This window comes from Amphibalanus amphitrite, unplaced genomic scaffold (genome assembly GCF_019059575.1).
Source record: "Amphibalanus amphitrite isolate SeventyFive unplaced genomic scaffold, NRLGWU_Aamphi_draft 000774F_arrow, whole genome shotgun sequence".
NCBI classification, from domain to species: Eukaryota; Metazoa; Arthropoda; class Thecostraca; order Balanomorpha; family Balanidae; genus Amphibalanus; species Amphibalanus amphitrite.
Window position 1 is genome coordinate 287847 of NW_024882268.1, and position 60906 is coordinate 348752.

At 50.4% G+C, this 60906-nt stretch overlaps 3 protein-coding genes across 4 annotated transcripts; 2 read left to right on the forward strand and 1 right to left on the reverse strand.

Annotated features, from left to right (window-relative positions):
• Positions 1-1136: 1136 nt before the first annotated feature.
• On the reverse strand, positions 1137-37847 carry LOC122365948 (protein transport protein SEC31-like). 2 transcript variants are annotated; one of them, XM_043337626.1, is made up of 5 exons: positions 37791-37847; positions 6143-6257; positions 3279-4670; positions 2748-2912; positions 1137-2549 (listed from the first exon to the last, which is right to left on the reverse strand). In XM_043337626.1, exons 2-5 carry the CDS (start codon positions 6248-6250, stop codon positions 2319-2321), a joined length of 1896 nt encoding a protein of 631 aa, XP_043193561.1. In that variant the 5' UTR covers positions 6251-6257; positions 37791-37847; the 3' UTR covers positions 1137-2318. The 2 variants fall into 2 exon arrangements, with proteins under 2 accessions (XP_043193561.1, XP_043193562.1); XM_043337627.1 differs by lacking the exon at positions 37791-37847 and adding an exon at positions 8486-8640.
• On the forward strand, positions 10063-19969 carry LOC122365945 (uncharacterized protein K02A2.6-like). Its single transcript, XM_043337624.1, has 2 exons — positions 10063-10484; positions 15615-19969. The coding sequence occupies exons 1-2, from the start codon at positions 10268-10270 to the stop codon at positions 19574-19576; spliced, it is 4179 nt and encodes a 1392-aa protein (XP_043193559.1). The 5' UTR covers positions 10063-10267; the 3' UTR covers positions 19577-19969.
• On the forward strand, positions 34331-55715 carry LOC122365947. Its single transcript, XM_043337625.1, has 12 exons — positions 34331-35043; positions 38228-38374; positions 44467-44620; positions 44892-45103; positions 49123-49293; positions 49546-49747; positions 50114-50301; positions 50765-50951; positions 51190-51295; positions 51736-51934; positions 53186-53301; positions 53796-55715. The coding sequence occupies exons 1-12, from the start codon at positions 34417-34419 to the stop codon at positions 55114-55116; spliced, it is 3630 nt and encodes a 1209-aa protein (XP_043193560.1). The 5' UTR covers positions 34331-34416; the 3' UTR covers positions 55117-55715.
• Positions 55716-60906: the final 5191 nt, after the last annotated feature.

Consider the following 60906-nt stretch of genomic DNA (forward strand, 5'->3'; position numbering starts at 1 on the left):
GTATTTGTAGTCAACTGATGCAAATAAATTGGATCTAGCTTTAAAACTAAGCTCTTGAGAGCGTTTGCCATAATTACGGAGCGAGCGAAGCGAGCGTAGTCTTTCCTTAGATTAACGGAAATTTCTGAGTATGAGCGGCCGGCCGGCTGGGGCCGGCCGTGGTCACGGTTTTGCGAGGCTTATATCTCAGCAACCACTTGACCGATTTACATGCGGTAAATTTTGTAGGGTAGCTTCATTCCTTCTACCAAGTATTGGACTATTCCCGATGCATGTGGGTGACCCCTTATGCACGTGCCACGTGCAAAACGAAGAGGTGTCAGTTTTGTAATTGTTGCAATATCTCGGTAACTACTTGGCTGATTGCGCTGAAAGTTGGCATGTAGGTAGGCACCCACTAGGCACTGCATATCCATGTGCCAGAGTTGGGGTGCTGCTGCACGTGCGCACGTGCAGGGGTCGTTTCCAGATCTCGAGAACGGCTTGACCGATTGCGCTCAAATTTGGTACACAGTTAGGGACCGGTTAGTAGGGTGCCGTGCACAAGTCAGTTGGGACCCATTTTGCACGTGCGCACGTGCAGGGTGCCGCTTCCAGATCTCGAGAACGGCTGGGCCGATTGTGCCCAAATTTGGCACATCGCTAGAGACCGGTTAGTAGCGTGCCGTGCACAAGTCAGTTGGAGGTACCCCCTCGCAATTTCGCACGTGCAAGGCCCGCCCTCTCGCTCGCTCGCTCCGTTAGTCGCCCCCAAAAGGCGTTATACTGGTTCAATATTTTGCATCAAACTCGGCCGACATGACGTCACTCTGACGTCATTTCCGGCCAAACTATGGTAGCTAGAAAGTTTAACACAAGATGTCAAATTTATGCCGCTGAGAGTACCGCAAGTTTCGTGTTGATCCGTCAAACGGTTTGGGAGATATTGCCGAAAAACTGGAACGGGGCTCCGTAGAGCCCCCCCCCCCCCCCCCCCAGTCATGCGCGGGTTAACCTCTGAATCAAACGGCTAGGAGTACCACCGAACGGCTTCGGACATTCATTATCTACCCGCAGGGCGATTCGGATGTGACTCCTAAACGATTCCGGTGTAAGTCGGTCTTCTTACTAATGCTGCCGGGAATATATCACTTGGCTGATATTCGGATACAGGTATATTACGCATACTTCTTAGCTCTTACATGATATATGACGCAGGCAGGCGAAGACCACATAGAGGTCGTTATAACGGCCGTCTCCAGTAGGCGGGGCAACCACCGCTCCCTGGGTCGGTAGGCGGGGCACCCACCGCTCCTTGGGTCGGTAGGCGGGGCTCCCACCGCTCCCTGGGTCGGTAGGCGGGGGCACCCACCGCTCCCTGGGTCGGTAAGCGGGGCACCCACCGCTCCCTGGGTCGGTAGGCGGGGGCACCCACCGCTCCCTGGGTCGGTAGGCGGGGCACCCAACCCTCCCTGAACGGCCCGTCGGGGCGCGGAACACCGCCCGCCGCCAGCAGACGCACAAGAACTGAACGAGCGCGCACAGATCCAAATGGTTACAGCTACAGCCGCCCACGGTACACATAAACTAAAACAGCGGCCGGTACATAAAATAGCACCATTTTCTTAGCAGTATTTTACGCTATTTGACGTCTGGTCGTCCATCACCCACCGCCACTTATCACAAATGAGTGGATATTTTTGCTAAACATGGTTCAAAGCAAAAATGAGCAGCGTTTCTGAACCAAACTTGCCTGGAATGTGGGTGGAATTGACCGAGCAGCGGGGGTGGACAGGCGGTGTGCCGCTCGTCCCCCGCTAGCCTAGAGCAGGACAGAGCGGGCCAGACGTGGCACGCCGACGAGTGACGACGCTACAGATCTGACGATTACGGACATCACAGCCACCACTCGCGACCGACTCACGACTCACGATAAGATGACGGTGTCACGACTCACAGTGCACATGGTTCACGCACCAAGAATACTTCCCGTACGCCCGGAGACAGCTGAAGCTCTTCGTACACCGCAGCTAGCTGAGGCCCACGGCCGTAGGCGGACGCTCTAAACGGCTCAGCTTACCTAGCTCCGCTGGAAAGCCCTCTGTCGGCGATCACTGAGAGCTCAGCGCCCAGCCGAGCCACCTGCAGGTTTCTCACGCCGTGCTGCAGATGGCGGTGGCTACACAGCCACATTATCAGCCAGCGGTCGGTGCTTGATCCCTGGACCAGCCGACGGAGCCCGGTCGCAGGCACCGTGTCCTCTGCGCTCCCTGTCCGGCGGCTGCCGCTGTCACACGGCGGCCGGCGGAGCATACCGGGGCAGCGACACCACCGCGCCGTCAGCGCTGCACGAGCATGTCCAGCGCCCGGTCCCGATTCATGTCGCAGCGGCGCAGCGCGTCAGCGGCCCGCTGCTCGGGGAAGCCCAGACCGGTGAGCTGAGTGAGCGAGCTGAGGAAGTCGGCCGCCCGGCCCAGGTCGCCGTCACACTCGAGCAGGCCGCGCTCGGCCGCCAGCGGCGCGTGGCCCGCCTCCTCCAGACGCTGAGCCGACAGACAGAACTCGATCATCTGCCACAGATATCACCACGCGGTCAGACACTATGTCGCAGCCCCACATCGTGACGACACCGTCTAACCATGCATGACACTCATAACCGTGTTATTTGGATTCATGTGTTCTGTGCTATAAAAATGGCAGCTTGGGCTAAGGTTGCGTTAAACAGCATAATAATCGAGCTAATGAACGCTGTTGACGACTGGTCTCACCTGTTTTTCGTCTCCGTCAAACTGGGTGTGCAGCCTCCGGAGTCGGTCGAGCGGGAATCCCATCTGCGCCAGCTCCTGGAGCCGAGCGCGCACCGCCGGCTCCAGGCCGTGCAGCGGGTCAGGGGCCGGCTCGGCGGGCCGCTCCGGCCGCTGCCAGGGCCACTCCTGCAGTACAGCACACCCGTCAGTCAGCAACAGGAACAGGAGCGGACTGCAGGCTGCAGTAGCGACATCTATCAAACCGGAGCTGCCTCGGCACTGCAGCGCATACGACGCAAAACACCAGCAGTTACTATCCATCTACCAGGCACAAACGCCTACAGACTTTGTCATTATCGGGCATAATGCTAGGCTAGGAATCAGACCGGCCGGGCTTCTGCTGATCAGAATTCGGTGAGCGAGATTTCAGCTAGGCTCAGCAAAGAATGGACAAAGTCAAAATCTTCCAAGTATCTTTGCCATCTTTTTTAATAATTAAAAAGTAAAATGCATCAGAAGTCACAGTAGTCCGATAAAATCCCATCCTCTCACCTGCGTCGGTGGCGCGCCGCCGGAGCTCGGGGCCGGCGGCGGTGTGTGCGACTTGGTGCGCCGCGCCGCTCCGCCGTCCGAGTCCGGACCGGCGTCGGCCGCCGCTGCCGTCGGTTCGCTCAGGTCCGGTTCGCTCCTACTGCTGCGGAGTCGAGCTCCGGCGCCGGCCGGCGGCCCGTAGTAGCGCGCGTAAAACTCTTGCAGCTGGCGCGCATCGGGCTGTGGCGGTGCGGGCACCGGCGCCTCGGCCGCCAGTGAGTTGGGCCGCGCCGCTGGCGCCGGGGGTACGTACCCGCCGCCCGGGTACCGGTACGGGGGCGTCTCGACCACCGCCGGCTTGGCCGGAGCGCCGCTGTACGCCGGTCGACTGTAGGCCGCGCTCGGGTACGGCGAGTAGGCGCCGGAGAAGCTGTAACCGCCGGCGCTGGCGGCTGCCGCGGCCGGCGCGTGGTACTGATGGCTGTGGGTGCCGGCCGCCGGCCGCGTCTGCTGAGACTGCTGACCCGGGTACTCGAGCCGGGGCTGGGAGGTCGCCGCGGCTGCCGGCGGCCGGAACACACTGGCTAGCTCTTCCATGTCGTTGATGGTCTTCAGTTCAGCGCTGTCGAACGGGTCGCTCGCCTGGCTCTCGAAGTCGCGGTAGTTGAACGATACCGGACGCTGGGCTGACGCGCCGGCGGCCTGCTGGTGTCGCCAGGTCTGCGGCTGCAGCATGGCCGCCGCCGCACCCGCGAACGGGTTGAACGGGTTGGAGGAGATAACGGTGGGCGAGGGACGTGCGTCGGTCTGAGGCGTAGCGGCCGGACGGCCGACGGGAGCGGCGGCCGAGCTGCTCGCGTCCAGGCCTGGCGCTCGGCTGTGGTGGGAGTGGCTCGGATCGACGGCGGCGTTCGCAAGAGCTGGAGCGGGATCGACGGCGGTCTCGGGGTCCGTCGAAGCTACGTGGTTTGTGACAGTGGCGGGAGCATCAGCCGCGACTGGGGGAGGCGAAGGGGCCGCCGCAGGTGCGGTGGCAGTGGCGTTGGCATTGGTGGTGGTGCTGGCATTGGCAGTTGAGTTGGCTGTTATAGCATCAGCGGGCGCGGCGGCAGCGGCCGAAGCTGTGTCGCTCCCGGACGCTGTCGCCTCCGTGGACTCGGCTGTGTTGGCCTGCTGCTTTTTGCGGCGAAACTCCTCCAGCCGCTCCTGCTCCTCGCGGCGCAGCTGCTCCTCCTCCTGGCGCCGCCGCTGTTCCTGCTCCTCGGCCAGTCGCCGGGCCTGCTCCTCCCGCCGACGCTTCTGGGCCTGCTCCTTCAGGTGCAGCCGCTCCGTCCGACCGGCACGCTCCGACAACAGGTTGCGCCTGCGCTCCTGCACCCAATGCAGAGCTTTGGTCTCCAGCTCGAATGTTATCTGGAACAAAATAAATGGAGAACCAAGGGTATGGCTGAGTACTACAAAAAATCTAAGGATTTGGAATTGGAAATCATGACGAATGTTTCTACAATCCATACAGAGGTGAAGGACCGATTAACAGCTAATCACATGAGAGCTGAATTGACCATGTAATTACATAACATCGATAATCGCTGTAAAACGCTGTATACAAATAGCAAGGTGCAATATAAAGCCAATATGTGGATTTATTCGAAACAAAAAAAGCATTAGTAATGTTATATGGCTGCAACTACCAGTCAATATCTCAACAACTGACAGTTGTATATGTAACTCTCGCAATTGGCCGGGGCCTTATCATAACGCAAGCTACCAAGAAAGGTGGGTGGCACGATTTTAATTGCAATATGTCGTTTGTGATTAAATTCGCGCTCGTGCTGGACGCTGTCAGGATTGAGCAACGAATCGAAGTCATTGAATCCGTCAGTGTTTGTGACCCGCAGTCAACGATCAGTTTAAACGTCATGAAAAAATCGTTCCCAAGGATCAGATCAGAATTTTCTCGGGGTTCTGGCTTTACAACACCACTCCATTATTTTGGGTCGTCTTCTGTTTCATCGGTCCTTTTTAGTTTTTGTTTGGATTAGCACTCATTGTTCATTTCTACACTTCAATATTGAAATAAGCATTCTTCTCCTCCATTGTCTGGAAATTGTCATTATCGAATAGGAAATTGTCGGCGACTTTATCGGTGTCTTCAATGTACGGTTGCTGCAGCACTATGTTAGCTTCTTATCATATATAGCTTATATCATTTACAATTCAACATAGGACAGGACGGAAGAGCAAGAAGTGCTTCATGTCTCCTGTGTCTGTTCCGTAATCTGACAGGATACGATAGGGTCTGCCACATCAGCTACAACGAACGTTCAAGGGAAAGTTCGACACTTGAGGGCATTTCGACATTGATAAAAATTTCTCCCTAAATTGAAAGAGGCTGTCCTGTGGCGGTAGAGACATGTACGGTCTACTAAAGATAGCTAGGTACGAGTTACTACCAAGTCGCGTGATAAAAGTGAAATGCCGACGTCGGTGCCAAAAAGAAAAGACAGATCCTATCCTGGGAACGATTTTCTCGCGACATTCACACTGATCGTAGGCTGTGGGTCACAAACATTAACAGATTCAGTAACTTCAATTCGTTGCTCAATCCTGTGCCCAGCACGAGCGCGAATTAATCATAAACGACCTGTGATTAAATTCGTTACGAACATTGACTAAAACATTCTAAACTATGACTAAAACATTCGAACATTTAGTCATAGCTGCGCCGTCCCAGGCACTCATCCACGAAAACTCCCTGCCTCAGACCTGTCACATCAGCAACAATTCAATGCAATCCATCCAATCCATCCAACAATCCAGCAACAATCCAATTCAATGCGTCACGTCAGCAATCCAACCAATTGCGAGTTAATAAGAAGGCTTACTGGTTGGGCAGGCAGCTCTGATGGTGGCAGAGCACGGAGAGGAGCTGGTAGATGAACCTTTGTCGGAGGACGACACATTTCACTTATTTTCACTGGTACACCATCCATTATGAGTCTGCAACAAGAGAAGTAGCAATAAGTTTGTAGCTTTGTCTTCATGAGTAAATAGGCACATATAAGTAAAAAATATCTCGCCGGAACGCGCCGCCGCCGGCCGGTTCTACTTCTCGGTGACAGCACCGGATGGTTCCGTCCTAGCATTACCTACGCTACTTATGTAACACTGCTAACGATCGATCCATGTCAGGATCCCTGTGAATACTTAGAAATGTACATACAGGTAACACAAAAAATGTACATACATATTGGTAATTTTATTGTGAGAGAAGTATGAAAATCAGCTGGTATCATTTTGAGTTATGACTTGCGAGTGTGTTTATACAAAATTGACTGAAATGCTTCCCGCGTTGGCTGTCCCCCGCCTCAACCTGAAGACAATCTTACTCTAATCAGTTTTAATTGCCATTATTTATTATGGCTTGCGCATGTTAAGTTAGGATGCAGATTGCAGCATCTTGTTAGGTATTGGTTAGGAAGATGCTGGATCTATGAACTAATGGAATTCCTTTCACAGAACAGGGCATAATCAAAAAGTTTGAAATGAAGAACTAAAAAGATAAACCAAACCATGTAACTGCTTTTTCAAAAGTAGGTACCAATGCTTAAAGGGACCCTCCCACCTTAACATTAGTTTTGAGTTGAGATAGCCAAGTTTGCGGCCAGGCTCAGAAACCACCATTTATCCTGGTCGCAACCGCCGCAGCTTTATGGTGTTCAAGAAATTTCTTCCCTTTACTTGCAGGGTGGGACCAGCGTGGTCCCTATCTCTTAACCATTACGGGAATCTGATGACGTCATCAGGCTTTCGAACGTCCGGGAAATGTTTGACTAAAACGTTTTGTAGCACGCGGTGGTATATGCTGCTTTGCGCGCAACAAATGCCGCACTTTCAAATAAAGTCGCTAGGAACAGCGGAGATCCCAAAAAGTAAACAAAAGTAAAAGTCTAATATCTTGAAAACCAGTGAATATTTTTCGATGAAATTTGGTAGATATTTGTTTTTGCTCTTTCTAAACCGAGTGACATCACTTTCATGCCAATTCATTAACTTTTTTGAAGGTGGGAGGGTCCCTTTAATCTGAAGTTTGGCCAAATGCAGACTGCAGGGTGGAGCAAGTGAAGTTAGCTTTTGTTAGGTTTGTGTCTTATCATCTTGTGCCAGAATTTCTTAAATCATCAGTTTACCCCAAAATTCCTGCATCTATCAGTACACCCAAATTTCAGTGCACAGAATTGTGCTAGATGCTGCATCAAAACTTTGGGGCTGCTTAAAGCACAAAATTAAGAAATCAGAATCCCCTTTAAAAAAAATCCCCTTTCAATCCCCTTTAAAAAAAAGCAAAATCCCCAGTGACCAAGCCTTTTTCTCCTATTGGTTTCTATGTATGAATGTTACGAATGTGAGCGAGTGAATGAGGAGGGGCTTTCAGTAAAGGGCAGTCACCACTGTTTGCAGTGTTGACTACTTTGCTTCTTATTCATCCATACTAACCCTGGACTCCCTCTTTTTCTGCCTTTTATGTTGCATTTCATTTCCTAGCTGGGAGTGCCGCGACTTGAAATTTTAAGTTATTCTGGTGTTAATGTGAGGTTCTGTGTGTCGCTGGGATAGAGGGAGGGGGCACTCCTGGTCACCTGATAATGGGTGGCGGCTTAGAAAAAAAAATTAGTGCAGCGTCAAAATTATGACACAGTTTTCCTATTATGCCAGACATGCTTATGGTAACATTGATTTTTTCCACTCTGGTACAGAAATAAATATTGAAGCCAAAGCTTTATTGGAATTTCTATTTCAGCATAAATATTCCAAGGTAAGCGGCAAAAATGTGCAGTGGCATATCCACGATTTCTCTCGGGAGGGGGGTCTGCAGTCAAAAGGGCCCTTGGATGACTGGGTTGAAAGGGTCCCTGTCAAAAGGGCCCTTGTAGCCTAAGTTAAAAGGACGTTAGCGCGTGCCCTGTTGGGGGGGGGCCGACCAGCTCTATTCATGATACGGTACATAGTTTTAGGCGCACCCTTCGGGCCTTTCCTTCAAAAATACTTGACACATGGCGAAATAACCAGTTAAGAGGTGACACTTTTAGGGGGCGTTTTGGACGGTTCTCCCTATCTATTAGCAGTTAGCACCTACTTTGATTTATTCTCTACTTAACAGATAGGTAGGTACCTAATGGCGAGAGTGACAACTGACAACCAAGCAATCATAATGATAAGTCACTTGCCTTGAGTCCAAGGCTATATATACGACGGTCTTTGGCTGGCTATTAAACCCTTGAGTCACACCACACAATTTCAATTTGAATTAGGAAAAAATAAAGTTATTTTTCTCTCTCTCCCCAAGTGCTCCCCAATCTTGGAATCTAAAACGGACAGTTATGGCGCATCAAGGACAATTCCTGTACGAAACAACCGAACAGCTAGCAGCATCAACAAAAAATAATAATCGGCCAATCAGAGATGCAGAGGAAGAAGCCCACCAAGGCCCTCAAAAGGGAGTGTCTAAAAAGCAGACAAGACTGGCAGACGAGCCCATACTCAGTAACTACTAGACCGATTTGGATAATTCTTTCACCATAAAGAACTTATTAGTAAAGAACTTATATAGGTGCCGTTTTTCGTTTTTTGGCGATTCGTTCACTCTGACTGGACCAATCGGACCAGAATGGTCCAAAACCATAGGCCCCAGGGGTGTAGGATCGCAAAATAGGTTGGGGGGGGGCTGAACCCCGGACGCCGCGCCGGTGGGGCGGCGACGAAAGTTGCTGAGCGGGGGGGGGGCAGGAAAAACCAGCAGTGGAAAAGGTGTTGACCGGGGGCGGGAGGGAGCGTGGACCATGGTGGTGAAAAGCGGGTCTATGACTTGAGTGATATGACTTATTCTCTCCCCCTGGATCCAAGTTCAAGCTTATAAAATAAGGCGTAGGTATTTATATTCCGGCTCAACGTTTTGCAACCACATTTGTTATATATTAGTAGCCCCAACTTAGTAGCGAAATAGAATTTAGATTAAATTAGTAGAAACCAAGGTAATTATTGTGTATCAGATAACAGCCCAAAAGTATGGTGGTAAAATATGATTAATTATTGTAACGTTTGGTACAACTCTGTTTAATTATTAGTCATTCGGCCCTAAGTATGTAATCACCCCTAGGATTGCAGTTTTTCCGTTCTTCACAAGGCCCTATATACCAGGTAGGGTCGTCCGGCGATTCTACCTGATCGTGACATCAGCTTGTGACGTCATCTGGGGGCAAGTCTTGAAGCCCCGTTTGAGTCCCATGTAAATGGGCGATTTTTGAAGCGCTATAGAACAAACTCTGTTGGAGCTAGCACAAAACTAAGTGCCTCATCGGAAAGACGAGACATTTTTCTTTGAATTATCTAAGAGCGGTTTTTCACTACACCCATTAGTTTTTCCGAAAATGCGTAAAAAAGCCCTCATGCCTCCGCAGCCTCCCTTCCGCCGGCCGCTGCGCCGCCGCGGTAGTGTAGTGGTTAGGATGCTTGCACCGTGATCCAAAGGTCGTGCGCTCGAATCTAGGCGCGGGTCGGACTCAAACCGAAATTGCAAGCAGAATATGTGTTTTTTCTTTAAAAATCACTTACATTACAGCTAACCGTTCATAAAACTATCGATAACAATTGACTGAAGGCCAAAATATAGATTACATTCTTATAAAACAAATTCAAATATGGCGGCCGTTGCGCTAGGCTCCGCCCCTGACTCCACCCCTTCGTGTGACGTCATCTGTGCACTTGGACACACAGGGAGATAGGGGACGACATGGGCCTGGTTCTTCAATGCGATAGCCCCGTGCCGTACACTTATCTATAACGTGTCTGATTATCTTCCGATTGTAAATAGACAAATCAAGACAAGCGACTGTTTAAATACGAAGCGTACAGTCACGAGAGGGCTAAACAATTGGCGACAAGGATTGAGTGACGAAGAAATCACAAAAAAACGCCGTGAGTACCTCTGTGGTGACAACTGTGGCGCAGGAATGGCGACTGTGCCAAACGTTCAGCCGTACAAAAAGGGCGAGGATTTTGATCGGTGGCTCCGAGGTTTGGACTACTACTTTGTAGCTAGTGGCATCATTAGCCCAGAGCAGAAAAAGGCCACGCTAATGCACATCCTGGGGTTGGATATTCAAGATCTGTTCGAGACTCTGGCCGTGGTAGAAACTGATGAGACTCTAGATTGCTACAAAGAGGCATGTGTAGTATCGGATACGGCAGTGATTTAGTGACTGCGTTATCCGCGGCCTTGGAAGAGACGATTCAGTTTTGTTGTGCGCCACAGTTGTGTTGTCTTCTATAGTGGTGACTGCGTGACGGGTTTTGCGGACGTGGACAGAGGGCATAAAAGGGACTGCTTGAGAAGGTGAATACAGTCTTTGGTGAAGGGACACGAGGCTCTGACTGGGCAGGCGGTGCGGCACGAGAAGGAGATAGCGACGTCGGTCACTACATTATGGCGACGAGGATGAGATGGTATTAATTTTAAGGCCAGTATCTTGATTTTGCCGTGCTCATGCCTAACTACGACGTGAGACCCACTTCAACCCACTTGCTTCCGTAATCGGTCAACGTCACAGCGAACCGCGCGTGTGCTGGCGCTCCGGGCAGCGGTCCGACGACGTCCAGTCCCAGCTGGGACCACGGCTTGTCCGGGTAGGGTACTGGTTGCAGCGGCGTCTTCCTCACCGCCTGGCTGAGGACCTTGTCGCTGGCCTGGCAGCGGTCGCAGGCGCCCACCAGGGCCGCCACGTCCCTATCCATCCCTGCCGCTGCCGCTGCCGGGCAAGCCTGCGAAGCCTTGGGAAAAATGGCGTGATTACTTTACGGACATTTTCTTGGTGGCTGCGGCGGGTGAGGGTGCACCTATCTCGCCGAGGGTTGCGCGAGCCCTTCTGATTTCTGCGTTGGGTGAAGAGGGCCAGCGAATTTTTGACACCTTGCCTGAGGGCGTCAAGGTAGAAGGTGAGACCGAGTTTGCTGCTGCTATTCGCCAACTCGACTCTTTCTTTGTGTCGAAAGCGAACGTAATTGTGGAGCGTTTTGCTTTCAGACAGCGTTCACAGCTGCCCACAGAAAGTACTGCTGAGTATGTGTCTGTGTTGCGGGGGCTTGCGAAAACTTGCAAGTTTGGGGCCATGGAAGATGAGTTAATTCGGGACGTGGTGGTGGAGAAAACGTTGCACTCTCGCCTCCGGGAGAAGTTCCTGCAGGATAGTGAGCTAACTCTTGCGAAAGTCTTGACTACTGCAGAAGCCTTTGAGCGTTCAATTCATGAGTCGCACATGATGATGAACCATCCCGATGTGTCTCAGTCTGTTGCCAAAGTGTCCCCAAGCAAGCCACCCAAGGGTCCGAACCAGAAAAAGTGTGGAAGCTGTGGCCGTACTGACCATAATGCTGCATCTCTCCAGTGCCCAGCTCGGCGTGCCGAGTGCCGAGTTTGTGGGAAGAGGGGACACTTCGCGGTCATGTGTCCGGACCGCGCAGCAGGTGCCACAGCAGCCCAGTCCAGCCGCAGACCTTCACAACGTCCGAAGAGCAGAGGTATGGTCAAAGAAGCCTTTGTGTTAGCATGCCAAGCACAGAACCTCAGTAAAGTAAAGTGCCCAGTGACTCTATCTGTAGGAGAGAAGTGCCACGAAGTTGAGTTGCAAGTGGATACTGGGGCAACATGTTCAATCCTGAGCCTTGATGTTGCGCGTGCCATGTTCAAGGGCTGCAGGTACAACCCCAGTGATGCAAAGCTGTTCGGGTTTGGCAAGACCCCGCTCAAGGTTGTTGGCACTCTGCCAGTGAGAGTTCAGCATGGTGATGCAGTTGCGGAAGTGTCCTTCTACCTGGTGGAGACGAAATCGTCAGAGAGGTTGATGGGACTTGACCTCATGCAAGCCCTGGGTCTGTCCATCCAGAGCCACAGTGGCCTGACCCTGCACCCCGCCTCTTGTTCTGTGGACAGTGTGACTGCAGAAGCGGAGCTGCCAGCCATCACCGGGTACGAGCACCGCATCGTCCTTCGCCCAGATGCTGTGCCGACTGCGTACCGGCTGCGCAGGCTGCCACTCGCCGTCAGGGAAGAGGTCTCCCAAGAGTTGCAGCGTCTTCTCAGGGCTGGGGTGATCGAGAGGATCGATGCATCCCAGTGGGTGAGCCCTCTGGTGGTGTCTCGCAAGCCAGATGGGAAGATTCGCCTCTGCGTGGACCTACGTGGTCCCAACTCCCAGATTGTTCCCGAGGTACACCCTCTGCCGACCATCGAGGAGCTGCAAAGCCGTCTTCAGGGTGTCATCTACTCGAAGCTAGATCTGCGCTCTGCGTACCACCAGCTGAACCTCCAGGAGAGCAGCAGGGACATCACCGCCTTTATCACTCATGATGGGCTGATGCGGTTCCGAAGGGTTCCGTTCGGACTGGTGTCAGCTGGTTCAGCCTGCCAGAAGCTGCTGGATGACCTGTTGGATGGCATCCCTGGATGTGGCCATTACATGGACGACATCCTCGTCTCTGGGAAGACCCGAAGACAGCATGACGAGCGTCTACGGAAGGTGCTGGACCGACTGAGAGCTGCAAACGTCACCATCAACATGGAGAAATCGGTGTTCTCCTCTGCAGAAGTGGACTTCTGTGGTCACCGGATGACAGCAAGTGGCATCACTCCGTCAGACTCCACGGTGCAGGCGGTGAGGGACGCGCCGAGGCCCACGGGCGTGCAGGAGCTGCGGAGCTTCATGGGCCTCGCCGGTTGGTTTGCCAAGTTCATCCCAGCCTACGCTGACGTCGTTCGGCCTCTCGCCTGTATGCTGCGGAAGAACGTGAAGTTCACCTGGTCTGAAGAAGTTGAAGAGAGTTTCCAGACGGTGAAGAGGCTGATCACCAGTCGTCCGATCCTGCAGCCGTTCCAGTCTGCACTGCCGATCATCGTGACGTCGGACGCCTCTGACCGGGGCGCCGGGGCGGTGCTGGCTCAGGTGCATCCGGACGGCACGGAGCACCCAGTTTCGTACTGGTCGAGGAGCTTCACAGACACCGAGCAGCGCTACTCAGTGTCTGAGCGTGAGGCCCTCAGCGCCGTCCAGGCCATCGAGAGGTGGAAGCTCTACCTGTGGGGGAGATTCTTCACCCTGCGGACCGACCATTCCGCACTGACCACCCTGCTCTCGCCGAAGTTTTCCGGCAGAGCCGGAGCGAGGATCGCCAGGTGGCAGGCGCGTCTGCAGCCGTTCGCCTACGAGGTTGTCTACACCGCTGGGAGCACGGGGAGCGTCCCCGTGGCAGACGCCCTGTCTCGATTGCCGCTCAGCTGCCCCGGACCGTCGGAGGACGACTCGGGCGAGGACGTCGTGGCGCTCGTCTATGCAGAGGCAGCCGCAGGAGAAGCCGTCCTCACCGAAGAGAAGGTGCGAATGGAGTCGAAGACGGATCCTGTCCTGCAGCAGTTGAGGGACGTCATCGCCAGAGGCTGGCCGGACTCGGCGAAGCGCTGCACGCCGGAGGTGAAGCCGTACTTCGCTGTTCGTCACGAACTGCAAGTTCGCACTGATGACGTCATCCTCCGAGGACCGGATCGGGTGATAGTGCCCAGCGCACTGCGAGCGGAGTACTTGTCAGCAGCCCATCGGGCCCATGATGGGGTCGTACGCACCAAGCAGTTGCTGCGCAGCCTCTCGTGGTGGCCAGGGATGGATAGGGACGTGGCGGCCCTGGTGGGCGCCTGCGACCGCTGCCAGGCCAGCGACAAGGTCCTCAGCCAGGCGGTGAGGAAGACGCCGCTGCAACCAGTACCCTACCCGGACAAGCCGTGGTCCCAGCTGGGACTGGACGTCGTCGGACCGCTGCCCGGAGCGCCAGCACACGCGCGGTTCGCTGTGACGTTGACCGATTACGGAAGCAAGTGGGTTGAAGTGGGTCTCACGTCGACGGTAACGACATCGGACATCATCCGCATCTTGTCGTCTGTCTGGTCCCGGGAGGGATATCCGGACGTTATCGTGACAGATAACGGCACCCAATTCACCAGCAACCAGTTCCGTACCTACCTCAAGGAGCGGAACATCGAGCATCGACGGTCTTCCGTCTACTGGCCCCGAGGAAATGGCGCAGTGGAACGGTTCAACCGGACGCTGAAGACCTGGTTCGTGGCTGCTGTTAACCAGAGCGAAGTGTCGCTGCAGCAGTACCTCCAGCTGCAGCTGGCGAGGTACCGGGCCACCCCACACTGCACGACCGGCAGGGCGCCGTCTGAGTTGCTACACGGCCGGGTGATGCGGCTCGACCTACCAGTCATCGGCCAACCTGCTTCACCCGACCGAGAAGTTCACCGGAGGGTTGAACGGCAACAGCGGCGGAACCGCCGCAACTACAACAGCCGGCAGGCCGTCCGCCCAACCCGGATCCAGGTTGGAGACGTGGTGCGTGTGAAGATACCGGGACACATCAGGAAGGACGACCGCAAGTTCTCAGAGCCGCTCAAGGTGACGCGGCAAGTGGCCGCTGGCACGTTCGAGCTGGAGAACGGCACAAGGTGGAACTCCGCACACCTGGCGCGCGTTCCAGACACCGGACAACGAGCTCCAGATGGGGAATCTCCGACCGGCGCGCCGGGCGCGCCCCCTGCGGTGCGGTCGGAGGCCGGACAAGTCGGCTCTGACGCGCCGTCGCCGCTGAGCGCGCCCCTGGCGGCGCGGCCGGGCACTGGCTCGGAGCCGCCGCCGGTCTCGCCTCCACGGTGCTCGCCGCCCCGTGCGGACCGGGCGGCGCCGCCCGGGGCCGGTCCCGGGCCGGCGACGCCGGAGCCGACGGACGTCACGTCGACGCCGACTACGGGACGGACCCGGCGAAGTGCGGCTCGATCGCCGACTGGCCGCCGGTCGTCGCCGTCGGTGGAGGGCCGGCCCGACTGCTCGGGGGCGAGCGACGTCGCTTCGGGGTCACCCCGGAGGTCGGCGCGGCGGACGGATCGCGAGCTGCAGCCCTCGGCCCGCGGTCGGCGTCGTTACGCGCCGGACCGTTATAGTCCGGGGTAAAGTACACCTGTGTGTCATGTAACCGTGGGGATTCCTTAAGGGAGGGGATATGTAGTATCGGATACGGCAGTGATTTAGTGACTGCGTTATCCGCGGCCTTGGAAGAGACGATTCAGTTTTGTTGTGCGCCACAGTTGTGTTGTCTTCTATAGTGGTGACTGCGTGACGGGTTTTGCGGACGTGGACAGAGGGCATAAAAGGGACTGCTTGAGAAGGTGAATACAGTCTTTGGTGAAGGGACACGAGGCTCTGACTGGGCAGGCGGTGCGGCACGAGAAGGAGATAGCGACGTCGGTCACTACAGCATGTCAAAGGCTAAAAAGGTATTTTAAGCCAAAAACAAACAGAGTATATGAAAGATATCTCTTCCATGAGATGAACCAAGGGCAAGAGACTATGGAAGAGTTCATATCCCGGCTGAGAGTGCAGGCAAGTCGTTGTGGCTTTGCACCTGCTGAGCTTGATGGTCACATCTGTGATCGGGTGATATCAGGTTGTCGCGATATGGAACTGAAGCAAAGGCTGCTCCAGAAAAGTGAGATGGACCTGACTGTTGACAATTTGGTAACATGGTGTTCAAGTTTCGAAAGGTGCCGTGTGCAAGCAAAGGCCATGACTGGGCAGCCAGCTGCACTGGAGGCAGACGTCAACTTGGTCCGGCACCGACAAGGAGCAGGAGGTGCACGGGCACAGGAGGGCACCGAACACAACAGACGAGGACCAGGTGCATCTCGTCAGCCCCAAAGGGCAGACAGGGGTAAGCTAAAAGGCGAATGCTACCGCTGTGGAAAGCAAGGGCATTATGCGAGAGACTGCTACCTGAAAGACAAGGTGACCTGCGGCAAATGTGGTAAGGTCGGACATGTGTCTAAAATGTGCCGTACAAAGCTCGTGAACAATGTATCTGACCAGATAAGTGAGTCTGTAAACTCTGTAGGGCAGCAGGGACCTTATGGCATGTATCATGTGCATGAAGTAGGCAGCAGTGATCACAAAACTAAACCTGTTGTTGTGAGTGTGTCTGTGAATGGGGTGCAAGTGTCCATGCAGGTGGACACAGGGGCGTCATGCTCTGTCATGGCCCGTGATGTGTTTGTCTCCCTCTATGGTGAATCAGAGCTCCCAAAACTGGGTGAGAAACCTGATCTGTGTGCTTATGGGGGGACTCCACTCACAGTCATTGGACAGGTGTACGTGAAGGTGGCCTACCACGGGCAAACAGAGGTGCTGCCACTGGTGGTAGTGGAGGGCAGTCACGGATGTCCCACTCTCATGGGTAGGGATTGGCTGTGCCAAATCCGATTGAACTGGCATGAGCTCTTCATGGTCAGTCAGGGGCCGTCTCTCGAATCGGTGCTGGAAAAGCATGGAGAGGTATTCAAACCCCAGCCTCAGGGCTGCAAAGCTGAGGTGTCACTGGTGGTGAAACCTGATGTACCACCAAAGTTTTTTCCAGCCCGGCCAGTCCCACTAGCTCTCAGAGCTCTGGTTGATGAGGAGCTGGACAAACAGGTGGAAGCCGGAGTGCTGGTGCCAGTGCACACGGCACAGTGGGCAGCTCCAACAGTCACAATCCTAAAATCAGACCAAAAGTCTGTGAGAATCTGTGGCAGCTATGACCTGACGGTGAACAAAGCGATCTGCCTCGACCAGTACCCACTGCCGAGGGTGGATGAGCTGCTGACAAAACTCTCAGGGGGGCAATCTTTTTCAATCCTGGACCTCAAGGCTGCCTATCTGCAGGTGCCCATTGACGAGCAGAGTCAGCAGTACACCACAATCAACACCCACAGGGGTCTGTACGCAGCTAAAAGACTGGTGTATGGGATCTCCTCAGCTCCAGCACTCTTTCAGCGTCTCATGGAGACAACACTGGCTGGGATCCCTCATGTGGCTGTCTTTTTAGATGACATCTGCATAACAGGCGCCACAGAGGAAGAGCACCTGAGAAATTTGGAGGAGGTGCTGAGACGACTGGAGGAAATGGGTCTCCAGGTCAACAGAGACAAGTGTACCTGGATGTCGCCCACAGTGACATACCTGGGGTACAAGGTCAGTCAAAATGGCATCGAACCCACAGCTGAGAAAACAAAAGCAGTGCTGGATGCACCTGAGCCCACAAATGTGACTGAGCTAAAAAGCTATCTGGGACTGCTGCTGTACTATAACAGATTCTTGGATAGTGTGGCCACAACAGCAGCACCTTTGTATGCGCTGCTGAAAAAGGGTGTGCCATGGGAGTGGGGTGAGGCTCAGGCTGCTGCATTCCAAAGAACCAAAGAGCTGCTCTGTAAAGCGCCATGCTTGGCCCATTATGATGTCGACAAACCGTGCGTGGTCAGCGCAGATGCTAGTCCGTATGGTGTGGGCGCTGTGCTGTCTCAGGTGGATAAGGACGGAGTAGAGAGGCCTGTGTACTTCACTTCTCGCACACTCAGCCCAGCAGAAAAGAACTATAGCCAGATAGACCGCGAGGGTCTGGCAATAGTCTTTGCTATGACCAAGTTCCACAACTTTGTCTACGGTAGACCGGTGGTCATCAAGACGGACCACAAACCGCTCCTGGGCCTGCTGAGCCCGTCAAAGCCCCTGCCAACCGTGGTCTCACCGCGAGTGGCGCGGTGGAGGGTAACACTGCTCGCCTACCAGTACAGGCTGGAGTATTCACCGGCGACCAAACAAGCAAACAGTGACGCCCTGAGTCGTCTGCCTCTGGGCGGGCCGGTGGAAGCCGTAGCTCAGCCAGGGGATGTCATCCACATGATAGAGACAGTAGAGCACATGGGTGCTAAAGCGGCCCAGATTAGGGAGTGGTCGGCCAAAGATCCAGTCATTTCTTCCGTGATTCGGTATGTCCAGTTTGGTTGGCCAGACAAGGTACCTGAGACGATGGCACCTTACTTCTCGAGGCGAGAGGAGCTCAGTCTGCAGAATGGCTGTCTCCTGTGGGGTAGCAGAGTGGTGGTGCCGCCGAAAGGGCGGACCATGCTCCTGAACGTGCTGCACGCAGGACACCCCGGAGTGTGCAGCATGAAAAGGCTGGCTCGAGGCTACCTCTGGTGGCCAGGACTCGACGCGCAGATCGAGCAACTGGTGGCAGGCTGTGAAAGCTGCCAGCAGCACAGGCCGCGCCAAAAAGAGGTGCCAATGTCACCCTGGAGTTTCCCAAGCCGGCCGTGGGAGCGAATCCACATAGATTACGCTGGCCCAGTGGAGGGACGCATGCTGCTGATAGTGGTGGACGCATACTCAAAGTGGATTGACGTCCACGTCACCACAACCACATCAGCAGCGGTAACGATCGAAAAGCTGCGGCAGTCGTTTGCCACTCATGGGCTGCCAGCAGTGCTGGTCTCTGATAACGCCTCGGCGTTCACCGGTGAGCAATTCACCGAATTCCTGTCCCGGAATGGAATCCGGCACATGCTGTCGCCTCCACGCCACCCCGCTTCAAACGGCCAGGCTGAAGCTGCCGTTAAAGTGGTGAAGGCGGCGCTAGCCAAAGACGGAGGTGGGCCGCTGAGCACGCGGCTTGCGAGATTTCTGTTGGCCTACAGGGTAAGGCCGCACTCCACCACCGGTAGAGCGCCGTGTGAGCTCTTGATGAACAGGATGCTCTCCTCACACTTGGACCTCCTCCGACCTGACCTGCGTCGAGACATACAGGAGAAGCAGGAAGGGTGGAGAGGCAACAGAGAGCCGAGGACCCGAGCGGCACCTGAACTGACTGTGGGGGAGAGGGTATATGTATCAGAGATAGAGGGCACAACGGGGCGATGGTGCAAAGGCACAATCATAGGACTCGAGGCGATGAGCGGAGATGTGCGTGTCGACGATGGACGAGTGTTTCGGCGGCATTTCAACCATATCCGCCGTGATGGTGCAAGGGAGACTGATCGGTCGTGTGCTGAAGTGCCGAGCGATCTCACTCACAGAGTGCCACGAGAGCCCAAGGGGCCAGTGATCGTGCCGCGACCAGTCAGCAGCGCGGCGGCCGAGTCTCCTGCCAGGGCGCAGCCGGCTGCTACGCCGGCCCAGGAGGTCGCCACGGACACCGCCCCGACCGACACCGAGACAGCAGAGGCGGACGCAGCTACCGAGGAGCAGACGCGAGACGCCGAGGAGCAGACGCGAGACGCCGAGGAGCAGCCTGCCCAGGCCACTGCAGGCGCGCGGCGAGACTCGGTGGAGCTGCCACCGCAGGCTCCACTCCGCCGTTCATCACGACCGCGCGCACCAGTGCAGCGGATGAACTTGTACATAAACTGAACGCGAGGGTCCTGTGTAGAATAGTGAGTGTTTAACTACGTTAAACATGGGGGAAGAATTGTTATATATTAGTAGCCCCAACTTAGTAGCGAAATAGAATTTAGATTAAATTAGTAGAAACCAAGGTAATTATTGTGTATCAGATAACAGCCCAAAAGTATGGTGGTAAAATATGATTAATTATTGTAACGTTTGGTACAACTCTGTTTAATTATTAGTCATTCGGCCCTAAGTATGTAATCACCCCTAGGATTGCAGTTTTTCCGTTCTTCAATGCGATAGCCCCGTGCCGTACACTTATCTATAACGTGTCTGATTATCTTCCGATTGTAAATAGACAAATCAAGACAAGCGACTGTTTAAATACGAAGCGTACAGTCACGAGAGGGCTAAACAACATTTATGCAGTGTATGTTCCCGCTCTTTTCAAATGCAAAGTGATGCCTCTAAAACGGTAGGGTGAATAGGTCAAAAACGCCCCCCTTAACCCTCGCCCGCACATGGGGGGGGGGGGGGGTTGCCACCCCCCCCCCCCAGGCAGTCTTTCTGCTCTGCACTCAACATTTTTAGAGCTAGAAGGCTGATTTTTCGTATAGCTGCTCGTCTATCCTTTCTTGATGTCCACTGAAAATTTCAAGTTTCTGTGATTTTTGGTTTCGGAGATATGACCTTGTTTTTCAGGTCATGTCATGACCCAAATGGCCAATTCTCAACATCTTGCGTTTGCCATGGGCCTTGTGAGCTTTTGACACCCTGATTTCGGCCTTTTTTGCCAGTCTTGCCTCCCACCTATCATGGAACATGTTGTTCGACGATGTACAGGGGTCAAGGTCAGGGTCAAGGTCAACCTAGGTCATCTAAGATAATTGCGTTTTAGGCCAGCTGAATTTACTTTTTGTGAAGTTTTTTTGACTGCATTTTTGGTAAAAGCTTCTCAGATCATGATTTCATGTGATATGGACACAAAAACAATCGGTGCACACATCAGTATACACACAGACACACACAGACATACAAACACATATAATTGACCTTGACCTAGCTTGACCTGAAATGACCTCAGCAGCAAAATTCTGGTCGGATAGTGTGACAAAGAGGTTCTAGCTGGCTTGGCACCAGAAAACAGCATCGTCATCGGTATTTGATAAGCAGCGCACTTGATATCCAACGGTGACCCAAAACAGCAACATTTTTTAGTTTGACCTGACCTGGAAGGTCAATGACTGACCTGAGAAGGTAAAACTGGGTATCATTGGATTTGTCTCTTCCCAAATAATCTTTTTGGTCTTTACTGCTAAGCTCTATCTCCAACAGGAACGAAATGGCGCGGGGGGGGGGGTGGCAACCACCCCCCCCCATGTGCGTTCTAGGATGGGAAAATGGCATGTGCGGGCGAGGGTTAAGCGCGAAACCTTCTGACACTCAACCCAACACAGATTACTTAAACCTTTGGGCACCATCATGTAGCTCATTCTTTTTACTACGTTTTGAGACCAAGAAAAGACACCTGCGTGAGGTATTTAACCCCCCAAAAAGGTTTTCGCATACCCTTGCAAAAGGGCGTTTTGCCCCATACCCTGGGTAATACGCCCACACCCATGTGCAAAGCGCCCCCACCCCATCTATCAACAGAAAATGATGAACATGGCAGAACTTGACGTCATTCTGACGTCATTTGTGGCCAACCTATCATAGCCTTTGGAATAAAATTTTGTTGCAATGTGTAAAATGGATGCCCGGAGGAGTCCTGAAAGTTTGGTGACGATATCTGCAGTCGTTTAGGATATATCAGCAAAAAAGGACAGGGAGAGGCCTTTTCGGCCCCGACCTACAGGGCGCTACCCTGCACTCTCACCACCGTGCAAAACGCCCCCCTTTCAGAAAACTGGGGGCGTCTTGCCCCATGCATCGAGTAGGCGTCTTGCCCCATCCACTCCATTTCCGGTCAACAAAATATTTACAAAAAACGCGCCACTAACGCCGCAGCATAATATATTCAACAGAATGACAATAAAACGCAGTTTTGAGTGATGTGCACAATAGCAAGTTTTGTGATATAAAGAGGGCATCAAAATATTAGGAATCTTCTGTAAAAACAACAAAAACAACACCCAAAACCAACATCAGCACCTACCCACGCTGCTCCTCAAGACTCAGAACCGGAAATAGAGACCTACGTAAACAAGCAGCTGACTGTTCTGAAAGACAGGATAAAACACCTATCCGTCGATAAGAAATACGATTTTTTAGGGGAGGGGTGCGTTTTCCCCATAGTTACCCTATATGTATGCTCTTCTTATACTTAAGGCTGATGAGAGATTCCATTTCTTGATTGATTCAGTATTTAGATTCCTATCCCCTAGTTTGGCAAACTGTTTTAGGGATTCCTTGGAGGTACCCCTGCAATTTCCTAAAATCTAGGTAGGGTAGCCTGGGGCAAGACGCCCCAGATAATTTATTTTGCTACATAAATTTTGTCCCACATCACCTGGAAGGCCAAATTTGTGCTAAATGCGTTCTTTGGACATTTTACTTTAAATTGCACCCCTCAAATTCATTCACTTATGATCGGACTCCAAGCTAGGAAGTGATTTGTGAAACAACTGCAAATGGGGCATTTTGCCCCAACCCCAGGGCAAAACGCCCCACGGCCTGGGGCAAGTAGCCCCATACTTAAGATTACAGATTTAACATGGTAGTTGGCTTAATCTTATGTGAGAGGTCCGTTAGACCTCTGGAGGCACGGCTCTGAAGTTAACACATTCCATCCTGTCAGGTGTTCAGCTATGACACTATTGTATGAGCAGGTTTTTCACCTGCCTCATAAGACCAAATAATAAATTATTGGAATGCAAATGTTTACAGAATACTTCCTTTGCCATCCAGTTGCTGAGAAAAATACACATAAAGGCATAGAAACTTACTGTTCGCCAGCTACCGAACATTAGAAAGTGGGTAGCCCGAACAACACATGAGGTAAAACGCCTCATGGGGCTTTTTGCCCCGCGACCTACTGGGGCGTTTTACCCCATCACGTAGTTCGGTCAGAGAACAACGCTTTGCACTCCAGCAAGACATAATTTAACACGAACCAACCCGGCATGATAAGCGTTAGACAATAGTTGTTCAAAATACATAAAAGTCGTTAACCTGAGGTGGACCATAAAAGAACGCCATGATGCATAATCTGACAACAAAACATAAAAATCACTCAAAAAATACATTTTTGGCTATATCTCCCGAAAGAGTCATCACAATTTCTTTCCAGTCTGCTCATATAATGATCATATAGTGCACGTTTTATAGAAGAGAGGATGTTTCCCCATAACTCTGCCAGTTCCGAGAAACATCGGTGAGGCGTTTTACCTCGGCGGGGCGACTTGCCCCGGTCTACCCTACTCACTTTTCACCAATCACCCACTTCATTTCGGAAGGGTCAAGTTTTTGTGTAAAGATTGTAGACTGTTTAATGGCTCCCTTTTGGCTGTTTCAGGGACCTCCTCGACTACTTCTAGGGCCACGATAGCGGTATCGACAAAGTAGGCGGATCGTGATCGGTAAAACAGGACAGTCACAGAACAATTTCTGTTGTAGTATTTCGCAAAACCCCCGCCTTCTGCATATCATTGGAAGCATAATTTTGTTTTTAAAGTTGCAGGTCGTGTAGCCACACGAATACTCCCAAAATGCACAAAACATTTGCAGACACGTACCTAGGATTTGGCCAAGGGGGGGCGGAGGATCCGGGGGGGCTTCCTCTCCTCTCTACAGGGCGCCTCCTCTCTACAGAGGGCAAGGGAGGATCTAGGCGAACGTTTTTGTGGGGGGGGGGGGAGGGGTTACAGGTCGGCCGACATGACGGGTCTGATGGATGAATTCTGACGACCGGGGGAGGGGAGCGAGTATGTCGAGATCAAAAGGCATTTCGTCTTCGTCGTTTCTATAAGATGAAGCTTTATCGTTATAAGTCACTCGGCTCAGTAGTTTTAGTTAAATCCACCTATGCAAGTGCGTCGCCACGGATTTCTTACTGGGGGGGGGGGGGGACGTATCGACCGACTTAAAACATAGAAGTTGATATTGTTACCGCACTTTTAGCCTAATGCATTAGTAGCATACAGTAGCGATCTCTCTTATTGACCTGTTAACGAACCGGCGGCGCGAAGCGCTGCGAAAATTTGCAAAAAAAAACGTTTTTTTTTTAAGAATGTTGTTCCACTTTTCACAGGCAAATATTTGCCTGGAGTGGTAGGCTGTGCCGCATCACACGGGCTGAATTCACAAATTATAACTTTGTCCTAATGCTCACAATCGACACTCGACAGGCGCTTAATTGCGTGATAAACGGCACAACTAGCGCTCCAGTCAACTGATGCTTCTGAGGAGTGGAACATCATTCTGTAGTCGACTATACACTTAGGGAATTTTGATTCAATTTGACACGGTTGGTGTTATTACAGTCACGACCTTTCTTATTGATTGGCGTATGAATCGGAAGCGCGGAGCGCCGAGAAAATTTGCAAAAGCATTTGTCAAAACACTGCTCCAAATCACAAATTTTATAACTCTTTTAGTATGGTAGTACAAGCCGGAGTTCCTTCACACTCCATAGTACACATATGAATTCCGATTCAATTTGACACGGTTGGTTGGTGTAATTAGGTACAGTCACGATCTCGTATTGACCTGTACGTACACAAATTTGCAAAAAAAAAAAAATCAAAACACAGAGGGGCCTCCTCTCTAGAGAGGACCACCTCTCTACTGTGGGCCTCCTCTTTTCACAGGGCCTATCAACTACAGAAGGCCTCCTCTCTACAGAGGACTTCCTTTCTACTGAGGGTCTATCTCTTTCAGAGGGCACCCTTTCTTCAGAGGACCTCCTCTCTACAGAGGACCTCATCTCTGCAAAGGGCCTCCGGCCTCCTCTCTACTGAGGGAGTCCTCTCTACAGACGGCATCCTCTCTTCAGAGGGCCTCCTCTCTACAGCGGGCCTCCTCTCTTCAGAGGGCCTTCTGATTTCAGGCGGTCTCCTTTCTACAGAGGGCCTCCTCTCTACACAGGGCCTTCTTTCTACAGATGGTCTCTTCTCTACAGAGGGCCTCCTTTCTACAGAGGGCCTCCTCTCTAAAGGGGCCTCCTCTCTACAGAGGGGCCTCCTCTCCTCTTACAGAGGGTCTCCTTTCTACTGAGGAGTCAGAGGGGCCCTAGCGGTCAGACACAGACACTAGCAGTTATTCACAGGAGGCCCCAGGAAGTAAGAAGGACCCTAGCTGTCAGGCTGGTCAGAGGCCCTGAATATCCTGACGTGATTTTTGGGATTCCCTTGAATTTATTTCGCCTCCGACGTGATTTTGGCCCCGTGGCCTACGGCCCACGGGGGCCTCCTGAAAACCCCGAGGGGGGGGGGGCACCCCGTCCATCTTGGGTACGTCCCTGAACAATTGTCCTCATCGTTCGTCCTACCGTCCGAGTTCCACCCACATGGCCTTGCACCCACCCCTAAACAAACGAAACGAATGTCGCGCCTTTGTTTTGTTGTGTTTTCTGATTTCTGCGCCGCTTTAGCGTGCGTTCGGTATCCGGAAAATATCGTTTGGATATTCTCGGCCGGAAAATTATTGGTGGGTGCCTATCTTCAACATGTCTCATTATCGCGATACCGAACGTAATCCCCGATAATTATCGCTGATGCCGGATAATTTTCCCTGATTATCCGGATGCCGAAGGCACGCATAGTAACATCCAAAGGTTTTGTGCTGTATCGTCAGCTGATTATGCTTGCGATGGCGTCAAATTCCGTAAAAAGGATTTGGCCTTCTTCTGAAGGCGAGACATAAGAGATATCTTAGAAAAAAAAAGATGAAAAAACATTTAAAAGTTAGTGAATGTGCAAATTTCTTTCCATGGGTGTAGTTTTCCAAAAATCATTGGGGGTGCTCAATAGTCTTCAGAAAGGCATGCCATAGTTTTTGTAGTTTTTTTAGCTGTTCTTTTTTACTGTAGCCATCAGGCATCATGCAAGAAATGATGTTAAATCGGTTCGAGAGCTTGTTTTAATAGCGACACTGTAAAACAATTTTGGCTCACCCAATGCATTAACCCGCGCGGGGCTGGGGTCTCCAGCCGAACGCGCGGGGCTGGGGGGGGGGGGGGGGGAATTTTACCCCCCCCCCCCCCCCCTGTTATCTCCCGAACTAATGGTCCGATTTGGAAAAATCAAACGCCAATCGAAAGATCTCATCACGAATAACTAAAAACATGTACTTAATTTAAAGTTTGAGGTCAAGGCCAAGGTCAGGTCAAGGGTACAAATTGCAAGTTTCTACAGTATCGGCCTTGCACCGTAGTTGCCGAAGAATGGAGTCATGGACTGAGACTGATTGCCCAAAACGTGTTTGGGCTTGACCTTGGCCATAAGTTTGGCGGGCCAGATTTTGTACTGGACCATTTTGAGCCAACTTTGAGAAATACATAACGTACAACGGTGGTAAAATCGTTGCTATATAGGTATAACACAGTTTACCCGCTCCGGGTGTGAGGGAGGGGTGTGGGGCAATGAGTGCACTGACGTGGCGCCCTCGGAGGGCCGGTATGGGATTAAAGCTCAGCTACACTAAAGGCTTGTGTGGCACCCTCAGAATCACCGGCGCAGGGCCCTCAGAGCCGCCGGTAAGGGAGGCACCGGTGTGGGGCCGCCATGCAGGTGTGGGCGATCAGAGGTGCTAGTGTGATTCTCTCAGAGGCTCCGATGAGGGTCCTTACAGGCGTTGCTCCGGGCCCTCATAGACGCTGGTGTAGAGCCGTTACAGACGGGTGTGGGGCCTTTAGAGCTGCTGACGCGAACTCTCTACAAGCCGGTAGGGGGTCTCAGTGACCGGCAAGGGGTCCTTAGGGCTTAGGCCGGCAGAAGAAGTCCTGCGGGGTCCTTAGAGACCATGGTACTGTCAGACGCCGGTGGGGCCTTCAGGGTCACCGTTGTGGGGCCCTCAAAAGTCACCAGTGGGTGGCCTTTAGATGCGCAGGTGTTGGGTGGGTCCTCAGAGCCGCCGATATAGGGCTTTAACCTTCGCCCCAGTGGGGGGGGGGGGGGGGCATATGTTACCACCCTGTCGCGTTTTTCGCGTGTGAATAAAAAACCGCGGCGCGTAGCGCCGCGCCGCTTGGGGTAGCTTTTGGTACATCAATTTTGGACAATGTGTGAAATTTTTGACCCCAGGTCATGTCAGGTCAGGTCACCAGGTCAAGTTAACTGACCAAGCCTTAAAAAAAGTTTGCAATCATGTCCAGCCTGCAGTGTTTGTCAGAAACGTTTTAGTCATGGTGGATTGCATGCTGTTATGGGAGCCTACAATTTGTATATCTCGGATATTTTATATCCGTGACCTAAGGTCAGGTCAGTGGCATGACCTTTCCATTACAAGTCAATGGAGAAAAATGAAAATGCCTCTAGATCCGTGTGTACGCATAGGAACAGTCCAAATATTTCAGAATCACAATGATTTAGTCCACTCGTGATGACCAAGGTGTCATTTTTGCTGATAGCCTCTAGAAAGGTCATCCGAGGTCATTTGAGGCTACAAACAGTTTTTTGCCAATAATTCGCGATTGGAAAGAGATAGAACGCTGGGGATGGTCTCATTGTGTTTGTTTTGTTGAGACGCATCGACTGATATGCAACATGACCTTTTCCGATCAGGTCATGACCTTGACCTGAGGTCAAATTTTTAAGTTGACCTTTCAAGGTCAAATTATAGTTCATTCGACGCGTCTCGGTGAGGGGAACACGATTCTGGCAATAGAAATGTCGTGGCTTTTTGTAGTCGAAAGTTATTGTCGAAAAACACTTTTCGTAAAAACAGCTATTTTTGGAGTTTTTGCCCTCTGGAGGCTAAACCGTTGACCTGAGGACAATATTGATAATGACCTTTTCAAAAGAAGAGTTCAAAAGCTATCGATTGCTTTTCCATGCGTTTTTCTAGCTACCATAGTTCCTGAGATAGCGGCATGTTTTCTGAAAAATATAATGACAATTGGCAAATTTTGACCTTTGATGACCTCTGGTGACCCCAATATTGCTCTAAGGTGAAAAATGACCGAAATACTTTCAAACGTACGTATTGAGAGCTATCGACTGCTTTTTACCGCGTCTTTCTAGCCCTCTTAGTTTTTGAGTTAGAGGTGGGTGGTAACATATGCCCCCCCTCACTGGGGCGAAGTTGGCCGAGACCGCCACTGGGGCGCGGGTTAATAGGCACTGGTGTAGGCACTCGGAGTTGGGAGTGCGAAACCCTCAGAGACACCGGTGTGGGCCCTCATAGGCACCGATGAGGGCCCCCACAGTTGCCGTTATGGGGCCCTCAGAAAAATGAGTGTGGGACCATCACAGGTGGGAAATGCTCCTAGAACTGTCCCCTCATAGGCCGGTAAGACCTGTCAGAGGCAAAGGCTGCAGAAGACTCTTTCCGCGTTCCGGAAATCGCATGCGAGAGCCTATTCAAATAGTTACATTGTAATTCCTCTCGCATCAATCGCTCGCGGGAGGTGCGTGCGATTGATGCGAGCGTGCTTCCATGTATTTGAATAGGCTCTCGCATGCGATTTCCTGACTGCGGAAAGAGTCTGTTTCAGGCTTAACGGGCCTTTGGAGACCACCGAGGTGTCCTTAAAAGCCGCAAGAGGCCCTCAGAAGTCGGCTCGGCATGGGGCCCTTATGGAGACCTTAGTGTGGCTAGCCCATGAGGTGTTCTAACGAGCCCCACGGGGCCCTTCTGAGTAGAAATATGGCCATCGTTAACCCTCAGTGGTCAAATGGCGCCGCAGGGCCTCTCGGACCCGAGGGTCCCTTTGAACCCGATGGGGGGGGAGGGGGTACGTGTCCCCTTAGACCCCTAGCTATGCCACTGTTTCATATGCATCATGTCAGGTATTTTAGGCTCGCTCCCCCCCCCCCCCCCCAACTTGAAAATCGTTCCCGGGCCCCTGATAATATCAGATGTAATGTTAACACAAATATCATTCATCTGTGGATTTGTGGTGATTTGTGGTGATCTGTGGATTTGTGGATTGTGGTGATTTGTGGTGATATCATGCATTTGTGGTGATTTATTCAATGTATATTCTCTTAGTCACTGAATTGAGTAAGCATAGTATTTGCATGATTCACTGGGCTCATTACAGTACTAGGAGATGGACATTCTGATCATTGAGGGCATAGACCTCTGTACACCTCTGTACCTCTGTACACGGTGTACAGAGGTCTATGTTGAGGGCCTTGAGTCAGCTGGGAATGTTTTGAGAAGGCTGGGGGTGCTTTAAGAAGGCAGGGGGTGCTGAGCTCAGGATTGGGGGTGCTTGAGCACCCACAAAGAGATATAAAGTTACGCTATGCCCGGCGAAAAAAGTGGGGGCGTTTAACGCCCCCCTCAGCAACTGGCGGGTTAAACCGTTCTTTCGATGGAAATTTAAGTGAGAATTAAGAAACGACAACTGTATTCAGTAGTTAACAGTACGCTGCACTGCAACACAACACTGCACTCGCTGCAACACAACAGCGCGGCGCCAACAGAGCAGCAAACTAACACAACCGTAAACACAGCAAGCAAACTAACACAGCCGTAAACACAGCAACCCGAAACGTTGAGCGTTAACGACAGAAGTCGCAAGCAAAACCGCGTGGAGTCATTCCGGACACGTGTCCGGTATTACCCCGAGGTCAGCTTTATTTTAAGAAAGCAGGCAGCAGTCAAAGGCATTGCGCCGCAAACACCTCACATCCAGCAGTCGCCTAAGAAAGGCTTAATTGAAGGTCATTGCAAAGCAGCACTTCTGAAAATGCGTTTACACATTTCAAAGTCAGCAAATAGATGCAACAAAATTAAAAATCAGATACGAAAAACACATTTAACTATAAAAATGAAAATAATGGAGCTACCGTGACAAACTTGCACCACGTGCTAGAATGGCGCTCAACGGAAAGGTAGACAACACCAGCTGATTAGTGATGGACAAAGTACTCACTAGAGATGGGTGGCCGGCATTACCCACCGTCCGCCATTGCCCCGCTCTCCACTATATGCTGCTTTGCGCGCAACAAATGCCACAATTTCAAATAAAGTCGCTAGGAACGGCGGAGATCCCAAAAAGTAAACAGAAGTTGAAGCCTAATATCTTGAAAACCGGTGAATATTTTTCGATGAAATTTGGTAGATATTCGTTTTCGCTCTTTCTGCACCGAGCGGCGAGCGACATCGCTTTCATGCCAATTCATTGACTTTTTGAAGGTGGGAGGGTCCCTTTAAAGGGACCCTCTGGTTCCCTTTAAAGGGAATGAAAGCGATGTCGCTCGGTTCCCTTTAAAGTGAACCGAGCGAGGAACCGAGCGACATCGCTTTCATGCCAATTCATTGACTTTTTTAAGGTGGAAGGGTCCCTTTAAAGGGACCCTCCCACCTTCAAAAAAGTTGATAAATTGCCACTGAAAACGCCTTAGATGTGTTCGGCTCGACGTTGCGGATCAACTGATATGCAACATGACCTTTTCCGGTCAGGTCATGACCTTGACCTGAGGTCAAATTTTCAAGTTGACCTTTCAAGGTCAGATTATAGTTCGTTCGACGCGTCTCTACGAGAGGAACACGATGGTGGCAAAAGTAATGTCATGGCTCTTTTGAGTCAAAAGTTATTGCCGAAAAAAACGCTTTTAGTAAAAACGGCTATTTTTGGAGTTTTTGCCCTCTGGAGGCTAAACCATTGACCTGAGGTCAAATCTGAGAACATTACTCAGAAAGGTCTGTAAAAGGGCAATCGAATGCGCTTTTCCGCGGCGCTGTAGCTCTATCGGTTCCCGAGATAGTCGTTGGCAGTTTCCAAAATGTTGAAATAGTCAGCATTTTACCTTTGGTGACCTCTGGTGACCTGACCTTTGACCTGATCCAAAAAATGACTAAAGTGTTTTCGTCCTTATTTTGGACGTTCTTTCGATTGCCGCTTACCGCGTGTCGCTACGTGGCCCAGGAGCCGAGTTAGAGGGGGGGGGGGTGTTCAAACCCCCCGGCCCGGCGCGGAATCTAAGAGCACCGGCCCGGCGCGCCTCGCCCCGCCGGCGGGAGGCAATTTGCCCCCCTTGTGGTTTTTCCTAAATGGAAAGAAAACGGCGGCACTGCGCGCCGCCAAATTTTCAGTACCTTACCGGGCATCAATTTGACACCCTCACACAATATTTCAAGTCTTAAGTCACTTTAGGTCAGGAGTTATTGAGGTCAAACTGAGGTCATGTTCGAGCAAAAATGAGCAAAAAGCATGAAATATTTAAGCGCTCACAATAGCTACAGTTACTAAGCAATTTCAAGGTTCTTTATACGGTCATGTAAAAAAAACGGCGCTACAAAACTGCTATCTCGAATTTTCAAATTTTGGATTTTGACCCCCAAAAATTAAGTAGTTGATTTGTTTAAAGAAAAGAACGCAAAAAATCCCAAAAGTTTTTCGCATTTCGAAAAAAACGGAATATATGTGATTGTCCCTGCGCTCTTCTATTTACATACCAATAGGGTAGAGTGGGGCAAAGCGCCCACCCTAACTTTCCAGCCCCAGTACCTATCTCTTTATCTTACAAATTTGAAAGACAACTAGTTAGCTGATCTGGTAGCTCATTACCTTGGCTTTCTTCGAATAACACATCAGAAACAAGTGGCATGCATGGTTTTTTAGATATGCCATCCGAATTGAGAGGACTACAAATCGGGCGTTTTGCCCCACCCATGGGGCATAACGCCCATATGAGTGGGGCATAACGCCCAGTCCTGAACGTTTCATTACACGCTCGGTACTCTGACAAAAGAATGCAGTATTTATCCATTCTCATTTCGTTTGACTTTAAATCAATAGATTACACCACCAAACACATCTTGAACACTGTTGTTACCACCCCACTCCTCATTCAGTCAACGGGCTGTTACCGCCTTAAAGAGCGGAGATTAGTTCGTGCGAATAAATTTGTTCCAGGCGATACTAACCAGTATATTGCATATTTCATAAGAATCCTGAGCAGTAGAAACGTATCCCGACACTCACTTTCAGCCAAAAATGTTCGCAAATACCCGTACTGTATAACTTCCATTAGGGGTAAAACGCCCATGATGGGCGTTTTGCCCCACACCAAAGTGGGCGTATTACCCCAACAGCACATTCAAAACGAAGTCCACCAAAATTAAGCGTGTGACGATTTTGTTGCAAACCAGTAAATGCTCAAAACGTAGCTTAAATCCGCAGGTTCTGCGTAGCTAAATTTCATTGCCTACTTTAATCTCTGTCAGACAAAGTTTTAGTAGTATGAAAACATGTAAATATCTAAAAATTGTCTGAAATAAACTAATCTTTATCTTACGTCCAGAACAACCCACTTGTAGATCCGAAAAAGGGGGCAAAAGTAGATTCCTGCTCGTTCTTGAAAATGGCTATCGAGAATTCTTCGAAAAGTCGAGCACTTCATAAAAAAGAGGGGTGGGCGTTTGACCCGCCCTGGGCCCTTTGCCCCACTCTACCCTATCCCTCGCCCCGTTGGGGGGGGGGGGGCATTTTGGCCCCGCTGTGGTAATTTTCCGTACCTTCCCGGGAATCAATTTGACACCTTCACACTAAATGTCAAGTCTTAGGTCAACTTAGGTCAGGAGTTATTGAGGTCAAACTGAGGTCATGTTCGAGCAAAAATGAGCAAAAAACATGCAATCTTGAAACGCTCACCAAATCTACAAGCAATTTTAAAGTTCTTTATATAGTCTAGTAGACAAAAAGCGGCGCTACAAAACTGCTATCTCGGATGTTCAAAATTTTGGGTTTTTGACCCAAAAAATCAAAAAATTGATTTTTTTAGAAAAACTAAAAAAAATCAAAATTTTTCCGAATTTCGAAAAAAAACGGAATAAATGTGATAGTCCCTGCGCTCTTCTATATACATACCAAATTTCAGATCGATATCTCGTTTTTTGGCCAAGTTATAGCGAAAAAAACTGTTCAAAAATGATGACGTCAAATTTTTGAACTCAATCTTTAGCGATTCTAGACCTGGTACGGCAAAACAAAGACCACCATTGAACTCCCCGTGACGAGCTGCATCGATTCGATACCCATTTTATGCAAAAATATCAACTTTGAAATTTGACCTAATTTGACCTGACCTTGACCTGACCCTGACCAAAACGTGACCTAAGCTGGCCCCAAAGGCTGCCTGACCCACATAATCGCATTTGTCATGTAAAATGGACCATACAACATGTATCACACGACACTTTCATATTGTGACCCCCCAGTGACCTGACCTCTGTGACCTGACCTGGTATCAGTGACCTCAAATAGCAAAATATGTGTTTGAAGAACATTTCTCCATCGATGATTTTCAATGAAATGCATTTTCCTCGATTTTACAACGCATTTCTTGAAATGCCTGTAAACGGTGAAAATTGGACCTTTGACCTGACCTGTGACGTCATCGGTTTGACCTAGGTCAATAAAATTGGGTCACAAGGCAGTTCTCTGATAGGGCTATCCAACACCGTTTGCCGCTTGTCGCTAGGTTGCGTGGTTCTCGAGATCTTAGGGGGGGGGGCAAAATGCCCCCCCCCCAACAGGGCGCGTTGCTCGGCAGAGCCCAACGGGGCGCGGGATATTTAGATCGGTACCTCTTTTTGGCCAATTTATAGCGAAAAAACTGTTCAAAAACTGTTCAAATATCAATTTTGAAATTTGACCTAACTTTGACCTGACCTTGATCTGACCTTCACCAGAACAGAATCTAAACTGGTCCTAAAGGCTGCCTGACCCACATAGTCGCAGTTGGCATATAAAATGAACCATAAAACATGCATCACACGATATTTTCATATTATTGTGACCCTCAGTGACAGTGGCGTATCCAGGGGGAGGCCAAGAGGCCATGGCCTCCCCCTTTGGGATCAGACATGCAAGTTGGCCCTTTGGGTCACTTGAGTGCAGTGACGTACCCAAGGGGGGCCACGGGGGCCCCTGAGGTCGAAGGATAACTCAGGAGTCAGTGACCTGATCTCTGTGACCTGATCTGGTACCTATCAGTGACCTCAAATAGCAAAATATGTGTTTGACGAACAATACCCCATCGATGATTTTCAATGAAATGCATTTTACTCGATTTTACAATGCATTTCTTGAAATGTCTGTAAATGGTGAAAATTCGACATTTGACCTGACCTGTGACGTCATCGGTTTGACCTAAGTCAATGAAGTTGGGTCACAAGGTACTAGGTAGTTCCCTGTTGGGGCTATCCAACATTGTTTGCTACTTGTCGCTATCTTGCGTGGTTCTGGTTCTCGAGATCTTAGGGGTGGGGGCAAATTGCCCCCATCCCCAACTGCTCGGCAGACCCCAACGGGGCGCGGATTAAAGCAAACTCTTTTCAATAAAAGTCGCTGAGTTGTGTTTTTGCTTTAAAAAAACGACAGATTCTCATCGATTTCGGGCGATGCGAAGTGGCATTTGCCCAAAATAGGTACTCATTGCTCCCCCAGGGGGGAGCAATGAGGGCTGTATACATACAGGGCAGGGCTGTATCAACCAGACGGCGGTCTATATGTCTACCGTTCCCAGCCGGCGCTCAGTCCTCCATCAGGAGCGCGGGGCCGGCGGGGCCAACGGTCGCGGCGTCCGACCGAAGGTCGCTGCAGGTGGGCAGTTCCCGCGCTGCTGGCGCCGCCCCGCGGACAGGTAGCAAACTAGCTGCGGAAGCGGGCGCCGCGCGGTGCACAGTGCTGCGTCAGACAGACGTCGCGTGCTGACCGGGCGGGGCTGCGCCGATCCGGCGCCAAGATGGCGTCGCGTCGCTGGGGGGCCGCGTGCCTACACGGTGTTGTGCTGGTGTTGTGCGTGTGCGCGGGCTGTGCGGCTGGCCAGCAACGGTACGAGACGGCACCGCGGCCAGACCCGCCCGGGGTCGACACTCCCTGGGATACGGGACAGTCGGCCACGCAAAATCGATTACAACAGTCGACGAATCGCTTCGGCGAGGCGCGCGACGGCGCCAACACAGACGGCCAGGTGGGACCCCAGTATGACCCCGAGCACAAGCGGTTCGGCGGCTCTGACCGCAACCCGTACCGCGGCGGCAGCACCTACCGCAACCGCTTCAGCGGCGGTGTGGTGGGGTACGACGGCGTCGACCGTGAAGTGGAGGGCGTGGGCATCCTGGGCGGGTGGCGGGACGACCTGCAGGGCCAGCGCCGGCCCGAGGCCGCCTTCCTGAACCCGTACAAGGAGGTGCGCACGCTGCTGGGTCCCGTGACCGGGTTCGTGGTGCAGCTGTACGACAAGCCGCGGCTGCCCGAGGAGCTGTGGCCGGCCAACCTGCAGCTGGAGCTGCAAAAGTACAAGATGAACGTGACCACCTTCCTCGGCATCCCGTACGCCCAGCCGCCCGTGGACGAGGGCCGATTCAAGGTGAGAAGACCGACCGGCTGGCCGCTGTAGTGTGCTGTTGAGCGCTAGTATTTACCGTGTGTCAAACCCCGTGACCGTGCGCAGAAGCGGGGAACCCTGAATTGACATTCAAATGAGATGGCGAGGCCGAGGACGGCCATGGGGTCGACTGGATGCACCGATTCAGCTAGTATTTTAATCATGAAATATCGCTTTGTTTCGAATAAAACGGCGTCGAACAAGGGCATCCGGCATGCCGTTGTCATGGGTGACGTCATCAGCGCACCTATCTGAATAGCATAGAACGTTCTTTGTCAGAGGTGACGTCACCCGTGAATCATGAGCGCAATATGACTGGGCGTTGGGAGAGAAGACTGATAGGTATCTATCTGATAGTGAGCGGGTTGGTCACAAAACGTTAACGGCCAACCCTTTTGACCCAAAGGGCTTTTGTTGAATGATATATTATTTTTATGCTTAATGAAAACGTTAATTTGCATAAACATGACTCGCGATCCATCAGCCGCTTAACCTAACCTTGCGACCCACGCGTGTCTCAGAGGTCGGCTGCCTCGTATTCATCTCGCCTGCAACCATGCGCCGGCATTCAGTCATCGGTATTACTATTATGTAATATTAGGTCATTAAAGGGACCCTCCCACCTTCAAAAAAGTTTATGAATTGGCATGAAAGTGATGTCGCTCGGTTCAGAAAGAGCGAAAACGAATATCTACCAAATTTCACTGAAAAATATTCACCGGTTTTCAAGATATTAGACTTTTACTTTTGTTTACTTTTTTGGGATCTCCGCTGTTTCTAGCGACTTTATTTTAGAAGTGCGGCGTTTGCGGCAGATGTTGCGCGCAAATAGCATATACCACCGCGTGCTACAAAACGTTTTAGTCAAACATTTAAAAATCGTTAGATATCTGCGCTGACGTCACACATTCAGAGGGGTATTCCTAAGCATTAGCCCCTCTGAATCAAAATGCTGCAATTTTGAAATTCAATATTTCTGATTTAAGGCATTTCTCGATGTTGTGAGTGCCGAAACCGGTAATTGTGAGCCAGGGACCCCATTTTGGCTATCTCAACTCAAATCTAATGTTAAGGTGGGAGGGTCCCTTTAACTGGTGATCTCTGGAGGGTCCCTGACTCTGACCTTCCGGCTTCCAGTGAGCCCCGGCACCCTGTGGCCGTTGCTGCGGCGCCTCAGGTGGTCCATGTTAACCCGCTTGCACTGAAGTGTCTGCACGTCGCGGACTTCTCCATGGCCCCCTGTATGTGATGTCGGCCTCACGCTGTCTCATGGCGAGCCGTAAGCGTCCCTTTGTTTCCCCAGACCAATCATTTTAATATGAACCGCATCGGACCAGAGGCATGCTACGCATATTTTATTTGAATAATGCCGTCTTGTTCTTTTCCCTACCCGTTTTGAAACGGTTTGATGAGTGTTCGGCATGCATCCATTTATGGTGAAAAGGCTTCGGTATTATGGCTCTCCCTTCAACCGGGGTGAACGCACGATCAATTCATTTTTAGGCATGCGTGGATGATTTTCGGGGGCTTTGTTGTTTTTTAGTTCTGCTGTTTAACCTTTCCTTGAAAATGCGTTTTCACTTTGGCAGTTTAATCAAGTGTGTTGTCTGTCTAATGCTACCTACAGATGTCCCACATACATGTAACTATGCATATACACTCGCGGTTTATCGTTATCGCAGTCCCGGCTATCTGCCCCAAGGCCGTATATCTGCCCTGCACGGACGATAGTGCGCAGCCGATATTGATAGGGGTCGGTCGGACACCTGCCATGTCCTCCCTCCCTCCCTCTTTCTATCCCCTCCAGTTTCAGTGTCAGTGCGTAAAACTGTTTAGGTACTGTTTAATGTTTATACTTTTCATACGACTCCTTTATCTGAACAGCCCAACCTGATCAGTGATCATGCTGCAGATTGGCACTACGGCATGTTGAAAGACGGCAGACGCTACGACAGCACCGCATTTCTTGCTCTAAATATGATCGGGTCGTGTTAGGCAGAAAAGTGGATACCGCCGCGCGCTGGTGAGCCGTTGTAGGATCCTCGCACTGGTGACCGATATCGTAACGGCCGCGCTATCGCCCCGCTTCGGGCTGACCTTTAAGGAAGATAAGGCCTACTCGTAGGTGTAGAGCGTAGTAGAACCAGGCTTTTACCGCTGATCGGCTCAATGGCTAAGGGATATCCCAGCTGAGATACTTAGGCAAGTAAATATCTGTGTTTTTTTTAGTCGGCGAATATCTCAGAACGAATTTCTGACTTTTTTACGTTCATTATGACCAATATACCAAATGGACGGGAATCCAATAGGTAAGACCGCTGAGTGAGCCAGCATATCAAAGAATCCATATGTAGGATACCCACGACTGTGTAATGCATAACAGCACATATAGTGCACTGTTATGCATCTATGACCGTGCCTTTGACCTATGACCTATGACCGTGGCTTTGAAGGGATAGCGGGGCTTTACTTTATGTCACTTATGGTAAGTTGGAATGGGAGATATTCCTCGCCTCGTGGCAAGTTAGGACATCAAGAAGCTGGCTGAACTAATCCAAAACTGTGTGGAGGGACTGTCAATTACCTAATTCAACGTAAGTTCCCTTGAACGACCAAAGAAGGCGGAGCTCTCCGGTGATTTTTAGCAAGAAATGAAAGGCATTATCATTTCCAAGTTATGAAGTTTGAAGCAAAAAGCGGCTCGGCTAGCCCCGCTCTCCCCTACTTACATGATTTGTTCACGTCCAACTGGCCTCGGGAAACCAGAAACTGAGGCGCGGCCACTGTCATCTGCCGGCAGAGGGGGAGGGGAGGTCGAATATTAGGCTGCTGGATGGCTGTGTCTACATTATGTCTACTTTATGTTGTCTCTGTAGTCTGTAGACTGGATCAGTGAGCAGTTGATGCCTGTGACCCGCAGATAATTTTGATTTTCAATGTTTACTTTTACGTACACTGAGTGAAAACGCTCGCAGTGCAGGGCGGACCACCCCGCACTGGGCACCTACTTTCAGGCTCACGCGCGTCGTGTCCCCATGTTGACTGTTTTGTCTGGACTCTGACTCACTTCCGCTTTGACTCCGACTCCCGCTCCCGTGCCGCTGCGGCTGCGCGTGCCGTGCCGTGCGGCGCCCGCTGACCGTCCGCCCCTCTCGGTCTCCGCCAGCCGCCGCGCGCCCACCCCGGCTGGCAGACGCTGCCGGCGCTCGACTTCGGACCGGCGTGCCCCCAGCCGGCCCGCTACGTGGGCGTGCAGCACGGCATTCGCCAGGTGGCCGAGGACTGCCTGTACCTGAACGTCTACACGCCGAGTGTGAGTGCAGCGAACGTCGCCGGCCGGCCGCCGTAAACGCATACCCGTTACTTAGAGACACAGATAACAGTAGTACAGGTAACAGTAGTACTACTGTTATCTGTGTTAGAGATACCTATTAATTAGACACTCGGCTCTTAGCTGAGGGCCAATGCAAGGGATGTTGCCAACTAGCTCTTTAAAGGGTCCGTTGCCTGTTCCCACAGAAAACAACACATTGTAATCAGTAGGTACTGGTTAAAGGTAGTGTGCCAGCTTTCCTGGACCGTATGGAGTTAATGGCCCAGATAAGGAGAACCGGATTTTTAGAACTTAGGTATCCATACCTTCAAAACTCATGGAAACGTCTTAAATTCTTCAAATTTTGAGTACCCCAGTACGAAATTCGCCCCGACGGGTTGTCGGTCGTACCCCAACCACATTTCACACCACTATGAACAATAAATGCACACACTGAAATCGCTATTACCGATATGCTCATCCAATCAAGTTTCGATAAACCCGTTCATCATCATCTCCTGCGGTTTCGAACACGCCTGTTAGGTGGTGCGGTAGACCGCGCCCAAAGCCAGGGCCCCGGTAACGTGAGGTAGCGGAGTCGGGGCAGCGTGCGCTGACCCAAGCCGGGGCCGCGCGTCCTCCCGGTGTCATGTGATAGCCCGGGGCTGCCCGCGGGGATGCGGTAGACCGCGCCCAAAGCTGCGGCCCCGGCTTGGGTCAGCGCACGCTGCCCCGACTCCGGGCTACCTCACGTTACCGGGGCCCTGGCTTTGGGCACGGCTTCTGCTCATACTTTGTGGTGCGGTGGTGGTGCGTCGGGCCGCGCGCTCTGACTTCGGCCAAGAAAAATGCGTCAGCTGATCATTGTCATTTCTGCCACTTGCGTGTGGTGAAATGGGGTCATAACTTAAGAGACGGCTTTTTCATATCAATTATTTTACATAAAATCATATTTCAAACCATAAATAATGTTCGACTGCCAAATAAAAGAAACAATACCAATACAGGCTTATAGTTTAAGGCTCGACATTGTGTTGTCTACGATTAGACAGCTGATAACTCATTCCCGTACGTCGTAACTCTATAATGACTTTTGCTTATTGTCACATGTGCGCCGCATTCGCGATTGTTGCCGACGCCAAGCCGACGCCTGTTTGCAGGTCAGCCCACTACAGTTGTTATGCATATCGAAAAACCGATAAACTTTTAGGCGAAAAAGGCACTATTCCAGGCCCATTTTTGACTTTTTTTGCGATATTAGGTAAAAACAGAAGCTTCTTATCCTAGGAAAAATAAAATGGGAAATCTTTCAAAGGTGGCACACTACCTTTAAAGCATAAATAGTCAACATAATAATTATATTTTATTATTTCGTTTCTGTCCTTGTATATCAGCAGCCTAGGGGCGGTCGTCTACTATGAACGTCAAACCCCTTGAGGCCCCACTTTTTTGCGATAATTTTTAAATGCGTCAACTTTCGTTGACAATATTCTGGCAATGTATGTTTCAGAACCTGCCGAAACTTTTATTACTAAGGTGTTTTGACGCCAAACGATTATGGAAGGTACTTCTCATTCACTCGTAATGCTAAGGTCAATTCAGGCCCGGGCAGAGGCGTGCGCTCGGCCACACTCGAGCACCGCCACAAGCGCCATCTGCTCTAAATGCCATCTACCAGCGCCCGCTACCGCTACCAGCTACCGCCCACCATCAAGCCTGAATGGAGCGAGAGACGCGAGTGACCGGTCGCCGGGCGAGGAGCGCCGGAGGGGTAGGGCGGAGCTTAGCGCTGACGTCATTACGTGGCTCCGCCCCGTGAGCGCGTAGCCTCTACCCAAACAGCAGATTCGTTCCGTGAAATTTAACATTACGAGTGAATGAGAAGTACCTTTCATAATCGTTTGGCGTCAAAATACCTTAGTAATAAAAGTTTCGGCAGGTTCTGAAACAAACATTGCCAGAATATTGTCAACGAGAGTTGACGCATTTAAAAATTATCGCAAAAAAGTGGGGTCTCAAGGGGTTTGACGTCCATAGTAGTTTAGTCGCACTCGTCTCGACCAAGTCAAGTCAAAATGTGTTACGCCGCCGCTGTGGTTTTTATACTCTGGCCTTAGATATATATTTCCCAAATTGAAATCTCCCATGATCAAAATAATCGAAGGATGGTGTTTTTGAGCTTCGAGGGCACTATCTGAAAGTTTATCTAGAAATAATCTGAAATCAGTGCTTGCTTGATTTGGGGGAAAATATACACAGCATATAATCACTGTTCTTTTTTAGTTCTAATTTTCACCCACACGCTCTCAAGATCATCCCACTCTAGTTCCGGTAGCCTAGTGCACGATATGTTAGTTCTAGCAAAAATCGCCACGCCTCCTCCTCAGCGAGTCCTGTGCCTGGTAAATGGTGGACTAAATGCTTTCATGGTATATAATGACGAGCTTACCGTTGAGTCTAACTTTGTTTCGTTTGCACATAAGACGTGAATATAATTGATGTTTACAAATTGTTCCAATTCATCTAGCTTGTTGGGGGCGGTGATGCTGTTAATATTAACATCAGAGACATTTAGACCGCACTTGACAGAAAGGGCTTGAAGCACCTTGAACGCGACGTTGAAGCGTATCATGCACATCGATTTGTGGCAAGTCTGGTTTGACTGGGCTGCTTAACAGTAACGATAACTGGCGCCTATCAGAAGTGGCAATTGCCCTATCGCTTAGTTCGTATACATATGTTTCGCAAAGAGTGCTAGTTACATCGTTGCGACGTTGATCTCGATCGTTTTTCAAGCTAAAAAGCCAACTAAATATACCCAACTAAATATACCCAACATCGGTAGTCTTCATGAGTCGGGAATATGTCGTTTCTGATAAAGTTGTTTGATTTTTGTTGACAGTTATGGGTTATGGCATTGAACACTAAACAGGAATCACCCAAAGTCTTAATTTGGAGAGTGAGAGTAAACCAGCAGAAGTTAGGTATGAGGCATTTCATCCGTGCTCATTTCATGTCACACTCGTATGATTTCAGTCATTAGTACTCCTCTTTTAAGGACACTACACATAGGCGGCGGAACGGGGGGGGGGGCACCGGGGCACCGTGCCCCCCCTTGAATTCTGCAAGGGGGGCACCAATAGCAAGGTGCCCCCCTTAAATTTGATGTATTAGTACCAGGAGCGGATTCGGGAAAACTCCAAGGGAAGGGTCATGAATCGAAGTGGTGCCCCTACCTATACCCAAAATGAAAACCTCAACGGATTTCGGCCACTTAATTTTGGTGGTGCCCTATTTTCAGTTTTCTATTTTCTTTATTTTTGGTTAGTCGTGTGATGACTGGTGCCCCTGCTAGGCCGCTGGTGCCCCTGGAAAGATTGTGGTACCTACCTACCCTGCCCCCTGACAAGCCCACGGTGGGCCCTGCACATGACTTAGGTGCCCATGGGCCCTGACAGGCCCGTGGTGCCCCTGACAGGCCTGTGGTGTCCTTGCTAGGCCTGTGGTGTCCCTGGGCCTTGGCAGGTCTGTGGTGCCCCTGGCGAGCCTGTGATGCCCCTGTTAGAACGCAGGTGCCCTTGACAGGTTTGTGGTGCCCCTGACAATCCTGAAGTGCCAACGACAGGCTTGTGGTGCCCTTGACAGGCTCATGGTGCCCTTGCGAGGCTGGTGGTTCCCCTGCGAAGCCGATAGTACCCCTGGCAGGCCTCTGGTGCCCCTGGCAGGTCTGTGGTGCCCCTGGAAGACCTGTAGTGCTTTTGCTAGGCCGATGGTGCTCCTGACAGGCCTGTGGTGCCACTGACAGGCCCGTGGTGCCCCTGCTAGGCCTGTGGTACCCCTGGCGGTCCTGTGGTGCCCCTGTCGGCTGTCAGGCCTGTGGTGCTCCTGGCAGGCATGTGGTGACCCCAGGCCCAAAGTCATGACCCATGTGACCTCCCCCCTGGGATTCGCCACTGATTAGTACTGCAATGGCTTCTTGGTAATTTGATACATGTAGGATTAACCCTCGCCAGGCGAGGGCCTTTTCCATAACACGGACGGCGAGGGGGGAGGGTTGGTACGACCCCCCTCGCGATTGGCTCTTATGGCACTTAGAAACGACAAATTTACAGGGTAGGTGGGTCCATGGGAGATCTCGCCCCCTGGGAAAGTTTGGTGACTCTAAGTCAATATTTAGGGGGTTTTGTGGGTATGAATGCAAAAATTTTGCTTAAACATGTTAAAAGTTTTTCGCTTATAACTTTTTACCTAGCAAAGATAGAGCAAAAATAAAAGCACCAGTGAACTCAGGACGTCAGAGCGCATCGAATGGTATACTTTGTTACCAATTTTAGTGATTTTTGGAATTCAGTTGCCGCTAAGCTAGTCCAATTTTCCCCTGACCTTGTACCGGTTTTTGTGACCTGGTGACCTGACCTGAAAAGACTGGGACTTTAAATTTTCAGGAAAGGTGCGAAAATGTTCCTCCGTTTTTACGTTATTTGCGAAAAACTTTAGGGGGGTTGCATCAACGGTTAATGGAATTTATCAAAGGAGAATAAGGAAGAGACAAACACATAGGTACTTGAGGATCAGCTTAACCCGCGCCCTGCTGGGGGTCCTGGATTTCCACGCCCTGCTGGGGGGGGGGGGGGTGTTTGAACACCCCCCCTTGTAACTCGGCTCCTGGGCCACGTAGCGATACGCGGAAGGCGGCGTTCGAAAGAGCGTAAAAAATAATGACGAAATCACTTCGGTCAATTTTTTGGTCAGGTCAAAGGTCAGGTCACCAGAGGTCATTGAAGGCAAAATTTCGCCGATTTCCAGGTCGAATGTCGAAATTTTCCAAGAAGCCAACGCATAACTCGGGAACCAATAGAGCTACAGCGCTGCGGAAAAGCGCATTCGATAGCCCTATTAACGCCCTTTCTGAGCAATTCTCTCAGATTTGACCTAACGTCAACGGTTTTGCCTGCAGGGGGCAAAAACTGCAAAAATAGCCGATTTTTTCGAAAACAGTTTTTCTGCAATAACTTTTGACCCAAGCCTTGTACGAGCTTACTTTTACCGGCATCGTGTTCCTCTCGTCAAGACGCATCGAATGAACTATGACTTGACCTTGAAAGGTCAACTTGAAAATTTGACCTCAGGTCAAGGTCATGACCTGACCGGAAAGGGTCATGTTGCATATCAGTCGATCCGTATCGTCGAGCTGAACACATCTAAGGCGTTTTCATCGCTCTAGCATGCCTCTATCAAAAGTTATTTGCGAAAAACTGTTAGATACCATTCGTGACCTAAGATGACCTCAGGGCATAAACAAGGGTCACGGACACCATTTTCAAGTTCAGTGTGTCTAAACCACTTGTAATTCGGTGTTTGGAAGTGTTTATAATGTCTTTCATCCAAAAGAGACGCATTTCAATTTTCTCCCATTGACTTATAATGGGGAGGTCGCAAAATTGACCTGACCTTAGGTCATCGATATCAAAATTCTGAGATATACATTTTGTACATGCTATTGCTCTTAGCAATCGCTGAAAGTTTCAAAGCGATCGGTCACTCGGTGTAGCTATGACAGACATTGAAAGTTTTTATGAGGTGAGGTCACTTCAAGTGACCTGGTGACCTGACCTTGAATGACCTTGGTCTGAAATTTTCATAACATGTGTAGAATTGATGTATGATAAGGTGTACCAAAAACGGCGGCGCTCCGCGCCGCCGTTTTTGAGATATTCGCGAAAAACCACAAGGGGGGGTGTTCAAACACCCCCCCAGCAGGGCGCGGGTTAAAGTTAACCACACATACGGGGGTGTTCTGCCATTTTCGTTTAGTAAAAAAAAATAGAAAAAATAAAAAATCATCGTGTCAGGGCTGTGACGAAAAATAAGTGGCCTAAATCCGATGAGAAAACAGGATTTGGGGGTACCCTAGGTTTGGCTCCTTGAGCTGGTGCCCCCCCTTGTCTCAAATCGTTCCGCCGCCTATGACACTACATAGACACTGTCTCTGATGCGCCACGCGTCTGTAACTTTCCCAAATCATAGCAATTAGATAGCTCTGAGACAAGCATGCGTGTGTGTTTCCTAACTGAACTGTTTGCCGGTTGCAGATATCCAGTAACGTGCGTGACAAGTACGCGGTGCTGTTCTACATTCACGGCGGGGAGTTCACACACGGCGCGTCCAGCCTGTTCCCGGCCCACATGCTCTCCGCCTGGGGAGAGGTGGTCGTCGTCACATTCAACTACCGACTCGGCGCACTCGGTGAGTGCTTAGAATAGATACGTTTGTGCTCTTGTTTAGGCATCATCTATTCGTATTTACGTAATGAAGACCTCGAATGACGTGACGGTCGTTTATTATTCCATTCAATCCCAGGTTGCTACCATAACCTTTCACTTTGGAATTTCATTCCCGTCCCATCAAGATCGGCTCAGTTATGTGGTGCTCATGTTCGACTAAATCCCAATGTCTCCCGCTCATGTCTTGTCGCTCAACTGAATGTATTTACCTATGAAGGCACGATGTGTTTCAGGTTTTCTGAGCACCGGAGACGAGTATTCACCGGGCAACTACGGCCTGCTGGACCAGGTGATGGCACTCCGGTGGGTGCACGAAAACATCATCTTCTTCAACGGTGACCCAGAGAAGATCACGGTGATGGGTCCGGGGGCGGGCGCTGCCAGCGCCGGCCTGCTGGCCGTGTCGCCGCGTAGCGCCCACATGGTGCACCAGGTCATCGGAGAGGTGAGACACTCCAATACTGCACACGGTGTCTTGTTTATCGAATCGCGTGTGCAAGTCTGATTCGGGGCTGATCTAATCACTAAATACTAATACATGTACCTACCTGAATATTTTTTTTCTGGAAGTTAAATCCATGCACTTACGCATGTGCATGCAATGAGGTACCCGAGTGGATTCGGACCGTTAAAAGCAACTGATTCATATAAGCACTCCAATTGAACTACCGATGTGATGCCCTGTGCATCTGATTCTGATCAATTTTCACTCCACAAGCATCAATCCCGCTGTCTGCACGCTGCCGAATTGAGTAAAGGCGCCAAGATGGCTCATGTTTGTACTTTGTAATGTATCCGAGCTCAGATAAGACGGCCGTGTGCTTGCTAAGATTGTTTTGTTTGCACATTCTTGAGGCATGAATCAGCTCAAATAAGCCAATCTTGTGACGTTGTCGGTTATCACTCGGTGACGGGCGAATGCACGGTAGATTAACCCTCGCATGTGTGCGGCGTTTGCCAGCTTCTAATGTGTAGGGGGGGGGTCGGTTGGACCCCCCCCTTGCCGTTTGGCCCCTGATCGAGCTAGAGCTTCGCGGAAAAAACGAGCGTGTTGCCCGTGACGAGAGGAAGCCGATGATACCCAATTTTAAGGTCCTAGGTCATTGGTTGACCTTCCAGGTCAGGTCAATGACCCAAAGTCGGGAAAATCGGGACCTGTTAGAAAGTCGTAAAGTGTGGCTGCTAAGGGGTTTTTCGGGGTGCTGATCACGAATATCGTGTTAGTTTTGATCACAGATGATGTCTTGAAGCATTTAGACCAGGTCGGGTCAGGTCAGGTCAGGTCAACCAGTAGGCGTCGTGACGGGTATTCGTAGTACGTGTCAACCGCCTCTGACAGCTTCGTAACATGTTACGAAGTCACCAAAACTACTTCGTAAATGTTCAAATGGTTGCTAAATTCGAATTCAGCTCCAAAAACTAGCCTAGAAACATGTAAAACTCGAAAAAGTGACCCGAGGTCACCCGAGGTCACCAAAGGTCAATGACCTGACCTGACCTTCAGGTGACCTTGACACACACGGGAGTAACATCAAATCACATGTTTGAACGTTTGAAACCACGAAAAGCTTGCAAACACGCGGCTAGTGCGAGCCGACATACGCGAAATCGCGATTCCGGCCAAACATGGTCTCGGAAAAGAGGTCACAGGTCAAAGGTCATTTGGGTCAGGGTCATGAAATTTTCAGGGTAGGTGTCAAATTGATCAATGCGAGGGTACTGAAAGTTTCGTCGCGATCGGCCGCTTTTTACGCGAGTTATTCGCGAAAAACCATGGGGGGGGGGTCCATCCGACCCCCCCCCTACACATGCGAGGGTTAACCCGCGCCCTGCTGGGGGGGGGGTGTTTGAACACCCCCCCCCCTTGTGGTTTTTCGCGAATATCTCAAAAACGGCGGCGCGGAGCGCCGCCGTTTTTGGTACACCTTATCGTACATCAATTCTACACATGTTGTGAAAATTTCAGACCAAGGTCATTCAAGGTCAGGTCACCAGGTCACTTGAAGTGACCTCACCTCATAAAAAGTTTCAATGTCTGTCATAGCTACACCGAGTGACCGATCGCTTTGAAACTTTCAGCGATTGCTAAGAGCAATAGCATGTACAAAATGTATATCTCAGAATTTTGATATCGATGACCTAAGGTCAGGTCAATTTTGCGACCTCCCCATTATAAGTCAATGGGAGAAAATTGAAATGCGCCTCTTTTGGACAAAATACATTATAAACACTCCCAAACACCGAATTACAAGTGGTTTAGACACACTGAACATGAAAATGGTGTCCGTAACCCTTGTTTATGCCCTGAGGTCATCTTAGGTCACGAATGGTATCTAACAGTTTTTCGCAAATAACTTTTGATAGAGGCATGCTAGAGCGATGAAAACGCTTTAGATGTGTTCAGCTCGACGATACGGATTGACTGATATGCAACATGACTCTTTCCGGTCAGGTCATGACCTTGACCTGAGGTCAAATTTTCAAGTTGACCTTTCAAGGTCAAGTTATAGTTCATTCGATGCGTCTTGACGAGAGGAACACAATGCCGGTAAAAGTAAGCTCGTACAAGGCTTGAGTCAAAAGTTATTGCAGAAAAACTGTTTCCGAAAAAATCGGCTATTTTTGCAGTTTTTGCCCCCTGCAGGCAAAACCGTTGACGTTAGGTCAAATCTGAGAGAATTATTCAGAAAGGGCTTTAATAGGGCTATCGAATGCGCTTTTCCGCGGCGCTGTAGCTCTATTGGTTCTCGAGTTATGCGTTGGCTTCTTGGAAATTTTCGACATTCGACCTGGAAATCGGCGAAATTTTGCCTTCAGTGACCTCTGGTGACCTGACCTTTGACCTGACCAAAAAATTGACCGAAGTGATTTCGTCATTATTTTTGACGCTCTTTCGAACGCCGCCTTCCGCGTATCGCTACGTGGCCCAGGAGCCGAGTTACAAGGGGGGGTGTTCAAACACCCCCCCAGCAGGGCGTGGAAATCCAGGACCCCCAGCCGGGCGCGGGTTAAAGGGTCACGTGCTGGTCGAATAAACCGCCGAGTCCTCGACGTGCGTTTCAGAATTCACACAGAATTCAGATCCCAATGTCCTTGACACAAGTGGTCAGTTACGGATAATGGAGAATCCGATACTAACCATACTACCAGCCAAAACCAGGAAAAATAACAAAAATCGAGCCGACGCGGCAAGTCGAGAGGAATACCAATTTTCTACCAAATTTAGAGCATGTAATGCGTTGAATACGTAACACGTTGAAATACCCAATAATTGGAATTTGTTCGGTATCGGTAAAATGAAATTTTAGTATTCTATTGACATACATATCTATACCTGGTTCCTGTTACTACTTACCTCATATACCTATGACATTCATTTTATTTCTTGATGGCGAAGTCAACCACACATTTAACGCCCATGGATCAATCGATAAAACGCTTGCTCGCCCTTTCGCTAAATCAAATCAATCATCGGTTCCCAGGCACTGGCTCGTTTATTGTACTGGGGCTGGGCCTCGGTACTGTGGCTGGGGCTGAGCCGCCTTAATAATGTTGAAGCCCAGTTTCTCAAATTCATACGGCCGTTTGGTTTCGCACCAATCGTTACGCACATGGACCGTAAAATATTGTGTCGGCTGCCTGGTCTTGATGATCAGTGAAGCCCAAACAGGAAGTATGCCATTACGATTAAATTACGCCTTATATGCACTTCCACGATGACAAATCCGCTTCGTTTGAATGCAAATCAGCGCGGAGAAACAATCGACGCGTTAACAATTTGAGAGGCTTACGTGTTGGAAACTATTGAGGTGACGAGGAAGCCAGGGGATGGTATGATCGTCAATACTTTGTTATTTTCGTAAGGGAATCATCTTGTCCATGGGTGTAGAGATGACTTATAACAACTGTGCATGTAGATGTATGCGCAACATCCATTTGAGACTTCAGATACATCATAACACATAAATTTGTCATGGCTAGTTTATCGTCAAAATCGTTCCCAAATTGTCTAAAAATGACGGTTTGTTACGTCGCTCGGTATATTTAGGGCGAGACTTGAGCGAAGGTATGCCTATGTAGTATGCTACTCACCCAGCTACCTACCCACAAAAATAAATTTTTAGGACAAATGAAGGAACAAAAGGAGTAACATTAAGCTATTTGTAGGTATATAGGCACATAAAAATGCATGTGTGCATGAGTATATGCATGTATATATGCATGTCTGTATGTATGCTTGTATGTATGTATGTATGTATGTATCTATGTATGTATGATGTATGTGTGGTGTAATATGTAGGCATGTACATACATAGGTACTATGTATGTAAGGAATGCATTTATTTATTTATGCATCCTTTCTTGTCGTATGCAGGTGTAAACGCATGGCCAAGATGGACAAGTGTCTCGGCTGGGCGTTGGGCGAGTGATAACGGTTTGCCCCACCCCTCCCCATCTCCGCAGAGCGGCTCTCCGCTGGCGGACTGGGCCGCCATCTACGACATATGGCGCGTGCAGAACACATCGCGCATCTTCGGTGAAAAAATCGGCTGCAACATCGACACCAGCTACAAACTGATGAACTGCCTCAACAAGGCGCGAAATGCTATCGAGATCGGGAACGTCGAGTTCAAGGTACGAAATGCTATCGAGATAGGGAACGTCGAGCTCAAGGTATTTAACATTCATTCCAGTTAGCGCTATCTGGTCCTTTTTTATCGAACTCACCATTTTATTATCCGCCATTTTCTACGACATGATTCCGTTCGCTTCTCTGTCGAAAGGGGCACTGCATTTTGTTATGCCGCGAAGTGTCACCCCAATGATTGAGAGTAACACAAGACGCTCGCCCGCCGCTCTCAATCTGTAAATATCCGCATGTTTCAGCCGGACGTGGGAACGTTCCCATGGGCACCTTACATCGAGACGAACACGACGTTTCCTGGCAACGACTGGTACGAGGAGTGGCAGCAGGACGACTGGCGCGTGCTCCCCGACTTCCCGGAGAGGCTGTTCCGCCGGCGGCAGTTCAACCAGAAACTGCGCCTCCTCACCGGCGTCAACCGCGACGAGGCCGCCTTCTTTGTCTGTAAGCTTCCAAACAATCACACCAGTCTTCAGAAGCACAGCCATACGGTTTTCTAATTTCACCATGAACCATGTAAGAAAATGAAGATCCGCTTGTTTACTTCAAGAGGCTCTTACTAACTATTCAGTCTTCATGTCATGGTTACAGTTCCTATTTTTTTTTTTACAGGGACATACGGCGGATAATTATTTGGTACAATTATCACTATTTTTGTGACTGCGATCCTCTCCTCATGTTATCGTCCCAAAAAGTCATTGGATCCTGGGAATCAGATCCTGGTCCCCTCTCTATTGCCGATGAGTGCAGCCTTGCTGTCCCGACTCCCGATCGAGCTGCTGTCTGACGTCGACATCATCCCTCCCACAGACGAGAATCGTTCCCTGTCGCCGGACTTTGTGGTGACGCAGGAGTTTGTGGACGTGAAGATCTGGGAGTGGGTGAAACAGTACAACTACACGCTCAACCCGGAGGGCGTGTATGAAGCCATCCGATACATGTACACCTACTGGCCCGACAGACACAACACTACCTGGATCAGAGAAATGTATATCGATGTAAGTATTCTTTTTAAAATTGACCAGCGAAACTACCCCTTTTATTAGCTTCGGAGTAATTTTAACGCCTCTTAGCTCGTCTATTCTGTCCATTTTGCGGGTTAAGAATAAAGAAATGAAGGAATGGGATGAAGCGAAATGAAGGAAGATTAAATCAGAGGAGGGACGGGAGAGGAAAAGATGGCATTCATTTCCCAGACGGTATTTTTGTTGTTGTCTCCATCATGTGCCAGGCTTGTTGAGATCCTGCATGCGACCGATGCTACGAAATTTTGAAATTTTGAAATCAACCAGCAAGTGCAGGCTTCCATCAAGTTAATTAGATTTTCATTGTTTTCTGCTTTCAGTGTTTCTATGTAAGCAAGGGAAGTCCCTATCTACGATTATTTTAAATGGCCAGATGTTGAGCCGCTCAATAGATAATCTTGGGCTGGATGTTTGCTTCACATCGTGTCTCCCACAGATGTTGTCGGACGCGCTCTACAAAGCGCCTGTGGACAGCATGGTCAAGCTGATGATGGACCTCGAGGTGACCACCTACCAGTACGTGCTGAACACCACGGTGGAGGCCCTGAAGGCTCCGCTCTGGCGGGAGGTACCGCACGACCTCGAGTACTACTTTCTTACCGGAGCACCCTTCATGGATCCAGGTCAGTCCCATATAGCTGAGAAGCTACGCACATGGACATTACTTTGTCTATATTGTGTCCCGCTCCCGATAATATACATTGCACAGCACACATCCAAACCCAACGGAAAGCCCATGCTGGTGAATCCTGCCATTGCTTCTATAGAGTAAAACAGAAAACTGCTGATGCCGATGAACAGTACCGATTGATTTGCTTTGCTCAGCCTGCCGAAGTGTATCATTGTTTGGTGTGATTTCAGAGTTCTTTGCTGAGGACATACGGATTGACAGACGAAACTGGACGGAAGGTGATCGCAATATGAGTCAGCTATTCATCGAAACATTCACCAATTTTGCTAAATACGGGTGAGCTTTTGGTCCGATGCCTGATCCTCTTTTGTATTGAAGGCTCGTGCTAATGGTATGTGCCCAATTAGGTTCCCTTCCTTATTTTAAAGTCTTGTTCGCCGTTTTCACGGTTATTTGTTATACATTTGGTTCCATTTAGTGCGATTTGATCGAATCAGATTCATAATTGATTCTGAGTAGTTTTCAGTTTGGGTTGCAATAGCTGGTTATATACCTTATTTATCAAATCATCAGACTTTGTTTTCGATTAAAACGTTGAAATAAATTTATGATGTGAAGATATTTGCTGTAAAAGAAATTCGGTTACCTGGTAAACTCTGGTGCATTCGCCTTCGATAACCCGTCGTGAAAGCGGCTATTGTGTCTTTTATTTCACCTTCGTCATAGAAATGACAAATATTTTGCTAACTGTACTCGTACAATTATCTGGCCCACAGCCGACCAACTCCGAGACAAATATTCAACCTCATCAACTGGCAGCCCGTGCTGGAGGGCGACCTGCGGTTCCTCAGCATAAACAACACGTTCAACAGCACGATGTTCAGCAACTACCGACAGACAGAGTGCTCGTTCTGGAGTCGTTATCTGCCGACTGTGGTGGGACATTTGGTGCCTACTTATCGGCCTTCCACAGAGGTGAGTGGAAGGGAATGAACCATAGACTATTGCGGTTCACGGCAAATTGATTAGTTCAATCATCAAAATTAAAAATTCAAGATTACTCCAACCCTGCAGAAAATTCCATGACCAGTTACCGTTCCAATGATAAAAAACCGTAATTATTTTTTATGTAGTTACGAGCGAGCGAGCGCAGCGAGCGAAGCGAGTCTTTTCAATATAACGGAAAAATCTCAGTATGAGCGGCCCGGCCCGGCCCGGCCTGTAACGCTTTTGAGAGGCTTACTCGTATATCTCAGCAACCGCTGGACCGATTGGCCTGCGGTCTTTTTTGTTGGGTAGCCCCATCCCTTCTACCCCGTAATAGACTACTTTTGATACACCTCAGTGACCGTCGTGGCACGTGCCACGTGAAAAGTCAAGGGTGTTCAAGCTGTTTTGCAAAAGTAGTGATTTTGAGAGGCTCATATCTCAGCAGCCGCTTGGGCGATTGACTTGCGGTAATTTTTGTAGGGTAGCAGCATCCCTTCTACCAAAAATAGGATACTCTCGATGCATGTGGGTCACCCCCAGTGCACGTGCAAAATACAACAATAAGAGGTGTCAAATTTGTTCCCATTTTAATAACTCGGTAATTACCGGGGCGATTTCGCTGAAACTTGGCATACAGGTAGGCACCCACCAGGCAATGCATTCCCATGTGTTGCGGTTAGGGTGCTACTGCACGTGCGCACGTGCAGGGGGCGCTTCCAGATCTCGAGAACGGCTGGGCCGATTGCGCTCAAATTTGGTACACGGCTGGGGACCAGTTAGTAGGGTGCCGTGCAAAAGTCAGTTTGGACCCCGTTTGCACGTGCGCACGTGCAGATTGTCGCTTCCAGATCTCAGGAACGGCTGGGCCGATTGCGTTCAAATTTGGTACACCGCTAGCGACCGGTTAGAAGGATGCTTTGCGCAAGCCCGTTGGAAGTACCCTCTCGCCCTTCCGCACGTGCAGGGCTCACTATCTCGCTCGCTCGTTCTTCGCCCAAAAGGCGTTTTACTGGTAGGTATGACTCAATTAATTTGCATTTGAACAATCACGCAGTGTACGTTAAGCTCTGATCTGCCCTGACCTTTGATTTCGCTATGGCTTGACTGCGGACAAACCTTGTTATTGGTTTTCAGGTCAACTTGAGTATCATTTGGTTTGTCGAAAAGTTGCCGAAGTCAAAAGACTTATAAACTTATGCAATGCTTCCAATGTCATAAGCTTTGTCTTCTTTTCAGTTCTGGTGGGAACCACAGGAGCCGTTGCAAATCGCCTTTTGGTCGGTGACGGCCTTGGCATTTCTTTTGCTGGTCATCGTCGGCATATGCTGTTGTCTATGGCAAGGTGCCAAAAAGTAAGAATTTAGCACTCCTCTGTGCGTGAACTGAAAAATGTATTAAGTGATAGTGCATGTATGGCCTAAACTTTTGAATTCATTTCAAAAGGGATGAAATCCTAAGAAATTGGGTAATTTATTGCACTTTTATCCATTTTGAAATGAATTCAAAAGTTTAGGCCTTACATTCACTTATACCCATATCACATCTGTCATTTGATAACGTACTTAAAAATGTATAACAACGATAAAGAAGTACATGTCATGTCTTAGTTTCCTACGAATCGGGCATGATTTCAAAACCCCAATCGGGCTCATAAAGTTCTGTGGCAGCTGCACCCTACGGCTACCACTTTGCAAATGCGATACTTGAAGACATGTTTGAGCGTGACGGGAGACAGAGCCATGCTGTGTTTCGCTCCCATACTCCCCATGTACAAGTACATACATGGATTTCATTCCTCATTTGTCTGTTCATTGCACTGAACTTTTTCGGTGGCTGTTTTTTTCAGGAAAACGACCCACTTGTACGAGGAGTCGTTTATGGACGACGCCTTCGACGTTCGAGAGAACAGCCACTTTGCTGCCAAATCGAGCAAGCCGCCGTCTATCGCCACGCTGTCGGGCGCTGCGGCGGCGTCCGGCAGCGGCGGCGGAGCTATGGACGCGCCCCGGCACGACGCGCGGTCACTGGCGCGCGATATTCAGCAGGACCGGCGGCGGCGCTCGGACGCCGGCCGGCAGCAGGCCGCCGCTCAGGCGCGCGAGACACCCACTCGCGTGCCCAGCAGCCAGGCTCAGAGCGCCACCGAGCTGGAGCCGCTGCGAGGCGCCGCCGCCGCCGAGCCGTTCACGCGCGAGCCCAGCCGCAGCTCGGCTCGGTCCCGCGACACGGTCCAGTACGCCACGCTGGAGCACACGGGCGCGCTGGCGGCCAGCGCGGCCCAGCAGCAGCTGCTGAAGGACGGCGCGCCTGGCGGCCAGTCGGGGGCGCGTCACCCGCAGATGGCGCCCAACCAGAGGGATACTCCGGGAGACCAGGCGGGACACACGGCCGACCCACGGCAGGCCGGCAGAGTGCCCGTGCTGCCAGCGCGGCCAACGGATCGCGTGCACCCGTCGTCCCAGCCACAGCCACAAGACGCATTCGTGCCGCATGCCAAATCCATCCCAAACATGACAGAGTATGAAGAGAGACCACCGTCCCGAATCCGCACCAAGTCGGTGGAGCAGCTGGACCGCGATGTCGATTCTGAGACGTCGCGGCCCGGGACGCCTAAGGTGCCGCGGTTCCACTTCGTCGAGCCCTACGATGTGGTGCAGCTGCCAGACGACTACCAGTACAACTCGAACCCGAACCTGGCGGCCGGAGAGCGCCCGCGCACGCCGCGCACCGAGCGCAGGCCGGCCGACTGGCAGCTGCAGCCGCCGGGCTACGTGCCGCCCGAGGCTCGGCCGGTGCCGCCCACCGCGGCGCCGCGCACCGCCCCGCCGGCCGCGGCGGCGCCACCCGCGCGGCCAAAGCACCACCAGGCGCAGATAGTGGTGCAGCTGGCCTCCCGGCCGCAGGAGACTTCCGCGCGGACGGGCGCGGCGCCCGGCTGGCAGGGCGGCGCGGGCCAGCCGGCGCCGTCCGGCACGCCGCCGCCGGCGTACCAGCGGCGCGCGGCCGCCACCGACACGCCCAACACGTCCCTGGGCTACCCGCCGACCGTGTCCGAGCGCAGCCTGCCCGACACGCCCTCGGCCGGCACTGACCGCAGCTTCGAGAGCTACGAGACGGAGGGGCGCGCCACGCCCAGACGCTACGTGCCGCCCGAAACGGACCTCTGACCTGTGCCATGCCTGGCCCAGCGTTCCGATACGCACCAGCTGTCTGCCGAGCACCGTTTCTCGGCTGGACAAGCCTTGCGAGCTTTCAGGTTCCCAGCGGCTCAATGGGAGGCCAAATGGGCTAGTTCAAAATTGCAATGGGCATGATAAACGTAAATAATCCGCATGTTACATGCTTAGGATAGCATACCAGTCACAGACAGGAGAGGAAATTGTACATGTGTGCAGTAAGTATGCTTACACAGATTGCTTTACGTGCATACGCGGGTCTTGCGTCTGCATGTTTTCATGTGAGTACAGTCTACACATAGGCGTGTTTATATTCAAATGCTTGCTGCGAAGTCTGATATGTATATGTTACGTGAATGCATTTAATGATGTAGGTAGATGATGCAGCGATATCATCTGCACCGTGGCGTTTTTGTACCTCCGTCCGTCCAGTTAGCCGTGTTCGTGTATGTTACAGCTCGATGAGACTGCCACGTTAGATCGCCACCGTCACCAGCACCATCATGTGCGCTGAGAGCGCCACAAAACTCACCAAACATGATCGAATCGACGGTCTCAATACATTGCCATGCCTGCATGGCAACTGGTAATTACTCTGTTTCCCGCCACTGTCCACGGCACTATACACAATCTGAACCCTCGAAGGGGGGGGGGGGGGTGCAAATTTCTTTGAAAACGGGCGCGTCAGTGCAACGGAATTCTGAGTACATGGAAATAGAGCTATTTTCACCAACTAATGGATTACTACCATCAAGTACCTAATGATTAAACAAACGCTAATCTACATCCCAATAACATTTAGTAAAAAACTACCGGGCGCTTCCGGGATGCGAACCCTCGATACACGGATCACAGCCCGAGACTCCACTGCTCGCGCTTAATTTGGCGGGGCACTGCGCTGCTGCACGGATAAACAACATACGACGGGAGCATTCCACGATAGATTGTAGGTACCTGCCAATCACACTCATATATCAGATTCGCATACTCGTAAAAATCGGCCCCAGGGTTAATTAACCAGTAAAACGCCTTTTGGGCGAAGAACGAGCGAGCGAGATAGTGAGCCCTGCACGTGCGGAAGGGCGAGAGGGTGCTTCCAACGGGCTTGCGCAAAGCACCCTTCTAACCGGTCGATAGCGGTGTGCCAAATTTGAACGCAATCGGCCCAGCCGTTCCTGAGATCTGGAAGCGGCATTCTGCACGTGCGCACGTGCAAACGGGGTCCAAAATGACTTTTGCACGGCACCCTACTAACTGGTCCCCAACCGTGTACCAAATTTGAGCGCAATCGGCCCAGCCGTTCTCGAGATCTGGAAACGCCCCCTGCACGTGCGCACGTGCAGTAGCACCCTAACCGCAACACATGGGAATGCATTGCCTGGTGGGTGCCTACCTGCATGCCAAGTTTCAGCGAAATCGCCCCAGTAATTACCGAGTTACTGAAATGGGAACAAATTTGGCACCTCTTATTGCTGTATTTTGCACGTGCACTGGGGGTGACCCACATGCATCGAGAGTATCCTTTTTTGGGTAGAAGGGATGCTGCTACCCTACAAAAATTGACGTCAATCGCCCAAGCGGCTGCTGAGATATGAGCCTCTCAAAATCACTACTTTTGCAAAACAGCTTGAACACCCTTGACTTTTCACGTGTCACGTGCCACGACCGTCACTGAGATGTATCAAAAGTAGTCAATTACGGGGTAGAAGGGATGGGGCTACCCAACAAAAAAGACCGCAGGCCAATCGGTCAAGCGGTTGCTGAGATATAAGCCTCTCAAAAGCGTTACAGGCCGGGCCGGGCCGGGCCGCTCATACTGAGATTTTTCCGTTATATTGAAAAGACTCACTTCGCTCGCTGCGCTCGCTCGCTCGTAACCATAGGCCCCAAGGGCGTCTGCCAAAATGTCAGACTTCTCAGATAAAACTTTTTGATTTATATTGCATGACATTTTTTTTAAACTTCGCATTGTAAGGGATGAGTTTGATGGGCTATAACTCAATAACAGGACAAGCAAGCGACAAACGGCAAACAGCACTGAACTTGCGATGAATCAATAATTAATGTGACTCTATAAAAATTCGAAAGAAAATAATTATTTGATATAAAAGTAGTAATTTTTCATTTGTTATTTATGACCCTTGGGAACAATTTTTTGCATTTTTTCCCAAATAAATTTCAGGTCATTGCAAATCGACATGCAAAAAACTAGAAAGGTGTTCTTTCTGTAAAATCCTCATTTTCACGCAAACAAAATGGGTTTCGGGGCAGCCGTTTCATAGAAAAAGGCTAATAGCCGACGACAGGTTATCTGCTTTTGTAGCGAATGCGCCCTATCGATGATTTCGATTCTATTTCGATTTTCGATATCGATGATTCGATAGACCTCTGCTCGATGTTCCTTATTAGATGGCCTGTAAACGGTGAAAAAAATACGACCTTTGACCTGACCTATAATGTCATCGGTTGCACCTAGGTCACGAATGAAATTTGAGCACATGGTAGTTCCCCGGTGGGGCTATCGAACGTCGTTGGAATTTCGTAAATCGGTTGGTAACTTTCCAAGATCTTAGGAGGGAAACGCACCCCCCCCCCCCCACCCTCCCCAAACCAATGGCATGGCCCGAGATTAGGTCAACGGGGCGCGGGTTGAAAGACGGTTCAGGTGTCGGTGGCCGCTCTGTCGCGTGACGCGGACCGCTGCGCCACCGGGTCCATTAGCCGATTGTTGGCGATGCGTGCGCGCTCGTCGGCCGCCGGTGTCCGATGGACGGGCGTGGTCCTCGGCCGACCTGCCGTCAGACCGGGCGGGGCCAGGCGGCGGCCGACACCGGTGCAGACGTCCAGCCATGGGCAACAAAGTAGCCACCTTCACCGATGACCAGCTGGACAACTACCAGGTGAGTGGCCCACTGCTCACCGCCGTACTACGTGCTTTTTATCTAAATCACCGTTTAAGTATAGGTAATGTTGGCAATGATACGCTGGGTGTTGAAGGGATTATTAACCTTCCAGGCGGTGAAGGGGGGGGGGGCATTTCCCCCCCCCCTTAGTTTTTTCGATATATCTCCAGAACCACTGCGCAGATCGTCACCAAACTTTCAGTACCCTCCCGTGAATAGCTATTGCACATTGTGACCAACATTTTTCCAAAGGCTATGATAGGTTGGCCGCTAATGACGTCAGAGTGACTTCATTTCTGCCATTTTCGACCCAAAAAAGGCTTCGCGGGAAGAGCTGTCAGGCCTACAGCTTTAGAGATACAAAAAAAAAAATCAGACATAAAAGGTGTAGAATGAAAAGGGCTACAAAACTGCTATCTCGGATTTTTGAAATTTTGGATTTTGACCCCAAAAAATAAAGAAAAAATTGGAGTATAATAGCCAAAAAATCCAAAAAGGTTTTTGAATTTCGAAAAAAACGGAATATATGTGATAGTCCCTACCACCTTCTATCTACATACCAAATTTGAGATCAATACCTCTTTTTTTGGCCAAGATATAGCGAAAAAAACTGTTAAAAATTGATGACGTCAAATTTTCAAACTCAATTTTTAGAAATTCTAGACATTGTAGCGCAAAACAAAGACGACCATTAGACTCCCCGTGACGAGCTGCGTCGAATCAATATCCATTTTACGGAAATCTATCAACTTTGAAATTTGACCTTTTTTGACCTGACCTTGACCTGACCTCCGCAAGAAAGTGACCTAAACCGTACCTGATGGTCTTATAACCAACATCATTGAGTTGGAAATGACAAATTGGCCATAAAACATGCATCGCACAACCTTAGTAAAGCTGGGTTCATATGGTGACCCTTCGTGACCTGACCTGTGACCTGACCTGGTATGACCAGTGACCTCTAATAGCAACATATATACTAAACAACTGACGCCCTATCGCTGATTTTCGACAAAATGCGTTTTACTCGGTGTTATAGCGCTTTCCCTAGAAGACCCGTGAACGGTGAAACATTTTATCTTTGACCTGACCTGTGACGTCATCGGTGACCCCGAGGTCAATCAAATTTAGGTTCCTTCAACAAATTTGACAGGGCTATCGAACGCCGTTTGAATTTTACGGATCCGTCCAGTAGTTTCGGAGATACGGGGGGGGGGGCAAAAAATGCCCCCCCCACGCGGAAGGTGGCCGGGAGGCCCACCGCCTGCCGGGTTAAGGTTTTGAAAATTGACAAGAATCGGTTCGCTTTGGCTATTACTGCATTGTTCTTACAGTTTGACCTCATTTGACCTGACTAGTGACCTTGAAATGACTCAAACTGAACAACATCCAAATGTGGTCCTTACTCCTTAATAGCCGTTTTGATGACGGGCTATCCGGCGAGTGCATCTAATTTGACCAAATCTGCACAGTGCACCTAATCTCTTTTACAGCAAATATCTTTATTTTACCAGTATAACGCCTTTTGGGGCGACTAACGGAGCGAGCGAGAGGGTGGGCCTTGCACGTGCGAAATTGCGAGGGGGTACCTCAAACTGACTTGTGCACGGCACCCTACTAACCGGTCTCTAGCGACGTGCCAAATTTGGGCACAATCGGCCCAGCCGTTCTTGAGATCTGGAAGCGGCACCCTGCACGTGCGCACGTGCAAAATGGGTCCCAACTGACTTGTGCATGGCACCCTACTAACCGGTCCCTAACTGTGTACCAAATTTGAGCGCAATCGGTCGAGCCGTTCTCGAGATCTGGAAACGACCCCTGCACGTGCGCACGTGCAGCAGCACCCCAACTCTGGCACATGGATATGCAGTGCCTAGTGAGTGCCTACCTACATGCCAACTTTCAGCGCAATCGGTCAAGTAGTTACCGAGATATTGCAACAATTACAAAACGGACACCTCTTCGTTTTGCACGTGGCACGTGCATAAGGGGTCACCCACATGCATCAGGAATAGTCCAATACTTGGTAGAAGGAATGAAGCTACCCTACAAAAATTACCGCGTGTAAATCGGGTGGGACTAAATGCTTACTTCGAAATCTAAGCTACGTTGCGGCATTGGCGGTTATGTGCGGCGTGTATGCCGCATGATTAGTAAGCGGCGACCACTAAATTAAAGACTCAAACGCTCCGACCGGTTCTCAATGAATAACACTGCATACCAAAAATGCCAACCGCTCTCGTCATAAGATATTCAGCTTTAAATAACTAGGTTATCTACATCATCATTTTGAACCAAATTAATACTTTCAACTTAACTCACTCATTCCTTCCTTTGTTGTCTCCAAACAGTCGTTCGATTGTCTGGAAATCGTATGCTAAATCCCGTACCTGTATGCGACTGGTGCATATAAAGGCCGATAAAAGAATTTGAATAGGCTCTGGCATGCGATTTCCTGGCTACCCAAAAAAGTCTGTTTCAGTCTTGCTATCAAAACATGACCTCGCCGCACAGGGGGGGGGGGGGGGTTGATGCAACCCCCCTAAGGTTTTCGCGAATAACTCGCTTAAAAAAGCGGCTGATCGCGACGAAACTTTCAGTACCCTCGCATTGATCAATTTAACACCCATCCTGAAAATTTCATGACCCTGACCCAAATGACCTTTGACCTGTGACCTACTTTTCGAGACCATGTTTGGCCGGAACCGCGATTCAGCGTATGTCGGCTCGCATTAGCAGCGCGTTTGCAGTCTTTTCGTGGTTTCAAGCGTTCAAACATGTGATATGATGTTGCCCCCATGCATTAGGGTGGGTGTCAAGGTCACTGAAGGTCAGGTCAGGTCATTGACCTTTGGTGACCTCGGTCACTTTTCGAGTT

Bases quoted from the DNA above. Each gene is read 5' to 3' on its own strand.
- LOC122365947 (XM_043337625.1), top strand. From the start codon at position 34,417: ATGGCGTCGCGTCGCTGGGGGGCCGCGTGCCTACACGGTGTTGTGCTG. The intron at 51,296-51,735 runs GTGAGCTTTTGG...TCTGGCCCACAG, and splicing joins ACCAATTTTGCTAAATACGG to CCGACCAACTCCGAGACAAA. The intron at 51,935-53,185 runs GTGAGTGGAAGG...TCTTCTTTTCAG, and splicing joins CTTATCGGCCTTCCACAGAG to TTCTGGTGGGAACCACAGGA.
- LOC122365945 (XM_043337624.1), top strand. From the start codon at position 10,268: ATGGCGACTGTGCCAAACGTTCAGCCGTACAAAAAGGGCGAGGATTTT. The intron at 10,485-15,614 runs GTGTAGTATCGG...TCACTACAGCAT, and splicing joins AGATTGCTACAAAGAGGCAT to GTCAAAGGCTAAAAAGGTAT.
- LOC122365948 (XM_043337626.1), bottom strand. From the start codon at position 6,250: ATGGATGGTGTACCAGTGAAAATAAGTGAAATGTGTCGTCCTCCGACA. The intron at 2,913-3,278 runs GTGAGAGGATGG...GCTGTACTGCAG, and splicing joins GCGGCGCGCCACCGACGCAG to GAGTGGCCCTGGCAGCGGCC. The intron at 2,550-2,747 runs GTGAGACCAGTC...TATCTGTGGCAG, and splicing joins TTGACGGAGACGAAAAACAG to ATGATCGAGTTCTGTCTGTC.